Raw genomic sequence first — 72,089 nt, forward strand, 5'->3', positions numbered from 1 at the left:
TGATGAGTTAAGCCATTTTCTGCTGATTTTTATAGTTAGTTCTTATGTTGTATCATAACACCACGGTTCTAGTTTAGGGAAAGGGTTTGGCACCAGCAAACATGTTTAACACTGCCATATTCTGTATGTGTCTGTCCCAAGTCAGGACCCTGTATTTCACTGGTTGTCGTTTGTTACTGTATAACGTATTTGTTTTCGTTTATTGTTTTGTACATAAATCAGGCCAATAGTTTTCTCGTTTGAAGTTTAACTTTTGTGATTTTGGGGCCTTTTATAGCTTACTATGCAGGTGGGTTTTAACTCATTGTTGAAGGTCGTTCGGTGACCTATAGTTGTTAACATCTACCTCAGTTGGTCTCTGGTGGAAAGTTGTCTCATTGGCAATCATACCACATCTTCTTATTTTTATATTAACTATCAACTTAGGTTAACATTAATTCATCTTCAGTATCATACAATTCATATCAAAACCAATAAACAAATGGTATACTTATATTTGAACATCAAAATGATCCAAAGAACAACCATTTCCAGCTATTATTTTAAGAGACAAAGATCTTAGTTTCAATAGATATAGGAAGATGTGGTATGAGTGCCAATGAGGCAACACTCCATCCAAGTTGCAATTTAGAAAAGTAAACCATTATAGGTCAAGGTAAGGCCTTCAACACGGAGCTTTGGCTCACACCGAACAGCAATCTATAAAGGGCCCCAAAAAATGACTAGTGTAAAACCATTCAAACGGAAAAACCAACGTTCTAATCTATATAAAAACGAGAAACGAGAAACACGTATGAACTACATAAACAGACGACAACTACTGTAATCAGATTCCTGACTTAGGACAGGTGCAAACATTTCCAATGGGATTAAACGTTTTAATGGTACCAAACCTTCTCTCTTTTCTGAAACAATAGTATAACATCACAACATAGAAAAACACACAAAAAATGTAAATTAACACACAATGAACGAATAAATTTGACCTGTGACACCTGAATGCAAATACACAGTTAGTGTAAAATTACAAGGGATAAATAATTAAAGTCAAAAGTAAATAAACAGGTTTAAACAAAGTTAAAGTATGATATGACTGTGAAATGTCAAACAATTTTTAGAAAATCATCACTTTTGAAGAAACCTGCGTCATATTATACACAGGTAAATGAAAATAATTTTGTTGTTAAGTATACTTCTTCTTCTGTGTGTATAAAATCTTCCGTTTAGGAATACCAAGAATTTTCTTTAATATCAATAAAACTAACCCAACGTTTTATCTGGCGCCAACCTTCACCCTAATCTGAGACAGTGGTGTAACAATACGACATAAAAGGACACATTATAAAACATTAATTGAAAAAAGGCTCAACTCATCAAAGTATGAATACTAACAGATTTTAGACAAAAGATATACCACGAAAACCAAATTACCAAATAGTTAAATTATAAACCACAGAAAAAAAAACACTTCTCTACGAAATGTGCTGGCCAAATGACTAAAATACGATGAGCCTAAATACATAAATTGAAAGCACTTCAAAATTTCAATGGATTCAGTCGAAGATTTATTTGGATCAAGTGTTCCAAGTGGTAAGTGTTGAAGTCCTGCCTTGGAAAGTGTCACGGACGCCATCACGAGTCGGTTAACCGTTATGGAATATCTGTGCTACAGATGACCACGGATATGTTTCTATTGTCGTGACCACAATCCCGTCATCTTTTCTTCTATTATGAGATCAGAATTATCACCGAATTTGCACTTACTATGTCCACTTGGTGGTATTTTCCACCTATTTTTAAATTCTCGTGGAGAAATACACGTATACAAAAACTTCCAAGAATCCGGTTTATAGACTGTATTATATAAAATGATACAATCTACTTCATAAAATTAAGATTTTTTTTAGATTAAATCTTAGTTGTCCCTAACGCAAAACACAGTTCAACATTGAGTCCTTTTAAAAGTCTTTTCAATTAACATCGTGATAATTTTTTTATCCTCTTATGATACAAAAGAAAGTGTTTGGTGTATCCATTTGTAACGCGAAATCACTACACGCATGTGTAAAAAGCAAGGATTAGTGCTTTCATTACTATCCTTCATCTCAAAGTCACATTGATGCCATCACCATTGAGCAAAAACTGTTAGCTCCTTTTTATTATCTGTTATTCATTGTATATTTTCAATAAAATTGAGAATGCAAATGGGGAATGTGTCAAAGACACAACAACCCGACCAAAGAGCAGAAAACAGCCGTAGGCCACCAATGGGTCTTCAACACAGCGAGAAAATCCTTTAAATGTTCATTTGTGTTCCCAAATAAAAAAAAAAGTGTGACTTGTATAAGATTTCCTGGTGGTAATTGTTTTAATATTTTAATTTATACACACTCACATTTACCACACACTTTACGAAAATATGATTCATTTTGCATAATTAATATACAGTCGGGGAAAACAACCCATATCAACATATACTGGAGGAAAAATCTCTATTGAGGGCACCTCGTAATCCCTATTGAGTGCCATTTTCAGAAACTTTGACTGGAAAGGTCATCAAATGCGCAAAGGTCTATAATTGAAGCATCTCTATATAGGATTGGTTTTTTGTTTGCTTAACATCCAGTGAAAAATATATCGTCCATATTCAGGACGAGAAAACAAATTACGATATATCCAGTAGGCAAGTTTTGCAAAGTAGGTCGAACATGCCGAACGGGGGTTGAGGGGCGGGGGATGTGAATTTGACATCAACTGGATAATGAAAATGTCGGATAGTTGTTAAAATGTTTCCCAACAATCATGCCAGTCACTATCAAAACATCTACTCTTTGCCGAAAATCCCAAAATAAGAACATTTTTTTACATTGAATTTCGCTCTCCCAATTTTATAAGATACAAAAATATCAAGGGTAATTATCCTTTTTGAAAATCTTAATACCTGGACAAACAGATTATGTGGTTAAGAACGTGTTGATGCACACGGAACGTTATTACACACTTTATATGTTTTTTTTCTTTAAGCTGTGGTGTAAGCTTGGAGTTTAATACTGAAAAGTACGTAACCTGATAATATAGAAGTAATGCCTTTTTACATTATAATAGATGACGTTGATATTTTTTCTATGTTTAGTTGGCTCCTTAAAAACCAGTGTCCAACGAAATAATTGAAAAAGACCTAAGGACGATGTAAACAATTCGTCCAAAGTGAGTAAGACGCAAATAAATCATCAAACTTAACAGGAAAACATATTCTTTTCAGCTTTTTATTGAAAGGAATCATTACAATAATATTTCAATAACTATATTGTTTTTGTTTCCGTTCAGACAGACGACCAAATAATATGTTCTTGCAATTCATTGTTACCGATCCGTTCCTCATCTTTGAAAGTTTGGTTCCTCTAGGCAGAACTTAGGTTTATTAGCAAGTGAAAATCTTTTCTTTTTACGTACATGTTGTTTTCTTAACATTTGATGTCTGCTATGATAGCTTGGAGTTTAGCACTCACAATAGGTTTTCTCTTTCAAAAATTATTTACGGGTTTCATTAAGTCCTGAAAGCCAGTAGACTGTCTGTCTTTAAGCTCACAGTTATATCTAAATAGAAGTAAGCAAACAAACAAGACAGTATGAAACCGACATTTTGTTATAATCATATAGTTCGATATAAATTATAATTTCAAAAATTTTGTTGACGTGTTTTTTCATCTGAAATGCCTCATGTTCGGATTTCATTACTCGATGAAGAGACAAGAAGACATAGCTGTATGAAGACATGACAATTTCTTTTATCAAAAGGTCGAATAATATAATATTGTGTAGTTTTAGATTGTCTGTAGATTGTTTTTCTTAAAGGGATGCAGGTCAAGAGGTCATTAGAAGGAGTAAAGTTTAGATTTGAAGTCGCGGTTTATTATTATTCAACAGATGCTTTATGAAGCAGTCCTAGTATTAGTTCGAAGAACATTTCCGAGAGTGTAAACAGTTATTTTGCAAAAGCTTTCGGATTTTTTTGGATCCTCAATGCTCTACAACTTTGTACTCTATTTGGCCTTTTAACTTTTTTTATTCGAGCGTCACTGATGAGTGTTTTGTAGTTGTAGACGAAACGCGCTTCTGTCGTTCAAAATTTCAAGCCTGGTATCTATGAAGAGTTTCTGAAATATTTTTCGACGATTTTTACTGGCGTTTCCTCCAACTGGTCAGCTTAAGATCAAGTCGAAGAATCGAATTATCCCACACATTTTACTCGTTTCCTGCTGATACAACTTACAAGGATGCACCAAATAACTATAAATAATTGGCGTTATCTATGCTGAAAATCAGTACTAGAAATGTAGGTTTTAATCCGGTAATTAGTAAGAATTTCCTAAAGGGGATCCACCTAAGAATTTATGATTTTTATTCTGATTTCAAACCACGACAATGATGGGTTTTGATTAAGATCTTCTTGGTGAATACACTGAACTAATTGTGTTTATATGTTGTATGAATGTACACCATGGTCTACACTCATTTGTTATTTTGTTGCCCATCTTATTTCCAAGGTAGCATCCACAGTTAAACTGAATTTAGCATGGTCTCCACGGGACAATTTAAACAGATATTTCCTGGAAATAATATGTAACGACTTTATGCGTGATTGTTATATGATGGTCTTCATCTATGAAAGCTAGGTTCCTTCGTGCAGAAGTTTTAAAAGTTTGTAAGCAAACCAAAATTAAAAAGAGGTAGGGCCAACTCCTCCTGTATTTGTTTCACTCACAGGGTCAAAATCTAAAAGTTTTCAACCCCCTTGAAAGATATAGAAAAGTATATATTACATACTTTAAATCTATTGCATAAAATCGTAGTCTGAATTACATGTTGCTGTTTAAAGCATTTTGATACAAAATAGCAAATTGTACAGTTTTCGTCAAATGCTTCGAAGGAAAAAGCTAACTAAAATGAACTATTTTGTATCCTAAAGACAATTCATACCTTCAATTCCAACAGTAATTTGAATTTGTTTAAATATGCTATTCTTTTTCAAATTCACACGAACCTCGCCAAAAAAATGGGATGACCTAAGTTGCTCCGAAAAGGTAATCAGATCCCTGCATATCCCGTTGTATATATCTTTACATGTGAAAAAAATAAAATAATTACGATTTTGCAGCTGAAGATGCGGTCACAGTATTATGCTTATTTTGTCGTTTTGGTGCGATTTTTACTTTACATATCGAGACAAATTGATCTTTACTGAAAATTAAATCCGAATAACTATTATGTCATTAAAACGAAATGTTCAAAGAAATACCATATGATTTTGAAACAAAATTCTTAGGGGAGTTTTTCGAGAACTTGCAACTTAAAGCATAAAAAATGCAATTTTTGGTTCAATTAACGTACATTAAGTACAATTATAAATCTATTGGATAATGTTTCAATTGTTTGTATCACTTGAAGTATGAAGGCTACATGATTCATTTCAATTACAAATTGAAAACAACACTTTATAAGTTTCATGCGTCCGAAGCGCTTTTCTGGATTTACCTTCATCAGGAACCATGCAAGGATGTATAAGAACCGAAACAGTTGAAGACCTATATAAATAAAGTGGACATAAAGATAATAGCCAAATATATCTAAGATCAACTTTGCCTGAGTTGAAACATTAGCAGTTCAATTACGTATACTTCGACATAACAAGGATACACCAAATACGATGACATATTTTGGGTTTCCATGCTCGTAATTACTTAAAAGAAGGTTTCAATCTACCGAATCATAAATCTCATATAATGAATCTATCTTTTTACAGCTCCAGTTTCCGACAGATTTCAAAATGCCTTGGGTTTTCTGTAAACCAAACAAAGTTATATTGGTTCGTAACTCTACAGGTCTTTATGCAATCATTTCTATCAGTTTTCGCCATTTTTTTAAATGATAAATTTAGATGATTGAAACTTGTTTAATTGATTTTAATGACTGAACCCTTAATCAATTATCATATAATCCAAATAAGTAATATTTTCAAAAATTCACTACCAGCAGTAAAATGGGGCAGTAGAATCAAAATTTTAAAGTTAATGACCGAATCAACTAGGGCAGTTTTATGTATGTTCTATTTTCTTGTTGATATGTGTTTTTTTTAGAATGATTGAGTAATTCTATTATCACAATTAAGTGATAGTTTTCATGATTTTGTACAAGTTTATTGTTAAGGAAATCTTGTCAGTTGTAACTTGAAATTCCCATAAATGATTGTAGGCCATGAATATTTTTTTCAATCGCCGCCCATTACGTGGACAACTAATGAATGTCGAAAACAAGTGACCGAACAACACATAGATTCAAGAATGCGCATAAGTTGATTATCAATGCTGTTTGGTCACAACTTTATTGAATATTTGAGTTTTTAGATTAGATATTCTCTCTGTTACATTGGCTTGTAAAAAAAGTAGAAAATGCAAGAAACTATATCTTTTTTTACTAGCTCATACTTCATTTTGATGCTTTACTGTATTATCTGACACACTAACGATTTAGTTTCAAACGTTGCATTATGTGTTTGAATGTGACCGAAAACGTTGTTTTTCACTTAGTAAATCGCAAACGGTTGTGTAACATTTTGCTTTCTCCTTAAAACATACAGCACTTTTTCACTATTTAAGTGAGCAGTATTACTAAGTAGTTGTAAACATCTGACATACACATTTTTTCTTATTTGTTCCGCCTTTTTATAAAATAACGTTTTCAGATATTTTGAAGTTGAATTGAATTTACTTGCCTTCATGATCCGAAACCAGATCCCTTACGAGCCGATTGCAATAATTGACCGCCGTAGCATATTTATTCACGATCATTTGTCTGGAGTGACGGTCGTGATTTAGAGATTCCCGCGTTTGATTGTGCATGCATGGTACACAAATTTAACAATTTATTTGAAAAAACGGATAATCTTTTCATTAAAATCATACGCTTTATGATTTTTTTCATGACAATATTATTTTCCGACGTTGAAAAGGGAGGTGAAATATAGGCTTTCAGGAGACTTGTCAGTGATAGCCTTTTTTCATATTTTAACGTTTTTTTATTTGGAAAATTTTGATTGTGTCTGTTAAGTTAATTGACAACCTCTATGCCTTAGTAAGCTATCCACATATTATATACCTGTCTATCGTTGAAGCCTTTTAATCTCTAAATGCATTTTGGTATTTTGTCGTCGCGTTACTGTCATATACACCTTATCGCTATTTGTCCGCCATTACTGCACATCACACAAGTTCCCGTAAAATTTTGACGTCATAATAGAAAATATCTGACGCCACAATGGAAAAGTGATTGTTGTCTGACGTCAAAAGTTCGAGCGGGACTGATTCTCGGGTCAAGCGGGATTAGCGATAAGGTGTATTGACATATACCCCCCCCCCTTTTTTTACATTACTGTAGATAGTTGCTTCTACTTGACCTTTACAACACTATTTCCGTCTGTATTTTTAATATGCATTAATGTCGACGAAATTTAGTAATCCTTCAAACGCCAGTGTCACTGACAGAGTTAGCTATCCATGTTAGTCCCCTTTTTGCTTCAGTATTCCGTATGTTTCATGTAATTTTGGGGCCTACACTTGGCTTCGAACATTCTTCTTAATGCCAATTGTTTAAGGAACAATAATGTATTATCTGCCCATTGATTTGGAATTAAGATATGTCAGAAACATTTCTATTGGATAAAATAATGGAACTATACCTATGTAATGATGGACATCGGATTAAACCCACCTTACCATTTGTACGTCATCAAATCAAGCGATTATATAGTCTGCATTATAAAGTCAATAAATCATCTTCTTATTATATTATTCACAGGGAGCATATCAGAAACGCGAGTGCACCTTGTCAGAAATTGTCTTTTATCCATACCATTTCGTTTGGATAGGCTAATTTGTTTATATGGTTTGTATGAACGATTTTTCATTTAGACTATAATACTTGAAAAAGCTTGTCTTACTTAAAAAGATATAGCTTGTCAAATCTTAATTGAAAAGTGTAAATGTACAAAAACGAATATGTTAGAAATAGAGGATTCCTTTACAATCACAGGTAAGTAGTTATTCTAATACTTTCAATCAATTATTTTATGTTCTATTCAATACTTCATTGCCATTAGACACTATAATAAAGTTTATGACAAACAATCAAATAAAAAATAATACAGTTGACTTAATTGTTTCTTCTTTTTGATTAATTATTAATTATTTGGCAAAACCTTTCGGAATTTAGGGTCCTCAATGCTCTTCAACTTCTTACTTGAGTTTGGCCTTTAGAACTTGTTTTATTCGAGCGTCACTGATGAGTCTTTTGTATCTATGATGAGTTTATTTACAACTACCATGTCGAGGCCATTGCTGGTGGAGGTTTCCTCCCCGCGGGTATCACCAGCCCAGTAGTCTGCACCTCTGTGTTGACATGACATATTATTGATATGGTCATTTTTATAAATTAACTGTTTACAAAACTTTAAATTTTTCGAAATAATAAAGATTTTCTACCCCCAGGAAGAGATTACCTTAGCTGTATTTGGCAAAACCTTTGGAAATTTTGAACCTCAGTTTTCTTCAAATTGTACTTAATTTGACTTTTGATTTTTTTTTATTTGTTCGTCACTGATGAGAAGTTGGTAGACGAAACGCGCGTCTGACAAAATTCGAATCCTGGTATCTGTCATGATTTTATTACCAACTTTACGTTAATATACATACGTGTTTTCTAAAATAAATGAAGAACCAACCTAGAGTCAAGAACCTTACAATTCGTGTTGTTTTCATTTCTTACAGCACTTGGTCGACACCTCTCCATGTGGAATATCAGTCCCCGAGGTTATCATCAGCTCAGAAGTTAGTACTTCGGTACTGACATGATTTATAACAAACCTTTCTAAAATTGTCCGTTTATGAATTTTGAAATTATAAAGAAAGTAAGGTTTCAACTCCTACAGGCAAAGTTGACCTTAGATGGATTTGGCTATTTTTTTAAGTATTTGTTGGTCATATAGCTCTTCAACTGTTTCGGTTTTTCATACATCCTCGGCTTTCAAATATTCGGCTTTGAGCGTTCCTGATAAAGGTAAATCCAGAAAAGCGCTTCGGACGCATAACATTATTTAACGTGTGGTTTTCATTTTTTCACGTCTATTTCATTCTTGGGAGAAGGCGTTTTAATACTTGTATGCTTAACTGAAGTATTTCGTTGTTTATGGTTTTTTTTTTATATATTTATCGAGAAGCATATTCTTGATGATTTTTTTAACAACCATTTTGTCGATGCCACTGCTGGTTGAGGTTTCCTACACGAGGTTATCACCAGCCCAGTAGTCAGCAATTCTGTGTTGACATAATATCATTGATATGGTCATATTTATAAATTAACTGTTAACAAAACTTTGCATTTTTCGAAATATTAAGGATTTTCTACACCAGGAATAGATTACCTTAGCTGTATTTGGCAAAACCTTTCGGAATTTTGATTCCGCAATGCTCTTCAACTTCGATATCTTTGAGGAGTTTTGTTTTACAACCACTTTGTCGATGCCACTGCTGGTGGTTACTCCCCGAGAATATCTGTTTGATATGATCATTGATATGGTCGTATGCATAAATTAACAGTTTATAAAACTTTGAATTCTTCGAAAAACTAAGGATTTTCTACCATTGGTATTTAGCAAAACCTTTCGGAATGTTCGGGTCCTCCCAGTACAAATGCAGAATTCCTATTTTGATGATGATGGGTGTGTTTAACGACATTGGCTCTATACTGCTCTCGCACGTTCGGTTTTTATCAGTATGTTTAATAAGTCCAATATTTAAGCAAAACATAAAATGTGCCACCTCCTCGGAAACATGTACTATGAAATTGAGTACTCATCCATGTATAGATGATTCAAATCTGTCAAATGGTTTTACGTGTCTTAAGAATGAGCCATTATTAGTTATTATTGGTATTTCGGTGTTTTCTACTAAATAGGTCGACTGGACAAAAAGGAATGCTGGGTAGAGGCAGCAATTTTGGATTGGCATAGGTCATCTAGTGTTACGTAGTCGCTGTAATTTGCTAATCAAACACGGGGATATATTATGGCAACGTCTTGATATTTCTATATAGATGCCTTCCATGAAATGTTACTTATACGGCTGACAAGTGTTATATAATTCGCTATAAAGTTTGTATTCCAACTTTTTTTAATATGGAGAATAAAATATTTACATAACCCAGGTCACGTCGGACTCAAAATTACCGATAGAAACTTCCAAATGAGATATAAAACTCGTTAACTTAGCTTCATGTTATGTAATGTCCAATTTTGAAAATGAGTAAAGTCAATTAATAAGTGAAGGATACACGATTTCTATTGAATAAAAACTCATCAAAGTTACCAGGTTTATTGTTCAGTACGCCAGACGTATGTTACGTCTACACAAGGTCCAAAAGCGGCTCTCGAATCAAAAGAGCTGGAAGGCCAAATCAATAACTATGATGTCTTGATGAGCATTCGAAACAAATACCATAGGTCAATAATACCCTTTTCATGTATATAATATAATCGTAAGCTTATAAGATTCTAAATCAATTAACTAACACCGATATTTCGAGGAATAAGTAGATATGAATAAAATGATGAAACAAAGTAAAAGGAATAATGTATCTGCAAATATAATGATCAAATGACCACTGTTTCAGAAATTTCAATGATATTTCAGATTTAGATTAAACATTTCATGAAATTTTATTTGACTTAAAAGTACTTAATTCTTATTGTTGATTGCTTAATAACTAGTGTTAAATATTTTATGTATATTCAAGAGAACAAATGAATCAATTTGGTATTTTCTACCAAGCAGGTCGACTGTAAAAAAGGAATGGGAAGGGCAGAAATTTTGGATTGCAATAGGTCATCTATGGATCCTCTGAGGGTTATTGCAAGGGTTTCTCCTCCGTAGCATGGTAATCGGATATGACATCCCATTCCGACCAGACATGACATCACATTTTTACATCCCGCACAGTAAAACGCACGTCCCTTTTAGCACAGGTTTTTCAACAGGACAGCAGAGGACAAATCAAGACGACCATATTTCTATGCCGATAAAGTCATCAAAGATACCAGTGACGCTTGAATCCAAACAGGCCAAATCGATATCAAAGTTGAAGGGCATTGAAAACAGAAAAAAAGCTTTTCATTGCTACTCGCAGCTGACATTTTACAATATCAATTTGTAGAAAACCTGATAACCAGTACCTATATCAATGTCTTATAAGTCTTAAATTAATATTTACATATTTTTAATACGCAGATAAAAATGTGGACTAAGCAAACCTTCTCATTCACCTGAAATATTCTAGAACTTTTTGCTCTTCTTTCAGATATGTCACCAATAAGAACACTGCTTCATATAATTTGTGTTATACAAAGTCTACATGTAGTATTCTCTGAAAATGAAAATATATGTGCGCATAAGGAAACGGAAATGACCATAACACGAAGTATTGAAGTTTCTCTGGGAGGTAATATCGGAAGTGTAGACTGCACAGGCAGGGTTACGGTTAAGCAATGTGAAGGCACATGTCTGTCCAAAGCAAAACCAAGTGGGAACAGCGAAACGGGAATGGAACGGGTAAATATATATCAAATTATGACTTTCGAAATTTATACAAATACCGCTTACAGTCCCTAATCCTAACCTTGCATTTGTTTCGCCCACAGGTTCAAATCTACTAGGATTTACTTAAATATTAATTGTTGTTCTATTAGTAAAGAAATTATCTGTATGAATTAAAGGAGACGTTGGATAGACGTCAATGAGACAGAAACTCAACGACAAAATAAAATAAAAGAAGGGTAATTTAATAACGTAATTTTGACAAAGGTCTCCTCTACATTACTTCAGTTAAATGTTTGTCATAAGGGTATCAGTTACACTTCAGTCTCACTAGTTACAAACTGGCTTAACTATTAATGACACCAGATATCCTTATCCGAAACCGCAGAGGGATCCGAACCCCGAGGAGCAATTAATGAAAAGTTTGTAACGGTGGGTGAGTAAAATCTGGATCCGATTCTCACGGAGGAACATTAAATCGGATCCAGATTTTACTTCCCCACCGTTACAAACTTTTCATTAATTGCTCCTCAGGATTCGGATCTCCCTCCTCGTTTCGGATCGGGATACCTGGTGTGATAATGCTTGATTTTTATTGTTTAGATTCGACTTGTTCTTTAGATTTTAGCGTGATCAATATCAATCATTTGTACTGTATCATTTTATTTATCTATATATTAAAAAACAACTCTATTTTGAAATCAAAGCATATTTAATACTTTCCCGTTAAAGTATGAGATTTTTTTCTTATTTTACAGACATGTCAGTGTTGCAGGGAAACAGGACTTACGAGTAAAACTGTTATTTTAGACGAATGTTATGATGGCACAGAATTAATTGCAGACTTTAAACCAACGACTTCAGTAACAGAACCTTCTGGTTGTTCCTGTTTACAATGTAGAAACTAATGTAAAATTATCCCCTTTAAATAAAATGTCACTGGATATTTGTTTGTATTTGTCCGTCTAGATAAAATGAGTTTCAGTGTCATAGTATCAGCGAAGTTACAATATCATGTATATGATATTTTATCCTCGGGATCTTTTTTAGTACAAATTTTAATCCGTTTTTATTTTTTTTTGAGACGTCAAAAATTGTCATACCCGTCCGGCGTTAAAACATTGCATGATAAGTGAGACATTTGATAAACTTTCGGACGTACTTCTTTTACCGCCGAAAACCAAGTTCAATTTATGTCAGCATCCTTCGTTAAATACTACCCCTCCCTTTTTTTAGTTCAGAATATCATAATATGATAGGGTATAGAGTTATGGCAAGCTCAGTTCTAATAAATACTGAACTATGAATAAAGGAAATATTTGGTATACTTCAATAAGACACCAACCCAACAATACAGTAAAATGAAAGTCTTTTAGAGGTAAACATGCGATCTATGACAATAGAAAAGTGTAAACTACACATGGAAACAAAAATACGATAAAAGTGGCCAAAGGAACAATACCCTACAAAACAGGAAAATGAACAATTATTATAGGGAAAGAAAAATCGTCGTTTTAGTCTTAAACTTTGTATGGAGTTTCCCGTGTGAAACTGATATATCTAAATCTAGAAAAAAGAAAATTATTGCTGTTTATTTTAGATTTGTTTACAGGCAGTTAGTTTCCTTGGGTAAAATTCTGCAGTATAATTAGATAACTCTAGATAATTCATGGTAAACATACCATAACGGTTAGTGTTACTACTTTTTTTCTTCTTTTTAATGTGGTTAAGATTAATCTGCATATTGAGTTTGTCTGTGATACATTACAATACAGGAACAAGTCTGTTGTAAAATGGGCGCAATCATTACACATAGGAATACCTGCAATATTTCGATTAACTTTATTGCCAAAACGTTCATAGAATGTGTGAAGGAGAAAAATAATTACTATAATCATTTCATTACAGTTCCAGCAAGTGAATCTTGCATATCTACCTTTTTCTTTACAGAAGAAGGCATAAGTCTAGGTAAACATGATTTATCTATTAGTTGTTATTGGCTTTGGACTATCTGTCAGTAACTGCAAGTACTCTTAGATCGGTACTTTGAGGCGTTTGTCTTTATGTCAGTGTGTTTTGTGCTTCGTGTCAATTAAATGAGCCAAGAAATTTCAACTGATTTTTACAGTTTGTGTTCTTAAGTTGGGCTTTACACATTTGTCCCAAGTAAGGAAAGGACTGAGCGCTCACAAACATGTTTAACACCGCCTCTTTCTATATGTGTCTGTCCCAATTACGGAGTTTGTAATTTAGTGGTTGTCATTAGTTGCTGTCTGTCATATATGTTTTTCGTTTATTGTTTTGTCATAAATCGGGCCGTTTGGTTGGGATCTTTTATAGCTGACTATACTGTATGATGTTTGCTCATTGTTGAAGGCCGTGTGGTGATTTTTAGTTGCTAAAATTGATTAAATATAATAGTACTGAAATATAACTGTCATCTGAATTGAAAAGATCATCTCAAAAGTATGTAATTTATCTTAGCCATCCAAAGAGGGTTTTACATTTGTATCCCTTGGTTCGATAGCTTCCTTGTTAACAGAGACCCTCTATTAAGGAAATCATGGTAGGAGACACAAGCACTGACATAAACTGTATCAACTAGGAGATATATACTTCATTTGTAGACGCTGCTGTAATGTTTCTACACAGAATTGGAAAGGTACCAAAAGGAAATTTAATGTTTTTCGTAAAGTTAAATTCAGATCAACCCTCGATAGATTTCAATTTTGGGATTTCAATCTAAAATGGCTTTTCTGGTTATTCGCATGTCTCAAAAGCCTAGCATTCGCAGCCAAGTGCTACAATGTATGATAACAACTAGAAATTAACATGATATAATCAACTGAACAAAAAATTAATTCCACAGACCGTTATTTTAAAAGAAAATCGGTCAATGATAACACGAACACAATATAGAACTAAGAGTACTCACAGATATTGATAGCGCCCTCAAGGATCAATAATACATAAAAGGATAACAAAAATTACAGAAATATATGACAGTACAGCAGTCCACACCAGTCTACAACAACCGACTTCCCCGAGAAAAGGACTAACTAATAAAGACAGACATAAACGAGCAAGAAATGATATGGTTTGCCGGACTAGGTACAATTACAAAATGTAGTGGGGTTAACCAGTTAAACCTATACGCGTTAATGTTCTCTCTCGAGACAGTAAAACACACAATAAAAATAGCTGCACAGCTCAGCTACCAACACACCTTATATAACAGAAAAAAAAAGATGGAACATAGTTTGGAAAGGATAAAAAAGTAAAATTATTAGAATACTGCAATACGTCCCCTGAATGTGTTTCACTCGCGGGTCACAAACAACAAGTTCATAAAAATTAGTGTTAATATTGAAGTCTAAATAATACGACAAATTTTAAAAGATTTTTTATTGTGTAAACGATTGAATTAAGTACACACAGAAGCAAACATCAATCAATTTGAACCTTACAAAGTTTATATTTGAACCTTACAAAGTTTATATTTTCGACAAACTTTTGGTTTAAAATATCATTCTCATTCAATTTTTAGACACTACTCATAATTTGCTGAAATAAAAAATAATGTATTTTTTAAGCATTCTTTAAGAAATTATAAATCAAGATGTAACAGTTTCAAAGTACATTCACGAAGCGTTGATACTGCAAATACAAGATGAAAAGACTTTTGATGGCACTAGTAATGAATTAAGGAGAAATTGGCACTTCCACTTTATAAAAAAATTCGAATACCACTGAAACTATGTCCAAACTTTAAGCGATTGCTACTTGTACAATAAAGAATTGTTCAATATCATTGTGGATATCTTTAAATAATCCGGCAATGAGGAAATTTCACAAAGTCATTTTAACATGTCAGTTATATATAATTTCAGTTTATAACTGTATAGTATTTTAAAATTGTCAACAAATATTCGGTGTGATGAGAAAAGGAAACCAGTTTAAAGTTAAGCCAGAGTACAGTGATAATTACGGTCGTGTTGTGAACTTATTGATAAGCCCAGAGAATTGACCGAAATACAGTCCTAAATTGAAATTTCCTTGAACTTGGACATATTTTTATCCCAAGTAAATGTCACGATTTTGATAAGTCAGTTTCAACCTCAGTTCTCAGTTTTCCGTCGACATAATGGGTCGGTTTGTTGGTTTAATTTTCCTAGCGTGTATGGCTAGCTGTTACGGTATGTGAACTTTTGTTATTTACCCCTACATGTCTGAAATTAATCAAACAAACAGAACACTTATTATTTGATACCCCAAAATTTAGAATTAGCTTCTACTATTTCTTGTATACCGTTACTATTGGAAAAAAAGTTTCATTATATAAATGTTCAGTAGACAGACCAAATCTACGTTGAAGTACATTTGGTTTTTTTTTGCTTTCAACACATTTGTTAATTTATACAAAAAATAGCAGATCAATTTGAAATGGTGAATTTTCTGCAATTATTCTATTGAGCTATGCACAGACAAAAAAGAACATGATTGGAAATATGTATATATATTTATCTATTGTATAAGTCTTTATTGAACATGAACTTTGTTACCAATTTTTTTGTAAACGAAAAATGACATGTACTCTTAAAACGTTCAACACAAAATGAATTCTCATCCATGAAAAAAATCCTTAGACGGATACTAAAACTTTTATTGGTGAAACATGAAGAGAATTAACCTTTTTTAACAAAACATCTGGAACAAGCACAATCTTTTCGTCTATTCGTCTATCTGATGTTAAATTTTAAGATATTGATTTAGTTATGCTAGACTGGCCATCTTTTTATCAACTTCTTTATGAAAAAGGTTGTTTTATATAAACAGAAATTTTATATGTAGCGACAACAATTGCTCCTGTAATAAATTTAAATAGTATCGAACTGAGATAAGGAAGTACATAAATGTATCAATAAAAATGAAAATCGTTTCAATAAAAATGAATTGCATATTAATGAAAGTGCAATTACTATTAACAAAAATGCAGTGCATATCAATGAAAATTAATGAATTTCAGAAAGCATAATCCTTTTACTTTACGTTCCGCTATATAGATGATGTTTTCTCACTGAATACGTCAAAGTTCGATGACTATGTTGAACGCATCTATACCATAGAACTTGAACTAAAGAATACCACAGACACAGTTAAGGCTACCTCATATCTTGACTTACATCTTAATAGATAAAACATAGTACATGTAAAAATAACCGCAGTGCATAAGAAAAAGAATGCAGTGCATATCAATAAAAACGCAGTGCATATCAATAAAAACGCAGTGCATATCAATAATGATGAAGTTCATATCGATAAAATGAAACGAATGCCAATAAAATTGTATGCATGTAAACAAAAAGGATGTGCATTATGATAAATAATAATCAAAGTACTGAAGTACTGAACATCGGATTGGTCACAAGCACTTGTCTCAGAAAAAAAATCACATCTCTATACCTTAAAGTGAGGTTAAGGTACATAGATATTTTTTTTCAGAGACAAGTTAGTGCGTGGATGATGAATAAATGACAGGGAATTCAACCTCACCGTAATAACTATTATATTGTAGTGATACAAATCAGTATACTCTGGTTTGTTGTTATATATATATATTAATATTTATATATAACAGTTACATGTATATATAATTTTCATCCATTTGTATATCATTCTATTCTTCTATTCTAATAATAGCGCAGTACAAGTGCATGGTGGACACTCTTCTGTAATAATTCGATTTTTCTAATAGATTGGATTTGAGTAGGCATTCATATTTTCCCGCAAAACGTTCTTGAGATATTCTTCCGCATGCGTTAACTCAAATTTTCGGTATTCTTGATTTGTTATTGACATATATATATTTCTCACGACAAAACATTTTCATATCGTTAATCTATGTTCTTAAAAATTATTTTCATGAATATTTATTGATGAAATTGATATATAACAAGCGATAAGGAATGTTATTTTGCGTTCGGTTATCAGTCAAAAACGAAAGTCACGTGGGTAGAAATGTCTGTGGCAACAATACACCGGAATGCCCCCACGGTCATCCGATGTAAAAATGAAGTGCATACTCATTAAACAGTGAATAACAATGAAAATACAGTACATATCATTGAAAATAAGGTGTATGCTAATACAATGAAATGCCTATCATTAAAAGTATAGTGCATAACAATTAAAAAGGCAGTGCATATCAATCAAAAAATTAAGTGCATATGAATAAAAGTGTTGTGCATATCAATACAAATGCAGTGCATATCAATAAAAGAAGGCAGTGCAAATCAGTAAAAATTGCAGTGCATTTCAATAAAAAAAAATGCAGTGCATATCAATGAAAATGAATGAATATCAGAAAGCATTTTCATTTTAATTTGACGCTCCGCTATATAGATGATGTTTTCTCACACTGAATACGTCAAAGTTCGATGACTATGTTGAACGCATCTATACCATAGAACTTGAACTAAAGAATACCACAGACACAGTTAAGGCTGCCTCATATCTTGACTTACATCTAAAAATTGTCAAAAAGGATGAAATCAGCTTTCCAATTGCGAAATTTCCATTTCTATGTAGTAGCATTCCAGCGGCGACTTCATATGAAATATACATCTTTACGATGATAGATTATTCAAAAGCTTGCGTTTGCTATCATGATTTTCTTGATTGGGTGTTGCTTTTTACAAGGAAGCTATTAAAGGGTTCCAAGTGGAAAAGTTGAAGTCATTCCTTCGAAAATTTTACGGAAGCCATCAAGAGTTACCTGGTTGACCGTTATTGGATATCTGTGTCACATTTGACCACGGATATTTTCCAATTGCCGTAACCACAATCAATAAACAATATAATACATTTTATAGCTACAATCCCGTCCTCTGTTTGGGACATCACCGAATGAGACTCGTAACGTTACTTACCATGAGCAACACGGCGGATGCTACTGGTGGAGCCTGGTTTGCTTACTCTTCCATAAAACATGAGCTCACCCCAGTTTGCAGTGGGGTTCGTGTTGTCCAGTCTTTAGTAGTGTGTTGTGGACTTATTTGTCTTTTCGTTCTTATTTCGGTTTTTCCCATCGCGTTTTCAGTTGTTTTGCGACTGATGAATTTTGAATGTCCTCTTAGAATCTTCCGACTCTTTTTTCCATAAAATGCAGTGTATGTCAATAGAAATAAAATTATTATGGAACTTAAAAACTGAATGATTTTTTGCAGGCGATAATACATTTTGGAAAAGATATGTTAAGTTTTTCAATGAAACACTGCCAAACAACAGTACCCTTATGGAGATGTGGAGAGAACATTTAAAAACATGGCCAGGAGTGGTAGGCTTTCCAAAATAATTATTAATATGATTGTTGTTGGACATGCGGACATGCATAAGTGAAAAGTAGAAATTCTAAATCCTCGTGTATTTTAGAAACATTTTGTAAAAATAAACATGATCCGTGAGAATTTGTTTTTCGATGAAAGTAACGGAATTAAGAAAAAAGAAATAAATACACAAATGTTTAGAAGCAACAGAAATAAATACAGAAATGTTTGAAAGCAACGGGAAAAATACTTACAACGTATAGAAACGATCATTTAGGTAATTTTTGAACTTCTGTGCAAAAGTGTTCAATCGAAAAACATTTGTTTGAAATCATAAAACTTCTTAAGACATTATAGGCTAGTTAAATGTGCAATAACTTGGATAATTGGACAATGTTCAGGGTTTTGGTAACCATTTATTAACTGAGTTTTCCTAAGGCTACCAAGAGTTTTCGTGCAATAACTTATGAAGTATTCTACCAATGTCTTTCACATTTTAATATGCTGTTACAGATGTATAAATGGAGGTCAAGTTCAATATTGATGATTTTCACTTTTTGCTGTTCAGGAGTTATGGTTCTTGAAATTTGGCACTTAATGTGGTTTCTGTGCAATTACTTATGAACCGTTCAACCAATGCTTTTACAATTTTAATTTGCTGTTACTGATGACAAAATGGTGGTCAAATTTGATATTGAAGAATTTCTTTTTAGCCGTTCAGGAGTTATAGTCCTTGATATATTTGAAATTTGCACTTTATATCGTTTCAGTGCAATTACTGATGAACCGTTTAACCAATGTTTTTATAACTTTAATAATGCTGTTACTGATGATAAAATGGTGGTCTAGTTTGATATTGATGATTTTCATTTTTGCTGTTCAGAAGTTATGGTCATTGATAGATTGGAAAATAGGCATAGAATGTGGCAGGTCAAAAAAGCCTAAAAACACCTTTTGAAATACAGAAAACCCAGTTTGCAGTCAATTTGACAGCTCATTCCTTGCTTATAATTATTGTCGAAACGCTGATGTTTACAGTGCTATGTCAGTAAATTCAGTGTACATAATGAGTTATAACTCATCACAATAAACCTATTTTACTAGTTACATTGTACATGTATTGTCTATTATATATTTTTAGCAATGTATTTTAAAAACTTTGACCAATGCTTTTGACATTGTAGAGTAAAACCCGAGCCAAATACCCTATGCCACCTTTCAACTGTCATGTAACTAACGCACACAATGGACATCATGCAACGAACGGTAAGTATCACAATCAACCTTGTGAATAAAATTCAAAGCAGCTAGTAATAATTTAAACAATATGGTATAAACAATGTCAAATATTATGACACAATTATAAAAATAAGAGGATGTGGTATGATTGCCAATGAGACAACTCTCCACAAGAAACCAAATGACACAGAAATTAACAACTATAGGTCACCATACGGCCTTCAACAATGAGTAAAACCCATACCGCATAGTCAGCTATAAAAGGCCCCGAAATTACAAATGTAAAATAATTAAAACGAGAAAGCTAACAGATATTGTTCACTATGCCGAAAAGAGTATACACTGTCAGACTACGGTATAGTAAAAAAACTTGCGTGAACCTCGCATATATATTAATCGATGCTGTAGTCTTTCGGAATACCGGAAATACCTACTGGCTTTACGGAATACATCTGTTCTTTTCTATGGCCACCTGCGTAATAGGTAATGAATTGATCTAATGAATACGTATTAGCGTCCAACAGTTGCTATAGAGGTAAGTGTTCATCGAGACTGGTTGATATCGTACATCAATAGCTAATTAAATTAGAGTCGCATATGTTAAGGTTTCTGAAATACAAGCTGTGTTCACTTTGGAGATCAAGTAGATTTTAAGCGAAAAAGTGACGGTCAATGGATAGGGCGTTCTTACGATTTTCAAACTGAGCCATTTTAGCGAAATTAAATAAAGAGTAAGTCCATTTAAGCAGCAATTAAAATTCTACGTCCAGGAAGGATTAGAACAATCAAGGTGTTTCTAAAATTGTCCCTTTTTTTATTAAAATAACAAAAACGGAATTATTATAGTCACATATTATTTAACTGGTAAAATATTGGAAAAAATACAAATTAAAACAAAAAGAAATTAAAGAAAAGAAAAACAAACTGAACCTTAAAGAATCGTTGAGTTGTGTAAAATGCAGATATAAGATGCTACAACAAAATTTTTATTTTTAAATATATTTTAGCGGTATGTTGAATGACAATTCTGAAAGAATAATTAAATGTTCGGGCTTGATGTTTGTGATGTCGTATAACAGAAAAAAAGTAAATGCATATGCAATAGCAGTGGTGAAATACTAATACAGAATCAGAAATAGAATAACGAATGTCCTTTATAGAGTTTGAGTGATGATAGATACAGTCAGAGATAAGATAATGAATTTGTATTTATAGTAATTAAGACTCTACAGTTACATCAAACTTAAATATTAATAAGGAAACAAAAGCAATAATTATAATAAATGACAACGCTATGGAATCAGATAGTTAGTTTTCTCGTATGAGTTGTTTAACGTTGTCAGTTCGGGGCCTTTTATAAATTACTATGCGGTATGGGTTTTGCTAATTGTTGAAGGCCGTACGGTGACATATAGCTGTTAACTTCTACGTCACTTGGTCTCTAGTGGAGAGTTGTCTCATTGGAAAATATACTTCATCTTCTTTTTTTTAACTTAAAGAAACCATACTTAATCTTATTTAAAAATACAGGTTAACTGTGGAAATTACGACGAAATTTAAAGGCGCCTTTTATGTGTGTTAAGGGCATACGATACAGTAGAGATCCCTCGTTGATTTTTTCTTGAAATTTTGGTAGAAGGTCAATTTCGATGTGTACTTTTGAAATATGCAAAGAAAAATATACCTTCATGACTTACTTTTTGAGATAATTTGGTTTGAAATTTGCATATTTGAAGGGAAAACCCTGAAATTTCATAAAAAAGGACTTTTAAAGAAAGTTACAATACTTTTGAACGAACAGTCATAACTTAACCGGGTTTTTTGTAAAATGTTCCCTTGATCCTTGGCATGACCATGCTGTAACAAGTTTAAGGTTAAACAAAATTGTTGTTTTCTGAATTTACTTTACTCTAAGTGAAATAAAGAAATTGACAATATTTTTGCGTCTATTCAGAAGTGCAGAAAAAAATCGATCGTTGATTTTTTCTTAAAATTTTGGCGGAGTGTTCTTTAAATATTACTTGATTGATTGCAAAAGAAAAAACTGGGGGTCCATGTGCTTGTTTTTTCAATAAAAGCAATAAACTTTGATTTTTAATTGCAAACGGGACGTTTGCCAATAGGGCGCTAAACTACGTTGAAATAAGTTTTAATCGCAATAACGTCGTAAAATCATTCCCGCCGTTCATGATTACGCTGTCAAGTTCAGTGGTATAGCCAAGTTTTTTTTTTCGAAAGCAATGATATTATTCATTAAAATTTTTAAAGCTGGTTACTCGTAAAATAGCATAAAATATTTGCCAAACCTTTATGAATTGTTACGAATCTTGGACATGCTGGATACAAAAAGTATTCTAGTAAATTACTTTTAGAAAAGAAATGTTCGGAAACATAAAAAGATAAATTTGATAAAAATAAATATTTCATAATCAAAATATAATAATAACAATAAAAATAAATGGGGAATGTGTCCATGGGACACAGATGATGCCCCCGCTTGCATATAACGTTATAAAGGGATATAACTCAAGAACTGTAAAAGTGACGCTACCCAAATTTGTACTTGATCTGAGTTTTGCGGTAATAAGCATTGTGCATAAGTTTCATAACATTTGGTTGAGGCAAACTAAAATTAGAGAACAGAAACAAATATTTCAGAATTTTTTCCATTTGTTAAGGGGCATAACTCTAGAACGGTAAAAGTGACCCCACCAAAATTCAAACTTCTCATGTCTTCTTTGACTGTCCATGACGTTAAAATACTAAATCCCTGGGATGTGTTTTAGTTGATTTTAGTCTCTGATGCATGATTTTTTATTATTAATTGTTTTGGCTTTTAACTAGCTGTCAGTAACTGCGAGTACTCTCAAATCGTACTTTCTTGTTTATTTGACCTGTTGATACTAATTGTATTGCTTTTTTGTTATTTAATGTTATTCAGGGTTATATCTGGTCTATATACCAGCTTTGATAAGTGTTTGGTATAACTATAAATTTTCACTTCGTACTATGAACATCAAAATTATTCATTTTGTAAAAATATTTCCTTTCTCCATTGGTACTATATACACGTATACCTAACAACAAAATTATTTTCATTTACCTGTGTTTAAAGTTAGTGCAAATAGCTGATATTTTTGTTCGAGCATATTGTTTTTCTTTAATTGTTTAACATTTCTTACCGATATAACATGTTACTTTTATTATTCTTCCCTTAGTTTATTTATTTTGTATTTACATTGTGTCATAGGTCAAATTTATTTGTTCAGTGTATGTTCAATGGTGTTAATATGTCCTTTGATTGAGTTAAGCTATTTCAGTTGATATTTTATAGTGTGTCTTTCTATGTTGTGATGTTACACTATTGTTTCGGAAAAAGGGTGAAGGTTTGGTACCATTAAAACGTTTAAACCCGCTGCATTTGTTTGCACCTGTCCTAAGTCAGGAATCTGATGTTCAGTAGTTGTCGTTTGTTGATGTGGTTCATAAGTTTTTCTCGTTTCTCGTTTTTTATATAGATTAGACCGTTGGTTTTCCCGTTTGAATGGTTTTACACTAGTAATTTTTGGGGCCCTTTATAGCTTACTGTTCGGTGTGAGCCAAGGCTCCGTGTTGAAGACCGTACTGTGACCTATAATGGTTTACTTTTATAAATTTTGACTTGGATGGAGAGTTGTCTCAATGGCACTCATACCACATCTTCTTATAGCTATTGATCTGTGTTTTGTGGTAATAAGCATTGTGTATAAGTTTCATAACATTTGGTTGAGGCAAACTAAAGTTAGAGAACGGAAACGAAAAATTCAGCAATTTTTCCATTTGTAAAGGGGCATAACTCTAGAATGGTAAAAGTGACGCCACCAAAATTCAAACTTGATCTGTGTTTTGTGGTAATAAGCGTTGTGTATAAGTTTCATAACATTTGGTTGAGGCAAACTAAAGTTAGAGAACGGAAACCAATTTTGGGACGTACGTACGTACGTACAGACGGACAAGGGTAAAACTTAATGCCCCCTCCGCTACGGCGTTGGCATAAAAAATAATTTGCATCTCAGTCCGACATTAGTCCTTCAACTCATGCAGACAACACAGCTTGGGCATATTTTTAATTATTCAAAAGGTCCCAACAAGACAAAATATGAAACAATTATCAAGTAAGTGGGATAATATAAAAATAAGGACAGTTGGTATGATTGCCAATAAGACAACTATCAACCATATTTCAAATTACGAAGATAAACGCAATTAAGGGTCACCGCACGGCCTTCACCAAAAAAAAAGCCTCACTGTTTAGTCAGTTTTAAAAAGCCCCGACATGAAAATGTGAACAATTCAATCAAGAAAACTATCGGCCTACTATATAGGCATTATATGAACACAAAACCATACCCAAATTAACTCGGGTCAGCTTAGAACTACTCTGAACATGTTCAAAAAGGTGTATATTTAGAGCTGTTTCGAGCAAATTCATGTCGTAATTGTCTCAATAAAGTCCATTACGGTGTAGTTTAACATTTCATAGGAAGTACAGCAGTCGGTATTAGATCATGAAATTGCATGATTTTGTATCAATAGATAAGTTGCCTAAGTTTATTTGTCTTCAGGGTATTTTTAAACCCCCGCAAATGAAAGTTGGGTGGCGTATTGTTTTACACCTGTCCGTCTGTCCGTCCGTCATTCCGTCTATAATACGGGGCTTATAACTGTGTCTTTTAAACTGACAGTTCTTTTTCATACACATATGTATTCCACTGGGTTAAATTCTAAAAATGCCGTTAAACTTTTTAATGTACTTATTCAAAGTCAGGTGCAGTATGAGGCGTTGTCTTTATTAATCATGTTATTTTGTCATTTTGTTGATAGTCTCTATTAAATTTATTTGCACAATTCTCCATACAGTTTTCCAAATGGTGTAGATATTATATATAGATCAAGACAGTACGTTGATATCTAAATTACATTTAATTACTTATTGGTCTTTTTGTTTAGTTGGGTTTCTGTCTCATCGACGTATCATTATTTGCATATCTGTTATTCATTTCCTATATGAAATAAAACATATACAAGAGTATGAATGTGGATTTAATTTTTTTTCTTCACATTTCAAGTTAATACTATTGACCTCAATATCAATGAATGAATATAACAATTTTCATGATATGGCCGATTTTCTTGGCAGGTACTTTTTTTTCAAATTCGCGCAACCGGATTTGTGACGTCACTGGATTTTCCGCAAATGTGACTACATTTAAAACGACGTCGCGAAATTTAATCGTTCTTATTAGAAACTTCGCGAAATTACAACGTTCTGATTAACAACGTCGCGAAAACAACACGAACAGTTTTGAAAACGTTATTATCTGCCCCTGCTACTGTATCGTATTCCCTTAAATGCAGAAATTACACGTCACATCGAAACAGTAATTTGTTCATAAATGAATATATGTTTGAGTCCTTAAAATAATTCTAAAGATATGAAAAGATTTACAGACACTGAGTTATTTTCTTTGGAGTTGAGGCGATAACTCACTATTTATTTAAAACTTATGGTGAATGAAATAAAACAAATTGAGGTTTGATATATTCCTCGATGTTTGGCATTGAAAACTATCACAAATTACTACCGGTATGTGGTTTGCGAGGATGGATTAGCAATTGTCCAAAGACTTAAAATAACAGGAAGATGAGTATTATCTATTCATGATTTTTTTATGAAATTAGAGATGATTATGGTAATTTTCTTTAGAAAAATGTGTGAGTTTTCCAAAGGGCACGTGTGTCGACTTCCCTCTTCAAAACATATAGTTATAAATGGCAAAGTTAATTCTTTTGTTTTCGGTATGTAAAACAACCCACCCCTTCAAAATAAAATCAGATTAAAAGTTGAAGCAGCTAGTGCACAACTTCATGTCCCACCTAAAGAAGAATCAGTGCAAGTTTTTGGGAATTCCGTCACTTTGTTTTCAAGGAGTCGAGCCAATATGTAGTCATAAGCGAATTTAGAGGGTCTAGTTGACAGAGGTCTAGAGCGTGTTTGGCGACAATTTAGTAAAAAAATATTTTTCTTAAAATCAATATCCGTATGAAACGAAATGTTTGAGCAAATTGATTCAAGTATAAAGTTGAGGTTTCAAGTTGTTTCTACTCTAAAAGTCTGTTTTGAGTTTTTTGCCTGTGGTATAAATAAATTGAGATCAAGCATATCTCGAATATGATTAGCCAATGACCAAACCATATAAACCAGTGTAATTGATTTTCCAAAACGGTCTTAGTTCGGAATAATCAATTAACAAATACGAATATAGCTTAGGGTTTTGAACTATTTTCAAACTGGCTACAAACAAATAATCATGATTCATTGCATACACTTCTTCAAAACAAAGACTGTTTTCACATTTACATTTCGACTTTAGCCAGGAAGCTACCTCTTATTTTCACCTAGCACCTCAGAATGGAACAAACAGTGGTTGACTCTTATTTAGCATGTTGTACAATCTAATCTAAGTATAGAAGAGATGTGTTTTCGTTATCCTCGTATGCTTATATGTACGAGCACGCGAGTTAAGATAGATCTGAATTTTAATCAGATTGCATGTTGTAACGTTATCTATCGGAAGAGAGAGAGAAATTATTTCTTTAACAAGAAAATTATACCCCACATAGAAAAGCAGCTTCATTAAGAACCCATATCAGTTTTTCTACATTTTATATTAAAAAAGGTAAAATTATGCTTCTTTATGTACCAATTATCTGATCGTTCATGCCAAACAGGCATTTAGGTTCACGATTGCATTTCTTTTTTTTAAAGAGAGCAACTTGTTGTGTATATCTTATTGTATAAAAAAGGAAGGTTTTTATTCACCAATGTTTGGGGCATATTTCACGTGTATACCATAGGTATTCTAATTTCCAGTACATGAACTCCATCCTGGTGATATTAGAGTTGTTGCAGCCTTGGGAGATTCTTTAACGGTAAGATTTTCATTTCTGTCCGTGAATTAACAAGATAAGAAATTACATGACTAGACATGCACACCTGTATTGTATCAAACATTTTTAAAACTGGGGATTAAGCCTAGTCCAAAGACGAGTCACTTTACCAATTGATTAAATCCAGTCTCTAATCAAGTTGTTTAACACCATTGTTATCTTAATCTTCACAACAAAGAATAATGCTTCATAAATGTTGAAATTGCGATAAAATTTCAAACATAAATGTAAATATAAAATATTTTGTTTTTGTCCCCAATAATTGATAGCATGATCATCATTGCTTCCTTTCATCAACACAGATAGATGAAGCATACTTTTTTTTCGGAACTCCAGAAATACTTGAGGGAAACATACTAGTATGACTCTATCAAGAAACAATTATAAGAAATAGATACTTTCTCTCAGAAAACTTCAATTTTATATTATTAGAACCTAAATTTGTACTTAGTTATTCTTTGAAACATAATTGCTGTTATGTATTATTTCTGTAGGCCGGAAATGGTATTCTAGCAACCAACATTCTTGGAGATTTGGTAGAATATAGAGGACATTCTTGGTGGTAAGGCTAGTATTTTAACATTTCTGGGGCTCTTTTCACAAAAAATCTTGTACATTTCAGTATACCTTACGATCAATTTTAATCGTAAGATTTTTTGTGAAAAGATTCGCTGTACCTCAAAATTTGGAATCAACAACATACCCGCATTTTCCAGTGGCAGTCAAAATTTACCACTAGTCATCCTGGTTGACCCACTTTGAAAAACCTACCTATTTTATTGTTCAATTGTTCCTGAATATTCATGAACTATTTGTCACTGGACCAAAAATCAATCACAAACAGTTCTGATAGAATATATGTTTTAGTTACACAAATAATTACTTTATATACATGCATGCAGTTTCTTTAATTGTGACAATAAGGAATCAAAAAAAATATGATATTGAGATGTTATATCCATTATTTATAATTTTTTTTTCTTTCAATAGAATTAAAGCCAGTCAAACAACAGTGTGTTCAACTCGTGAATATTTCCGAAGATGGTTATGGATATTCTTGTTTGTTCATTTATAGTAGCCTTTAAGTTACAATGTATATAATATCTCCAGTATTTGCCCCCCCCCCTTTTCCCCTCAATTTTAGCCGATCAGTCTTCGCCTGTGAGTATTTCTATGAAGGTTAATTCAGAAATTGGCATCGACCGCAGCAAAAACTAAGTTTTCACTTGATTTATAGCAAACGAAGCAAAGAGACATAACTCTATTCGACCAATTTATCATAGCTACGAATATCTGCGTTACATACTGAGTTACATGGTGTTTGAAACATACTATTTCTTGTTTTAAAATCAGAAGATCTTGCATAAAATTTAAATAATTCTTGATTTTCATTTCTTCTCAAGCATTGGAGGGGATGGATCATTAGATAGTCCTGTTTTAACGATGCCAAGTAAGTACATAGCGAGCGAGATAAATTTGAGGTTAAAAACCATATAAGTATAGGGCAGATGTATGGTATATCAGCAGTATTATCTATATCTGGAATTTATATATGTATTCAATGGAAATCTTAGATGTAGGGTGAGTTTGTCTTCGTTATTAGTTGTGATTTATTTACCTTGTACACTTTGTTATACCCTATTCACCTTGTACACTTTGTTATACCCTATTCACCTTGTACACTGTGTTATACCCTATTCACCTTGTACACTTTGTTATACCCTATTCACCTTGTACACTGTGTTATACCCTATTCACCTTGTACTCTGTGTTATACCCTATTCACCTTGTACACTTTGTTATACCCTATTCACTTGTACACTTTGTTATACCCTATTCACCTTGTACACTGTGTTATACCCTATTCACCTTGTACACTGTATTATACCCTATTCACCTTTGTACACTTTGTTATACCCTATTCACCTTGTACACTTTGTTATACCCTATTCACCTTGTACACTTTGTTATACCCTATTCACCTTGTACACTGTGTTATACCCTATTCACCTTGTACACTGTGTTATACCCTATTCACCTTGTACACTTTGTTATACCCTATTCACCTTGTACACTTTGTTATACCCTATTCACCTTTGTACACTTTGTTATACCCTATTCACCTTGTACACTTTGTTATACCCTATTCACCTTGTACACTTTGTTATACCCTATTCACCTTGTACACTTTGTTATACCCTATTCACCTTGTACACTTTGTTATACCCTATTCACCTTTGTACACTTTGTTATACCCTATTCACCTTGTACACTTTGTTATACCCTATTCACCTTGTACACTTTGTTATACCCTATTATCTAACCGAACAAAACATTTTCAATAAAATGATTTTTCTTTAAATCATAACTTTATTTGTTGTAGTCTATAAATTATATTCCAAGGAATCACAACTCCTGTAAAAATCATAGATCAGTGCTGATTTTCGAACTCGCCAAAGACATTGCGGGAAAAACCTATGATTGAAATTTCTCAACTGTAGGTGGTTTGAGTGCCTACAATGCAATTTTCTACATACATAATATTTCCAAGGGCATAACTCTGTTAAAAAAGTTGATAGGCACCGATTTTCGAACTCATTCGATATCATTACTGATATAAACCTTTGATATAAATTTCATAACATCTGTCAAGAAGTGTACACTTAAGAGCGCTTACAATGCAATTATCTATAGAATTTACATTTCTAAAAGACATAATTCGTGTAAAAATAATTGATCAGGGATGATATTCAAACTCGTCCCAGACATTGCTGATATAAACCTTTGATTCAAATTTCATAAAAATCTGGCAAGTTTAGATTTGACAGAGACTATCAAGATCGCAAAACTTTATAAAGGATAAAATATTAGTATATAATTAAAGACAACGACACTCTGAAGAGGATCTAGAGTTCAAGGCACAAGGACATGCTGAGTTGAAACACTAGTCCAGAACAAGTAATAAATAAGACGATCATTTATCATAACTGTAGAATTGTTCTGAGTTAACATTCTATATAGTGGGAAAAATATAAAGGCAATAAATACTTCGACCAATTTTCTATTTCAAATCAATCAAATATTCAATTTAACAAAAACCATAATTTATTTACAGATATATTAAAGAAATTTGGTCAATTTTTATATGGATATTCCACCGGAACAGGAGGCCGTGGGAGCGCTGGCTCTAGACTTAATAAAGCCGATCCTGGAGATACATCTTAGTAAGTTTGTGAGGATATACATATACGTCTGAATTTTCAACAATAGAAGCAAAAGAAGTGAAATTTTCAGATTCCAACTCAGTGATAAGTAGTGTTTTTGTCCTGCACAATACTATAACGAATGCAAGTAGATATATAAGAAGATGTGGTATGAATGCCAATGAGCCAACTATCCACCAGAGGAAAAATAACGTAGAAATCAACATTTATAGGTCACCGTACGGCCTTCAACAATGAGCAAAACTCATACCGCATAGTAAGCCATAAAATGTTTCTCTGTAACTAATGCATGTCCACAATGTGTTTTTGGATATGACGAAAAAAGACTTTTAACAAAAATAAAATATGTACAATTAAAATAATAATACTGTATCAAAGAATACTCACAGTTACAAAATGTACTTAAAAAAAGTAAAAAGTACTTAACCTTAAATAATAACTTGACTGTCATACATTATAAATATCGATCGGTGAACATCCGGGTAGTCTAAACATCATAAACAAGACAAACACTTTTGCAATGTGAATAATAAGTTTGTGTCCAGAATTTTAATACAGAAAGGAAAATAAAGGAAGTTATAAATAAGCAAGTTAATATTAATCTGCAGCAAATACAAGACGCAATCATTAACAAATAACAGCATATTTATAATATATGTTTTAAGCAACAAAAAAAAATATATTTGATGAGAAATTCTTCCACTGATTTTTGAAATAAAAAGTAAAAATTTTGGTTTTTAACTAATTAAACAATTTTTATTCGTTAGATCTCTATGTTCATTCTGTATTATACACGTATTACATTTTGCCCGACGATGGCAGACATGTTAACATTATATATGTTACCGTGACTTAAATAATGATACATATATTTGATAAGATAAAAAAAAAGCTATATAAGCACACGTATAAATGTTATGTCTTTGCGTTTCAGCAATATGCCTGAACAAGCTGCTATGTTGGTAAACAGTCTAAAGTCTGACGCAAATGTGCGATTTTATGATGATTGGAAGCTAGTGACGCTGTTTGTTGGTGGAAATGACCTGTGTGATGCTTGTAACGATCGTGTAAGACCGCCAATCTGATTAACGATCGTGTAAGACCGCCAATCTGATTAACGATCGTGTAAGACCGCCACTCTGATTAACGATCGTGTAAGACCGCCAATCTGATTAACGATCGTGTAAGACGGCCAATCTGATTAACGATCGTGTAAGACCACCAATCTGATTAACGATCGTGTAAGACCGCCAATCTGATTAACGATCGTGTAAGACCGCCAATCTGATTAACGATCGTGTAAGACCGCCAATCTGATTAACGATCGTGTAAGACCGCCACTCTGATTAACGATCGTGTAAGACCGCCAATCTGATTAACGATCGTGTAAGACCACTAATCTGATTAACGATCGTGTAAGACCGCCACTCTGATTAACGATCGTGTAAGACCGCCACTCTGATTAACGATCGTGTAAGACCACCAATCTGACGTGTAAGACCACCAATCTGATTAACGATCGTGTAAGACCACCAATCTGATTAACGATCGTGTAAGACCGCCAATCTGATTAACGATCGTGTAAGACCACCAATCTGATTAACGATCGTGTAAGACCGCCAATCTGATTAACGATCGTGTAAGACCGCCACTCTGATTAACGATCGTGTAAGACCGCCAATCTGATTAACGATCGTGTAAGACCGCCAATCTGATTAACGATCGTGTAAGACCACCAATCTGATTAACGATCGTGTAAGACCGCCAATCTGATTAACGATCGTGTAAGACCGCCAATCTGATTAACGATCGTGTAAGACCACCAATCTGATTAACGATCGTGTAAGACCACCACTCTGATTAAAATACAGATCATGTGTTCAAGCTTTGCTCGTAAAAAACACAGAATCTATATTATAATCAGATTGGTAAGACCGCACGAAACTAATATATTCCCGAGTAGAGGTCACAAACACACTCTAACCCATACCATTTTATCCAAGTAAAATAAAGGAACAAACAAACATTCAACGTATATTGTTAATTTTGCAAGGGAAGTAGACGAATATGAATATTTAACCTGAAATTATAACCATTTTCTTAATAACTCATAAATTCTGATATTTGAAAGCATAATGCAATACGTGAACTATATATCAAGCACAAACTGTGTTTAAATTGATAAATCAAGAAAATAAATCAATTTTTAATTGTAGTCGATCCAATTTATCCATAACAGCTCTCTACTAACACCATTTATGTTATAAAGAAGGGTGACAATGTGTTTGTACATAATTTAGATTTCTGTGTCATTGAGTTGTTCTATAACATGCTTTTTTATACACGAACAGAACAAGTACAGCGGTGCCAATTATGCCAATAATATCAAACAAGCTCTGGATATACTGCATGCCCAAGTCCCAAAAGTGCTTGTCAATGTAGTGCAGATATTTGATATTGCTCCTATTGCCTCAATGAATGGAGGATTTCTGTGTAATTTAGTACATAGGTAATAAACTGATTTTTTTCTAACAAATGTCACACAGATTAAAAGATAAACTCACTGAACTGTGTGAACAAAACTACAATAACCAGCAATATTAGAGAAGGCATTACCTTTTTGTATCCTCTGAAAAAAAGCTGTATTTAATCATTGTGACAGAATATACGAAAGTCAATTTTGGTTGGGGAAAAAATCTCACGTTGCAGGTTTTCGAAAATTCGTTCATCTTGAATTTGTTAATCGCCATTTATATTAAACGCATTTATTTCTAGCAGTATGTTATAAATAAAGGCAACAGTAGTATGCCGCTGTTCAAAAGTCATAAATCGATTGAGAGAAAACAAATCCGGGTTACAAACTAAAACCGAGGGAAACACATCAACTATAAGAGGAAAACAAAGGAGAACAGAAACACTGAAGTGCAACAAAAACAAACGCCAACATACATAGAAAATATTTCATTTATCAAGAGAAAGACATGTATACAAGTGCCATTCCAATAGGATCCCATGTACAGCTGTTTGTAGGTGGTTCAAACTTAGCTCAATGAAACATGAGCAATATCCGCATGCCAACTTCATTTGCATTATATAAACTTATTAGGCTAAGATACAACCTCCCAAAGAAAACAAAATGCACAAATATATATTTTAAGGCGCAAAAATAACGTCCATTACGAAGAAACTGAGAATAAATGTTGACTGGACTGTTACACTTGTACCGTCAAATTAAACTTCAACCGTTTGTTAGCCCCGAGGGTAGGCCGGAATATACAAATTAGTCTGATGCAGGATAATGTATATATAACAGCCACGTCTGGTGAAATATTTGCCACTGGCCTTAACCACTAATCATCGTTTTCTATAGAATCCATTACCTAACTAAATTCCAACACTAAGTCATACATAAAGTCATACATAAATAAATACATGTAATAACTCATATAATTTTATTGGGAACTAACACATAAGAGTATTGGTCGGTCATCTTTTTCCGCAATTTAGATATATAATTGTATTCCAGTTTTGTATGTCCATGTGGAAAGGAAAAAAACAATACTGCTTTATTAGATGGCTTCACTCGTTCTTATCAGGATCAGACAAAGGCGCTGATCGACAGTGGTAGATACGACACACGATCTGATTTTACAGCTGTCCTTCAACCATTCTTTACAAATACTAGACCACCCACTCACGTAAGTACATTGATTAGTTATTGATGTTGCTAAAAGGTTTTGTACTTGTAAATCAGTGCTATCAACTTATGAAATCCGTTTGAAAAGGGTACTCACAATATATCTAAAAGACAAATATATATTAACCAACCGCAAAAATCCAGTAGTTTTTTATCTTGTTATTTTTTGTGGTATCTGTAATCAAATAATCCTATTATTCAACTTTTAGTCCGGTACAAATATGGTAGATCTGAGTTATTTCTCACCTGACTGTTTCCATTTTAACGAGAAAGGTCATGGAGCTGCTGCTTTGTCTTTATGGAATAACATGGTAAGTATATAGTAAATTAACAATAATTGTAATTATTTCAAACTCGGCTTGTGACAACTTTTCATACACTATAAAATTGTCCTCATTCTTTTAGTCCGGATAATAACCTTAAGATTTTCAATTTTGTCATGTGGTTTTGTGTGTTGTTTTTTTTCATTTAAAATTACAATTACTATATTTCATATATGTCTTTGCTTGCACGCAATGATAATCTCACGTGGATAGACTTATCGTAATGATAATCTCCCGTGGATGGACTTATCATTTCTTAAACCTAGTGGAGTAATTATAAACGATTCCATTTTGTACATCAATATGGAGAAAAATATTGAGTGTTGAAATCTACTTTCCCCCTCATTCAAGACAAGATTTACAAATAAGTGTGTATTGTTGAAATCATCTGCCTACCCCTTATTGGAATTATTGCCCTTTAATGATTACGTTTACCATTTTTTTTTTTTGCCTAATATCTAAAAAAACTATTATAGATAGATAGAAGCTAAAATAAGCAAAAATGAACAGCGACAAGATCTTCAAGTAAGTCTATTGGCCGAAATCGTCAGTTCACTCCTTATTGGAGTTATTTATTGCTCTTAATGACGATTTTGACCATTTTTAGTGTTAAGTCTCTTGTCTGGAAAACTACTATATATATAGACAAACACTTTAAATAGCAAAAATGATCAGCAAAACAATTTTTTTTCGTTTTTGCCTGTTATCTTGAAAACTATAAAAGAAAGAATGACACGTTAAATAGCAAAAACTATCAGCAAGACAAGACCTACAAATAAGTCAAATTTTGCCACAATCGTTAGTAGACTCTTTATAGGAGTGATTGCCCTTGAATGACAATTTTTATTACCCTTTTTTTGTGTTTTGGGCAAAGACTAAAGAAGATAGAGAGAAACTGTAAAGAGAAAATTATCAACAATACAAGATCAACAAAAAAGAGATTTTTGACATTTTGTTCTAGTCCATAATGTTGGAGCGTGTCCAATGTTGAAGATGCACATAGATCTAGGTGAGCGACACAGGCTCTTTGGGGCGTTTAGTTTTAATTTCGATCAGATTGAAAAGATTCACCAAAGAACAGTTAAGAAAAAGCTCTTGTGCGTGGTAACTCTTGCTTAATCAGATTCACTAGTATTACAGATTACAAAAAAAAACCCACAAGAACACGTAAAACAATTCTACACTTGTCAATTGTAAAACAATACTAACAAATAATATATCAAGGAGTAATTGGAGGTACTCAAAGCAAGCTCAAAATCCTTGAATTTTACACTCTATACCTAGTGTGAGTGGTATACCTATCTACTGTACGTCACATGCTTCCAACACTTACAGTATTTCTTTATATGTTTTGTTGAAGGCCGTAAATGCATTGTACATATTTATGAATTGAATGCTTCTTTTTTTAATTATATTGGGGTCTGAAAGCGTTGACCGAGCTCATTTTGTGGAAGCGTTTATACTAAACAAGGATTTTAAAAACCTATAGAATTACAAAAGGAAGCATTTAACTCTTATAATTTCATTTTTAACCTACAACAATGAAATCACCAGTTATATCAATTTTCTCGTTTGTTTTCCTATGCATTGTTTTGAAACATACATCTTATGTTATTATAAATTATTAAATAAACTTTTTTAGTTTGAGGCTCCAGGGACTAAACAACTTTCTTGGCATTTAGATCAAGATTTCCACTGCCCTGGAACACACGTAAGTTTTGTATTTGTTCATATTCAACTACTACAGTAAGTACACACCGTTTATTTTGCATGTTTTATGGTACAATGTATATCTAAAGGATGACATATGTCTTTGGATACATTAACAACGTATCTATTTTAGTTCGGTTTTGGCATGTATGACAGAAGAACACACAATAAATTTCTGTAAATAATTTGCGTTAGCCTTCAATATATCATTTAGTTCAAAAATTGTTACGGGCTACTTAAGTCGAATAAGCACTGAAGACTATCGTATTAGTCATTCCTACTTCCCTGACGATCCAAAAAAATCCCAGATTTTAGATTTTCCTTCAAATACCTGAGCATATTTATGAAATTTAGATATAATGTTAAGAACTATAAATTAGTCTGAACCCTTGATTTATAAGTTTTGTAATTAGTTTATTAATATTAAAAGGAGTAGTGTGGTATTCGTTATTGAGACAGAAACCAAACGATACTTTAAAAAAACAAAAGGCATCTAGAGATCAACAGTCTTCAACAATGAACAGACCGGTGTCTATACAATACTAGTTTTGAAAACCCGTGCTTCCCGTAAACCGATTTGACCCCATGTGTAGACTGGGTTTAGAAATGTTTTACCTTGAACTATTCAACACCAAGCAATAACCCTATACTAAAGTAATATTTAAAAGGAGGATGGATTTCCGTATCAGAAGAAGAAAAAGTGCGGCGGTTTGGCTGTGCGGGGTGTAAATATACGCAGCCGCGGCCTGTTGGAATGGGGACGTTAAATCCGATGCATCATGTGGAGGGAATGCCATGCTTTTGGTAATTCAATGAACAATTTCAACAACTCTTTAGAGGGTACTTAACTGGTCTATTGTTTGGAATTTTTTTTTGTTGCCTCTGTCCAAAATACCGGGCCTCCTTTTCAAGTGGCAGTCTGAATATCCTATCACATGTCATCCATAAATGACAAATGTTTGGACTATGACCTCGACGATTGACGTCTAAAGATGTTCACTTCATACATTAACACATTTATACATATAAGAGGAACATTGTTGTATTTAATTTTCTAATGCACTTTTTCCTTTCTACATATATACTTTCATATGTTTTAGGGTGACCATGGCCATGATTTCATCACCACAAAAATGAATGCTAATGGACAATTCGTTTTAGGAAAGAAATAAATCATACAATAAATACTCGATAAAAGGTCTTAACTTTCTATATATATTTATTAATTTTACAGTCATTTTTGACACAAGGCTCTAAGACATCAAAGGAACTTCATCTTTCAATTTACTTCAAATACCAGCAAAGGGTCATTTAATTAGACTAAATAAACATTCTTGCATTCATTTGAATATCCCTGATGTTTTCTATGAAATACGAGAACATAATGTTTCTCTGAATAGAAGGATAAACTTTAATGAGTTAGCAACCCAACGCGACTAAAACAACGAAAAAATATGTAGCGGCCAACATGCAGTCTTCAACAGGTGTCAAGCTCCAAATCGTCTCAAGTCTATATCACTTATGAACAAAAACAGAAACAATCAAATCTGGAATTCACACATATTTTTAGATATTCAATAACAGTTACAAACATCATTTGAATTAACAAATGTAAAACGACAGGATTCATTAGTGGAGTAATTGAGTTAACCCCCGGTTTTTTGGCTGAATTTGTTTTGCTTTTTCATTTTATATTGTATCTCTGATCCATGACAGATGTATTGTATGCGTGTTCTATTTCATTATTCATTTTATATCTACTGAACTCGACGAAGGATGAATCTTTTATTGCAAAAGCATAAACATGCTATGGCAAAATTAACAACATATATTACATAATATAAAACATGGATAGACAGCAGAGAACAATAGTAAAGCACTTATGATAAATGTAAGGTTATGAAACTATATTAGATCTAATATTACATGCAGTTTGTATGTAATTACATGATTAAGATGATAGTAAGAGACTTACTAGACGCTTGAAGTAAATATAATGTACAAAAGTTTATGATTATTAGACCAAGAACAATAATACTTTGGTAAAAATTGTGTTCGCACAGATCTGTAAGCTGGACACACAAGAACAAAATGGTATTCATCTTCATTAACACACATTTTACAGCATATACATAAACGATTTTCTCTCGGAATATTATTGTAACGACCAACTTTAATATTTAACTTTAATGTTCACTAAGTAACTTTGTTAACTAACAAACATTATTGTTATAAGAAAGATATTTTTCAATACAAAAGGTTTATTTCAATCTATTAAAAAAAACAAAGTTTAATCATATAAGATATCACGTATATTTGAAGCCCAGTTAACATCATACAAGAGTTTATAAACATGATATACAACTTTTGGTTTATTTGTAATAACATGTAACCAATATTTCAATATTTTATGCATTCTAACAATAAAAATAGGTAAATGGCCAAGTTCGCCATATATAACACATGTAGGTACATTTTTAACACAAATCTACAAAAAAGGTTATGAAAAGTCCGATATCTCCAACACGTTGGAAACCCCATATTTCTTCATCTTCGCTAGCAAAGGGCTACGATCTAGTCCCCTTCTCTCCACCCTTGGTGGGTTAAGATAGAATTTCGGATACACGAGGTAATGATTTTCATTGGTCGCAGTTGTATCTTGCTGCATTCAATCAATGATCACGTGTAAATGTAGAAAATGTTTAATTAAACAATTGCCACGTGCTGATTGTGCGACAAGTCTTTAACCCCAAACATACGACGATATGTAATGACAATTTTAAAGTTCTTAATCAACTAATTATAGTTCCTGGTTTTTTTCTTGTGCAAATGTTGGAATTTCAACGTATATTTTCGGTTCCGGCTTCACGATATTTGTAAACACTAGACACATCCATTTTTACGCCTCTAAACTGAATAGAGTTCAAGTGCTGCCATTAGTCAAGAATGATGTAGTCGGAATGGGCGTGACTTTTGTCTACCGTTAGATGGCGCAGCATTGTAATCACAAATGTTACCCTTGACTAGCGAAGATGTAATTCTTATGCATAGCCCAAGACGGATCCAACCATACTGTCGAAAAGAAACAACTGTTCTTCTGGAGTAACATAGAATTGTTTAAGAGAGTTCATAAAAGATGACATGGCTCTAGATCCTTAATTGTTGTGCTAAACGTTTTTGAGTATGCAAGTAATAATATACCAAGGTACAAATATGAATTAATAACTTGCAGTTCATATAGTTATTATAGAATAAAACGATTGTCTTCTGATCGACATCCATTTCTAAATACCACTACTTTGGTTTTATCAATATATTCCATTTATTGCAGTAACGTAAACGTTTATCAAATAAATGTTGCAGAACAGTCGGTGTTTTTCCAAATAAAACGGTATCGCCAGCAAAAAGAATTAGATAAATAAGAGTTCCATTAAAAGATATGACATCTTCGTCTACATCAGTGGAGATATCTTGAATAATGTCATTTATAAAAAAAAAAATAAGGGAGATAAGGGTTCGCCTTGTTTCACACCAAGATGGTTATCAGGCATATGATAGTACTCCACTAGACCGCACACGTAAACACACAGATGAATAAATAGAATTGACCATTGATACGAATTTACTGCTAAGTCCAGATTTGAGAAGTTTATATTATATCACAATTCTTCTGTCAACCTTATCAAGCGCCCTTCGGAAGTCTACAAAACCACAATTTTGATTTATGCTGAAGAGTATGCGAAATAATTCCATGCAGAGTAAATATTGCGTCAATAGTCGAACGTCCTGGCTGGAATCAAAATTGATTGTCTATTATATGATTTTCGTCCTGAGACCACTAAAACACACGGTCAGTTAGAATACAAGTGACCAACTTAAAAAGGATGCTAACTAGTATTATAGGTCTATGATTGATCGGATCCATAAGATCGCCACTTTGAGGAACAGAAATAACTAGGATTCAGTCCAATATTTTGGATATATTCCGATAGCAAATATCGAGTTGAACAATGTTTTTAAAATTGGTGCGAAAAATACAGGACATGACGAAAACATCTCACCTACAATTTCATCGTTACCTGCTCTATTACGGATTTTAGTCTATTTAGCGGAGCGATTCACTCGAAACAAAAAACACAATCCCAACCGGACACTATACCTACTGTGATTTACACAAACTTAAGTTGTATTAATCACTGCATTTGATTTCCATATGGAACAGGACCCAATTATTCCCTCCATTACTTCAATGCAATTTTATCATAATTGAAGGGCAGATTTTTTTATTCCCTATATTTGGCTGCCAAATTTCTTTCTCATACTAGTAGCCCCTTCATGGGTTCATATTGAATTCTCAATGGGTCATGACGGGCATTTAAGAGAACAATACTGTAATGAGTATTAAAAGGATCATTTTATTGATCTTGTGAATATACTACAAATTTAAACATTTCTACATAATTTTCATCTTCATTCATTTACAAGATTGTGGATTAAGTAACTTTATAACTGGGACCCTACTCCAGATGTTTATTGTCAAGCCTTACCAAGTACAACGAGACATTATTAATTATGTTCCATGCTATTTTCTCAATTCAACAAAAAAAATTATAATGATCTATGTAAATCAATTTTTCGACTTGCGATAAATTTTTTTCATATTGCATTGAACATGAATCATTTTATTCCGATTCGCACTTGGTAAGGGCTAGTCATGATTATGTGGATGAGTATGTTTAGTTTGTTACTCGTCTCACTGTCTTACATACCATTTCTCCTCTCCTTGGCAACCATCAATCAATCGATCGTCCCCGCGTGGAAATTTAATTTGAGGAACTTGTCGAAAGATCGACACAGGTTTAGTATTGTTACAGGCGGGCGAGTAGGGGTCGTGTGTACTTTTATTTAAGTGTTTGATTGTCGATAGTGTTCCTCTAGATAGTATTGTTTTAAGTGTAGTTGGTTGACCCCAGCATAGTCATATATAAATTAATCCAGCGTAAAAGAATGACTTTTATTCTTGTCCAGTATGTGTTTATCTCAATAACTCATATAACAGCAATAACATAGTTAGTACAATTAAAAGAGTAAGATGCTGGCCTTCCGAACCCCATATGTCACTTAATATATATATTTGAAAGACTTTATCATATCAATCGATTCATATTAATTCAATAATGAGAAAATGAAATATACTTATTTCATGAAATTACGAATATATAAGTTTGTCAGTCAACGTGGTGGGATATCGTATCTACACATCTTTAATAATTGTCATATTTGCCGAAAGCTACTATAATAATTAGAAATTGTATACATATAACTGGTTCCGCATTTTGTCTAATATGAAGCAACTTCCTGTCGAAGACCTGCGTAAGCGGGAATATTTGTAAAATGGTATTTGGTTCCTGAAAGTCTATGAGTAAGGCTTTGGTTCAATATTCCGAAAGATTAATTTTAGCTTAAAATATAAGAACTTAAATTGCTATCATATAGCTTACGGTAAAAATGGCTTTGAATCGAAATGCATCCTGTACCTAGATAGATTTGTTGACTCGAAGGTTTGTTTATTTAGACGTTCTGTTTAGCTTGACAGCCAGATACGATATGCCGAAGTACAAATGGAAGTTTTTAACGACCTTGACTGGCTATACAGCCCTTGCACGCGGTCGGTTAATAATGCCGAAGTGCTAGTGCGACGCTGTATTCATACTTGACGGTGAGATACATGCGCGGCTCACAGAACTGAAAATCTACTATAACTTAGAAATGCCAACGAAAACTCTGGCTCATGGCACACAATGCCGTTATAAATCCATAAAACTGCCAAAGTTTGCCCTTATTTCCAAAAGACAAGCGACATATTAAATATAATCATTAAAATTGGCGTAATTAAAAGTTTATGTCTCAGCTGACCCTCATTGTCAATGTCTAGATGTTAGTCAAGATATAATGCAGACTTGACTGTGTCTATGGTATTTTCTATTTCAAGCTCGATGGGATAGTCACAACTTTAAATTATTTCGTGAGAGGATATCAACTTTATAGCAGAACATGAAGTAAAAGGATAACGCTAGATTTTTTTCATTATTTCTGGTATAGCTAACATTAACGGTGATTGTCGAAATGTGCAGCTGATGCAGTAAAATTGTTACCGTTGAATCTGACTATAACATCTAAATTTTTAATAAAATAAGATAAAAACTGTTTATCGAAGTTCTTGTTCCAAAAATTTCTTTAAATGTTTAGAACCGTATCGTGATATATTGATATCGCCAAGTCAAACACATTATGAAGTTGTATTTTTGGTTCTGGTTTAAAATTTATAAGTCGTCGCAATTCCTTTGACATCACAAATCGTTGCTACAGAACTTTGTGAAGAGTCTATCAGAATGATAAAGCCTTGGGGGAAAGGCGATGATCAAGGATTGTATTTAAACATGTAAATTTTATTTGAAAAAAATCTCAACAAAGATACCAGGCTTATCATTTTGTACGCCAGACATTCGTTCCGTCTACAAAAGACTCATCAAAAGTTAAAACGCCAAATACAGTACGAAGTTGAACTGCATGGAATACATAAAGCTAGTTTATCAGAAATCATGAGAGAAATAACACTCTGTATAAGGATAGGAAACGCTGTGTTATTGCCAATGAGACAACCATCGTACAGAGACCAAATGATGTGGATTTGAGCGACTATAAGTAACAATACAGCCTTCAACAATGAGCAAAACCAATACCGTATAGTCAGCTATAAAAGACCCCGACAAGTAAAATGTGAAACAATTCAAACGATAAAACCAACGGACTGATTTAAGAAATAAACAAATAAACAAATATAAAAGACAACCAACGACAAAAACTCAATCAAAGGCTCTTGACTTTGGACACGGCCCCCGGGACATATAGAATGAGTCGGGGATAGTGATGTAATATCACAACATATGAAAAAACTGTAAAATTTGTTGGAAATGGCTTGACTCATCGGATTGGCACGAATGAGAAACAATGTGCATGAACTGGTAAAAAATTTATACTTCTATCATCGGTATTGATTTATGTCGACTAAGTAATAACATATTTGATTTTTTATTGATTGAGTTCCAATGTAAATTATGACAACATCGTTTCCCTTGGTGCACAATCCAACTCTCCTGTAATAATACGACGTTCCACATTCGTTATGCTTTGCACACTTTTTGAATAATGGCATCCATTGAAGTTAAAGCTTTTGGAATCCTTAGTTGCATGGTTAACTGAAAATAAATGGATTACTATATTATATATTAGCCAGTGAAAGATGCTAAATTTCTTTGCTTTAATCTTTATACCTTCATATTTTGGAAATCAATGGATGGAAGTAAGATTCATTTTTTTTTAATTATCCCAATTTGCTGAATAAATGTAATACATAAAATTATGCTATCCTTTAAATTTGTGAAGTTTGTAAAGTTTTTAATTTGAGATCATTCTTCTCAGTCCGTTTACATGGAAATATCATCAATTTTACTTTAACAATTAACAATAATTTAAACGTAATTTATATCATTTTAGGCCAAATGGCGGTTTAAAGACCGGTTGGTCATTTCCCGTATACTAACTGAGCTTCGGTTTCACGTCGGTCCTTAACTTGCCACTGATTATCTGTTCAATATGAGTGTTTTCATTACGACACATGTAGTGTTTCTTCAACTTAATTAAAAGAAATATCTTTATTGGCTGGTTTACCACCAACATTTTAATCTCAGAATCAAAGCTGGAATCAAGGAATACCGACAATTTAACTATTACTTTTGTTTTTGATGCAATTAAAAAGGCTTGTTAAGAGTATATGATCGATATTACGTTAATTTTACTTATAATGCAGTAGAAAATCAAACCAGATGTAAAACATTGCAAGTTCTTCTTAACAAATCAACTATACAGTATACACTATACATTTCAGAAATAGAAGTGTAAACTTACCATTTAAATAGTATTTCTTTCCAAGTTGAAAATCAATGTATGAGCATAATGATCCAGGCAAAGGAGCATTCAAAAAAGCAGTTCTTCCACCGGCAAAATTGTCTACACGACCATCCTACGGAAAACAAAATCATTTTAGTTTGGTGTAAATCACAATTTACATGTAAAGGCGACATAATTTAGTCGATATACACATCATTTATGATATACACAACTTTTAACGGCACCAAAAAATGTACTGGTTATAAAAATGTGGTAACTTTGTCTTCTGCCATACGGCATCAAAACTCACAATAAATAGCGCCGGTGGTTGTCTAAGTGGGATGTATAAATACGCAGCCACGTCCCTTCGGAATTAGGACGTAAATCCGATGTCTTTTATATGAATATTTCCATGCTCTATGCATGTTAAATAACTTCGCTATAACTCTTTGACGGGTCCGTAGGTAGCCTGATTCAAAATTTCTTCCCCCATCAACCATATATTATTTCTCCAGTGGCTGTACAAATTTACCGGCTTCATTTCGGTCAACCCACTTTGCAGAGCGTACCTTTTCGATTTATTGTTTATTTGTTCGAGTCCTGAATATGCATTGTATATTTGATACTTAACGTAAAGCAAGGACAATCGATAAATCAATCAATCAAACAATCTATGACAAATCTTAATGTGACTTTAAGATACATGTACATGTATTTCTTTTTCAATGTAACTGTTCATACACGTTAATTTAATTTTCTCATGTGCTCATTACTGTATTGGAACAGAACTGTAAAAGAGGCTTTACATCTTGTTAATGGATTTTTTTCATGAAATATTCTAACACATTGTTTTAAAGATCTGGTTTGTACTTAATTGGCAAAATATACTACTCTCACTTTAATATCTATTTGTAGTCAACAGTTACCATCAATACAAAAGTATATTTTTGTTTACATGTTTAACATATTTAACCCCGCCACATTCTGTATGTGCCTGTCCCATGTCAGGAGCCTGTAATTCAGTGGTTGTCGTTGGTTGCTGTCTGTATGTGCCTGTCCCATGTCAGGAGCCTGTAATTCAGTGGTTGTCGTTGGTTGCTGTCTGTATGTGCCTGTCCCATGTCAGGAGCCTGTAATTCAGTGGTTGTCGTTGGTTGCTGTCTGTATGTGCCTGTCCCATGTCAGGAGCCTGTAATTCAGTGGTTGTCGTTGGTTGCTGTCTGTATGTGCCTGTCCCATGTCAGGAGCCTGTAATTCAGTGGTTGCCGTTGGTTGCTGTCTGTATGTGCCTGTCCCATGTCAGGAGCCTGTAATTCAGTGGTTGTCGTTGGTTCCTATTTATCCTATTTATTTTTCATTTATTGAGTTTTACATAATTCAAGCCGTTCATAATTATTCTTGTTTGAATTGTTTTACATTTGTCATTTTTGGGCATTTTACAGCTTGCTATTGCACATTGTTGATGACCATACGGTGACCTATTACAGCCGATAACCGTCTACGTCATTGGTCTCTGATGGAGAATCATACCACATCTTCTTATTCTTATATTTTTCAACTAATATAACTTATCCTTTTACTGGTTAAAAACAATAATTTTTCACCCTGACAAATGGTTATGATTCTTTAAGCTCTAAACACAGATATTATGCATGTATATGTTGAAGAATATGACATTCATGAAAAAACTAGATCAAATAATAATATTTATCACCCAATGTCCAATAAGCACGCAATTACGAATGTTTGCTATTACAAAACTGTATTTCTGATATAGCAAAAAAGAAGAAACGTCTAATTTAATTAATGTCGTAGACTTTTTAAATTAAAAATTCCTAAATATCCCAAAATTAAATGACATTATTATTTGCGAACAGAAATCCAAGTAGATAAATGAAATCAGAATAAAATAAAAAGGTTAACACTACGCATTATGTAACAAAATTTTACAGTTGTATTTTAAAATTACCTTTTATTCAGAAAAGAAGATGAGTAAATTAGAACTTAAATTAAAAACGATGTTAATTTCTTTCAATAATGATTTACAAGCTTTTATAAAAAAAAATTTTAATCAGCATTTTTTAGATATGATTTACGCCTTATGGGAACAAATATATCAAAAAAAGACTCTCTCTGCGGCCGGGACCAAGACTTTCCTTTATTGAACATTTTGGATAAAATTTGGCTATTATACATGAGTAACATGACTTAGTATAGAAGAGCCTGCTTACGGAGCACACGAGATCACCACCAGTTTTTGACGGGGCTCGTAATGCTCAGATGTTAGTTTTCTATGCAGTGTTTTGTGGTCTTGTCTGTCTTCTCGTCATCTTTCTTTGTTTTTGCTATGGCGTTGTCAGTGCATCTTTGACTTATGAGTTTTGAATGTTCTATTGGTATCTTCCGTCTCTTTTTTTATATAAGATTTCCAATTATTATTTCAGTATTAAAATTATAATAAAATTGTACATACCGTATACATTTTCAGTAAAGTAACAGTAAACCGAACATTTCCATCAATCTCGTTATGACCACTAGGTCCTGGTATTACTGTTTTTTTATTTGCCTTAAACAATATATCTGAAATAACAATATAGTTTAATTCTATATACTAAATCTATTTCCCTAAATAACATTAATATTATTTCAGTTCGTTTTGAAGGATGCATGGCTGTTTAACGTCCGGTGGCAAATTAAGTGCATATTCATGTCTAGAATATGATAATGTATGAAAATAAATCCAGCTTTGCACTTATCCAACACGCTGAACCATAATTTTTACCTGCTAGTTCACAAGGTAACATTCCGCAGGAAGACATGTCACCCTACCCGGACACATTATTCGACTCCGAGACGACCAGTCTTTGCTCTTACTCCTAAATGCTGTGTGCTTACCGGAGAAGCAGCAAATACCAATTTTTAAATCTTTGGGTTGACCCGGCCGGGGTTCAAACCCACGACTTCCCGCACCCGAGGCGGTCAGTTCATTTTGATACTTCCTTTCTAAACGCCGGAGATGAATCTATTTTAGGGCAATTGATAGGCTTTTGTGCATATCACAAAAAACACATTTCCCGTCGAAAAATGTTTATGATGACGAAAGCACACTTGTGTCGATCGTGCAAATAACTCTTTTCCAGAAAAAAAAATGTATTCGTGATTTAAAAAAAAGTAAATATAATTCAAACACAAAATAACAAAGTCGATTAAATATAATAATGTGAGAACATTTTTCTTTACAATACAAGAGTTGATTTTGAAAATAGAAACCAAGCTTAATGATTAAGTTGATGCCACAGTCATGCTTTAATAAATAAGTAACCATAATTGAATAAAATAAGGTATACATACATTGTCTGTTATGACAGATGGAGTTATGGATGCTTTCACCTTCGAGTTCGAAGAATCCCCAATCACATGAGCATTGTAAAGACTCGTGAAAACCTATTACTATTATAAAAATACAGAAAATTACAGAAAATTTCATCATGATGTCTGATAATGTAGAATGCCGGTTTGGCTAAGTAGAAAATTTGAATTTTATTTATACTGCTTTAGAAACTTGCTGAAAGGCAACAGTAATAATTAATTGCTTTATGTACAAAGCAGGCATTAGGTATCGGGGAAATATAATATTTTTAATATATTGATCATATGTTGCATTGCCTACAGATATGGCAGATGTTATATAGCCAAAGACAAATGTCATTCGATTATATGAGAGACAATGTTGTTGAAAACGTGTTACCTTTGACAAAAATGTTACAAATTTTTCATTTATTTGTTTTTTGAATATAGATTAAAAAAAATATTCCCAATTTTGTACAAATCCATAATAGTATCAATGTTTGGAGTTCGTGAAATAAACTGAATTAGAAATAAGACGATGTGGTATGAGTGCCAATGAGACAACTCTCAATCCAAGTCACAATGTGTAAAAAGTAAACAATTATAGGTCAAAGTACGGCCTTCAACACGGAGCCTTGACTCACACCGAACAGCAAGCTATAAAGGGCCCCAAAATGACTAGTGTAAAACAATTCAAACAGGCAAACCAATTAGTCTGGGTAATTCCGTTTAAATAGAAAGGACATATTAAAGGATCTGTCAGGGATATTGTAGACCTGTCAGAAACTCGCCGTCACTTCGTGAGACCACACGTTTACAACAGTCAAATTGACAGTTTTATATATTAATTGAAAGTATAACTATGCCCAACTTTTGCGACTTAATAGTTTTCTTTATCATTTTAACTTTTTTCGCTTTTTTTGTTTCCCAAATCACAAAGAAGTTCAATCGATGCATGTCTCACCCGAATTAATCTCGCATGTTCGTGATCTAATACTAAATTTAATAATTATGTAATATAAAAACACCAATCTTTACTTTCATGTCCAATGTTCATCACTTAAACTATCATTATTTGAAATTCATTTAAGTATTTACCGTTATATATTTAGACACATGTATATGATAGGCGTTGTCAAAGTATAAAGACACAGTCAAGTTTTTGAACATAAGAAATATGCAATCATTCAATGTACGAAAATATCACTTTTTTTGTTTATATTTTGTGCGTCCGAAGCACTTTTCGGGATAAACATTCACCAGGAAAGCTCAAAGCCTGGAATGTATAAAAACTAGAAAAGTTGACAAAAAGGGATATAAAAGAAAGGCCAAATCTATTTTAGGTCGGCTTTGCCTAAGGGAGTTAGATTCTTAGGTTTTTAATAATTTCGTCATTCGTTTACGTGGAATTTTAGAAACACTAGCTATAAATCATGTTAGTCCCGAAGCACTTTGGTCAATTGAATAGTCAAAAAATATTATTTCTATTATGTTTTTTTTTGTAGTTGTAGGATAGGATAGGAAAGGTAAATTATTGTTATAAAGTGTCGAGTTCGAGTTACAGTTTTAATCAAAGTACTGAAGTACTGAACATCGGATGACCGCAAGTTCAAGCACTTGTCTCAGAAAAAAAAATCACATCTCTGTACCTGAAAGTGAGGTTAAGGTACATATATATATTTTTTTCTGAGACAAGTTCGTGTGTGGATGATGAATAAATGACAGGGAATTCAACCTCACCGTTATAACTATTATATTGTAGTAATACAAATCAGTATACTGTGGTTTGTTGTTATATATTATATTTATATTTGTATATAACAGTTACATGTATATCATGTATATAATGGTTTACCTTTATAAATTGTAACTTGGATGGAGAGTTGTCTCATTGGCACTCATACCACATCTTCCTATATCTATATATAGTTTTCATCCATTTGTATATCATTCTATTCTACTATTCTAATAATAATGCAGCTCAAGTGCATGGTGGACACTCTTCTGTAATAATTCGATTTTTCTAATAGATTGGATTTGAGTAGGCATTCATATTTTCCCGCAAAACGTTCTTGAGATATTCTTCCCCATGCGTTAACACAAATTTTCGGTATTCTTGATTTGTTATTGATATATATATTTCTCACGACAAAACATTTTCATATCATTTATCTATGTTCTTAAAAATTATTTTCATGAATATTTATTGATTAAATTGATATATAACAAGCGATAAGGAATGTTATTTTGCGTTCGGTTATCAGTCAAAAAGGAAAGTCACGTGGGTAGAAATGATAGTGGCAACAATACACCGGAATGCCCTCACGGTCATCCGATGTAAAAATGACGTCTGTTACTGTCAGGTTGTTTTTATTTAGAAAGCTTAATATGGTAACAAAAAGCTCAGATAACTTGAGTTCCTACTAAAAGTGACTGGAAAAGTGTAAAATGTTTACAATATTTCCCTTTTGTTTTTATTTTGTTTATACTATGTTGTTTGTTTTTAGTCGTCCTACGATTTTTAATTGCAACCTGTTTTAATATCTTATTATTTTTCATTTAAGTCATTACATGACGTGTGTATTTCTATTTTCTTTTCGATACATGTATATAACCTATTTTTAAGTACATAATATAATAATCAGGGAAAATAAAAAAGCAAATTTCCAATGTTTTTCGTTGTCATTGACACAGAAATTGTTATATCAAAATAAAGTTTATTTTTTCGTGAATTAACTTAAGAGTTTGAAAAGGGCTTGAAAACTGCTTCCAAGAAGACGACCATTCTTTTATCGGTTATAAAAAAATGTCGCTATGCTTGCTATGTTCGCGGTTGGCGTTTCACAGCAAAATGCAGTGCCTACGCAAACATTTCACTGTCTGTTTGAATTCAAGGTAATTTGTTCAAGGCCGCAAACACTAACAATAAAACACTGGCAGCGAACAAAACCCATTGAAAAAATAATCCGATATACGGTATAAATATAAATAAGGTGAATCTGCTGAAAAAAAATTATTATATTATACATTTTCCCATGTTAGGATATTATAGCTAATATTCAATATGTCACTAGTACACATCCGCGACATCGCCTCCAGGACTGAATTAAATTACCTATGCCTTATATTTAGCCTGGATATTTAGTATCCGTATTATTATCTGATAGTCATGCTGATTGTAAAGTGCAGTTCAGTGGCGGATCCAGAAATTGTAATAAGTGTGGCCCACTGACTGCCTAAGAGGGGGCCCGCTCCAGTGATTCCCTATATTGTCAACCAAATTTTTCCCACAAAAGGGGGGGGGGACAGGCCCTGCCCCCCCCCCCCCCCTTAATCCGCCTCTGCAGTTTTCTCTGCTTTCAAAATCTTTCTGTTTGAACCCGTCCTGTTTTTCTTACTACAATAAACTTACTATAAACTAATTCATTTTTTTACTTTTTAACCAAAATTGATAGCGGTATTGAGGTGGAAGAAAACAGACTTGTTAGATAGTGTACTATAGTGTAACATAGTTATAAAACAACTATTGGAAGAATTCCAGGTTCTCATGGTAGAGGTGGGATTTACAGAAGGTAGCAGGTAACTACAACCGGAAACTACATGTGACATATATTATGGGTATCGGTGTCGGATTCAACCCGGAATTAGTTAATTATTGGTAATATTAATTATTTGTAAAAAAACAAAAGGCCTGGAATGATTAAATTTTAAACAACACCATTGTCCTATATTAGTTTTATATAAAGTTGAATTCTTCGATTCGTCGTTTTTACGTCATGCTGGCTAAGAAACTGAACCTCGTTATTTTAGTAGTATAGATACTTCAAGTGTGCACAAGATGCACAAAACTCTGTTAAATCACACATTCACTTGAATCCTTGGAAGATTGCGCACTATATTAGAAACAGCTGTCGATTAAACAAGACTTGTTAGCAGCATATTGTTACAATGGAGCAATACCAAGGTGATTGTGAATAGAACCTCATTACTTGAAAACATGTTTATCACTAACACAGTTATATAATATAGATTTTTATGTGTTCCCCAAAAGCCAGATTACAAGTTTAAAACATAATGAATCTAATAAGTGGTTGACCTTGTATGTGTTTTCTCGATAATATTTCCTTCACGATCCTATACCAGATCTTTTACGATCCCATCGCAATACTTGACCATCGTTACTTATTTTTTCATGATCATTTTGCAATCGCAAGGTATACACTGTGGTTGAATTTCATTTTTTAAAAGAAACTCGTGTGTTATTCTCGTTTGACCGATATGGCATCGAAAAATAACACACTGACCTTTCCTGCATATAAAATTGTTTAAAGGTTTGCATATATTTGGTTTTATTTCATTCATTTTTCCATAGATTAAAAACATATTCTCTAATAAAAGATTTAAAATCAGTATATCAAGAAAGATAACTCTATCGTTGTTCCCGTTATGAGGTATTCCATCTTCATGCCATAATACTCGATAAACTGTGTTACAACCCAAGATGAAGCCTAACGAGGAACGGTCTTATTTGACTAACGAAAGCTTTAAAAGTTTCAACTTTATGAAAGACTTTCTCCATCGGATAACCTATGTTTATGCGGGCCTTACGCCACAAATTACCTATACTTCGTCTGAAATTAAGACCAAACAATGTCAGATCTGCAAATTTGTTTTGGTAATTTTGTATCCTCCCTCAGTTGGATTTGAACTCATGTATCTTTGACATCGTGGGAATTACCGTCTACACTATGTCTAGAGCTGAGCATTACTCGGTTATATAGAGATATATCTTCTATTAGTTGAGTAATGCCCCCTCGTCGGCTTCATCTAGGCTTGTTATACAGAACATGATGGTTTATGCAATGCAGATTGAATACTTTGCAGATCGTCTTTTATTTCAAATTTTATCTGTCGCAAATCGTAAAGAAAGATAATGCATACCATAGTCATATTAATATCATTTTATTATATACATCTAAATATGTGACAGAAGTTATGGATAACATAGGGTATTACAAGGCTAATATCCACATCATAAGAATGACTAAATCACTATGATTCATTGAACAATGTCGTTCTATATTATGTAGCAAATGGCTCTTAAAATTATTTTGTAGTAGCTTAATCAGAAAAACGGGAAAAATTGGAATATTTATATAAATCTGATATTTATGATCGTGAAAGATCGGTACCACTTTTTTTGTGATCGTGAATTTTCATTTCAAAAATCATTGAAGCATTCAAATTGTTTGTAATGATAATAGAAAATTTATCACTGTAATTGGTACAGCAAAAGACTGGACTTCCATGACTTTTTCCGATTCACTTTTTGTTGGAGAATCAAATGATGGGCTATGATGGTTCAATGTCATTTGGCACACACAATTTTGTTTCAAATATATCATGATTTATTGGAATTAGCTTCAAAACGTGTTTTCTTTAATGATTTGCATAGGGTTATGTGTCACCTATTGTGGTTTTTTTCCAAGTTCTGCATTGTATGTTAACCTTAGTGCACCGTATTATTCAGGAAGTTGAACCATTTTGACATACTTTTTTCTTCTTTTCTGTTTTTTTTCGCGTTTTGATAATATGACGGGTAATTTCATTGATTTTGGAGTTGAATTGTATTTAATTACTTTCACGCCCTGATCTGGCGTTTTGCATTTGCGCCGATCTGCATTACCCTTGCGCCGTTTTTTTCTTTCACTTGCGCCTATTATTTCTTTCATTTGCGCCGATTGTTTTACAAGTAAATTACAGGTAAAAACTATTTTTATTTATCATTATAAACCTCTTCCGCTAGCCAGTTATACATATGTTATGAATTATCAATTAAAAAATGCATATAACTGTTGCCCCCTGCCCATAATGGGGAGGTGGAAGTAGGATTTAGAGCAAAACAAGTCAATTTTAAGGATAAAAGCACTCTGTTTACATCCACTAAAATAACCGAGTATAGCAATAAAATATCAAATGATATAAAAATCTATTTACAGCCTTTAAAAAATCAAAAGACAATAAAACCTCTTTACGCCATGAAAAAAGCACAGCACTAAAATGCAAAAAGGAGCAAATGGAACTTGAAATTATTGAATCGGCGAAAATGAAACAACCAAATCGGCGCAAATGAAAGATTGAAAATTTATAAAATCGGCGCAAATGTCATACGCCCTCACGATCCCAGATCTTTTCGTTATCCAATCGCAATGCTTGACCACCGTTACATATTCTTTCACGATCTCTCGATATACCGAAGGATAGCCGTGAAAATATTGATATGTTGTATTTTTGTAAAATTATTTTAAAAGTTTATCTCTTTATCTAATTATTGGTGAATTTAATTGGTAAATAAGTAATTTCGTTTTAAAGTAAAGTTTTAGTTAATTGAAAGTCCTTTTTGTCTGAATTTTAAAAAGGGTCTTTTGTTAAATTATTTCAAAAAGCTCTCGCCGCGATATAGCCTTTTTGTGCTGATGCGGCGTAAGGCAATCACCATTCAATCAATCAATCTTGATATGCAACATCGAAATGTTGACTTACGTTGACCTGTGTAAACACGTTAGTAATAATTGTTTAACTACTGTGCATATGATTGACCGTCAGAATGTATGTTGGATTTTTTGTAAGATGTTATACCCATATTGGGACCTGTACACTACCAAGAATTCACTCACACTGTTCTTGTACTTTTTGTCCCTCTTGTAAATCAGTACTGAACGGCTACATGATAAAATTGTAATGTTGTACTTTTGGTAAATTCAGTACTGCTGAATCTTATACCTATATCAGTTAGTACTGATTTTTTCAGCACTGTGACTGTCCTAATTTTTTTCAGTGCTGTAACAGTACGGATTTTTTTTTCAGTACTGTAACCGTACGGATTTTTTTAAGGATGTTAGTTCACATTCAATCACTGTTTCCATAATAGTGAAAATTTGTATTTAGTACGCTTTGTTTTTTTTAAACTATTTTAATAAATTGGATGTGGCTTGTATTTTAATTTGAATGCATTCATATATATATAATTCCGTAAAGGGAAAATTCGCAAATAATGACTTATCATCTTAAGATGTTCATTAAAACATAAAATGCATTTTTTCGCCAAGTTTTACCGATGTATAATGATGGTAAATTGAGGTAAAATATTTAAAGAAATAAATTTTGATATTTCACATAAAACTAAGTAAATGTAATTGTAGAAAATAACTAATTCTTGTATAAAAGTTTCTGTATAAAAAGATATAATAATTAGAGTGTCTATAATGTTATGTAACTTTTAATATATAAGTATTTGATGTGAAATTCTTCCTATTTGATTAAACTTGACACTTAGCACGGATAGTAACCTCGTCATATCGAGAAGCCTTTAGTACAGTGATTTTGTCATAGTTTGGTTAAGATGAACATGGTTGTGTTAAGTTACTTCCCCGAACGATTGCCTCAGTTCTATTCATACGAGCAAATAAAAAGCAAATAAGATGTTTTAATTTGCATTGTTAGTCAAACGATCTACATTGGAATTGTTGTTTTCAAGAAACTAACGCAGGATAAGCAAACTATCGAAATTGCTATGGTTTGGTTAAGTTATGACATGGTTCGGTTAAATGTCTAGAAATTCGTCATGGTTTTGATCAAGTTTGTCATGATTTAGATCCAAATTAATACGTTTGTGGTTCAGCTCAATATTGATAGTTTGTTTAAAAACGCTTGTAATTAAACGAAGTTACACATTTTACCAACTGACTAAGAAGAAAAAAAGCCTTTAAAACCAAAATTAGATGCTGTAATTGGCAAAGCGTACATTAAACAATTTAACTGTTCGTGACTTGTCTTTGTATGCAAATCGTACTACTACGAGTGTCTTGTAAAAGAATTAGGAATAAATGAGCACTCATGTACTCCCACATACAAAAACATCATTTGACAAGGTTGAGATTTTGGTGATTCATAAGTCCTTAATAGCTTCAATGAACATTACTTGGAGCAGCAAATCGGAGGAATTACCTTGTTTGTATTGGATACCTAAGCTTCACAAAATTCCATACAAACGACCGTACATTGCCAGCTCATTTGCATGTTTTACGAAAGAATTGTCCATTAGATTGACAAAGATTCTTTCCGCAATGAAAGAGGGTTTTCAGAAATACCGTGAAACTGTTAACTCGCCTAGTGGTATTAACCATATATGGATTAAAAAAACTCTTAAAGAACTTCTGAAATAATAAATGTAAATCTCGATATTTCTCTGAAATTAGTTCTATCAAAACGTTTAATTTTTCAACCCTGTGTACTACCATTCCATATGTGTAATTGAAAAATCGTCTAAAAGAAATAATTTAAATCTACAATGCTTTTCAACATAAAAATGGTAGCCTACGCTATACATTTATTACTTTTGGCATATTTTGTTAATAGTGAACAAAAAAATAAAACATGCTACACAGAGGAACAAGTGACCAGTATGCTGGAGTTTCTAATTGACAAAATATTTGTTGAATTTGGAGGTAGACTTTGTCACCGAATTGTAGGTATTTCTATGGAAGCGAACTGTGCGGCAGCGACCTCTTCTTACCTTCATATTAGTCGGAGTTCCTTCAGACATTTGTAAAAAACAAGAAGATCAAAGAAGCCAGATCATTTAATTTCACATTCATATATATTGTTCTTTCCATTAACAATCCAGACTTTTCTGATTGAATTCCATTAATATATCCCCAAGAACTAGAAATTAAAGGAACAACAGACACGGCTTCCTCTGCCTCATTTTTAGGCTTATACCATGAATTTGATATGAGCGGTCATCTTAGTACCAGAATCTATGACAAACGAGACGATTTTAATTTTAAAATTATCAGTTTCTCCAACCTTAGTAGCAATATACCATCTTCTCCTGCATATGGGATATACATTTCCCAACTCATTCGATATCCAAGAGCTTGCGGATGCTACTAAGACTTTGTAAACCGTCACCAGTGTCTGAGCAGAAAGTTAATGAACCAGTGGTATGTCAAAGAATTTTTGGCCCAATCCATTTGACGTGGCTCGGTACTTATACATCCCGTCATTGTGTTATTGTGCAATTGTAAATTTTTGTATTCTTGTCTTTCGTTTTTGCTTATGTGCTTTGTCTATATGCCTTTTTGTTTTACTTTGTTGAAATATTTGTTTTGTTTTTATAGTGACTAAGATTATAACACAATGTTGCCTGCTGTACCCTTACTTTTTGACATTTTTACCTATTATGTCTGTTTGTTTTGTTCACACATCGTCGTCAATATAATGGAATTTTATGCGACTGTCATACACGTTAGAGGTTAAGCTGGCTATAAAACAAGGTTTAATCCACCATTTTCTACAGAAAAAAATGTATGTACCAAGTCAGGAGTGTGGCAGTTGTTATCCATTCGTTTGATGTGTTTCAGTTTTTGGTTTTGCCATTTGATTAGGGACTTTCGTTTAGAATTTTCTTCAAAGTCCCGTATTTTTGTTATTTTGCTTTTATAATTTAAATAGTCACTGCTCTTTTAACTTACTTTTGAGATAATAATTACAAAAACAGAAAGCGCTGCTTCTGTTTCACATAGATTATTTTCTCCGTATGTCCATGATTGACTCTGTCGATGATATCGTAAGCGGCATCACTTGTAAAATTTGTAAAAACTATTAGTTAAATTAAAATAAAAAAAAAAAAATACACACAAGTTCAGAATTTGAATATATGAAAAATCACAATTCCGAATTAGAATGAAGCCGATTTAATGTCCACTTTTATCAATTATTATTACGAACGAATAAAAATGATTATGTTTTTGTAATATTGTATAATACATTGGTTTTCTCATTAAATTTTTTTTACATATAATTTTGTCGGAGTCTTTTATAGCTTGCTAAAAGGTATGGATTTTGTTCATTGTTGAAGGCCGTACGACGACATATAGTTGCTTACATCTACGTCATTTTGGTCTCGGGTGGATAGTTATCTCATTGGCAATCAGACCGCATGTACTTAATATCTATAATACTACATTGAATGTGCGTATATATGTCTTTTTGTATTCCAAATAAAACGATTTAAAAAAGAGTATTTCAATATATATAATGTCTGTTTATTTTTATCGTTACTCTTCCTTCATTCACGAATAGAATCACATAACTGAACCATGTTCAACATGAAATAAACCATGACACGAATGAACCAAACCATGACACCGAATATTCTGTAATCACAAATTGTGTGCAATAGGGGCTGTTTTTCGGGAAAATTGACGGGTTTTATATCATAACAAAATATGTGATGTAGCAGACAGTAAGCAAACCACTTTTCTTTATGAATTAGAAACGAATCACAACTTTTAAATTTTGACATACGCAAGCATTATTCTGTGTCAGATTAATAACTATATGATACAAATTTTGATGTACTAACACATTAGCTATAAACAAAGATACTGACCAGCTTGAATTTGTTGTCATTAGTTCCTTTAACAAACTATTAGAATGTTTATATTTTGAAACTGTTTGTCATCAAATACACTTAACACAACCACGTTCATCTTAACCAAACTATGACAAAATCACTGTACTAAACGCTTTTCGATATGACGAGGTTACTACCCGTGCTTAGGATATAAATAAGGTTTGACAGCTTAAACTCTTAGAAGTATTTCCTTTAGCAAATATATCTAATTCTTTTCTATTGTTCACCTAGAATTCTATCTAACCAATCGGATTTCCCCTAATGGTCGTAAAACAATGTATTGAGTAATTCAAAATAGTAACCCCAAATTATGTAAAAATATAAATTAGATAAGAGAGATCTAACAAATAGAAACTGTTCTCATAAAATTAATTATTCTAAAAGGCATTTTGATTGGTGAATAAAACGAGTCCAATCAGCACGTGTTCTTAGTGTTTAAAATAGGAAACCCTAAGGGACCAAACATTACTCATATGGTTGGACTCGAAATAAACATAGTATAGACATCTTTGTTTTATTCACCAGGTTCGTAAACTTATCATTTTTGTTTCATGAAAAATAAAACGTAACCTTATTAATCTTTTAATGTAACAATTTTATAACAGAAATAAAATTGAGAATGGAAATGGGGAATGTGTCAAAGAGACAACAACCCGACCATAGATCAGACAACAGCCGAAGGCCACCAATTGGTCTTCAATGCAGCGAGAAACTCCCGCACCCGTCGGCGTCCTTCAGCTGGCCCCTAAACCTTCTTAACTAAAGTTACCATAAATATCACGATAAACTATTTCAATTAATTAATAAAGTAATTTGATAATTGTTAATTTAAGTTCATTTTAAGAATCGAACTCTTTTATTTCATATTAATGTATTTTATAAGATTACTCTTATGGTTGGACTCGAAATAAACATATATTGACATCTTTGTTTTATTCACCAGGAGGCCTCGAAAGAACGTGAATGACAGCCCCCCAAATTGTCGTAGTTAAAAAGTTAACAGAGAAATGTAAACCGAAGATCGACAATAAAACTCCCAGCGGGAGAGGGGTGGCAACTGCCTTAGTCTGCCCTTCCCCTCTATCCAGCATAACAGACCACTTATACATGACCAATAATAAAGACAAAATTACAAATTATTGCGTGAACCCCCTGAGGGGTTCATGCCTATATATTGTCGAGTTTTGGTAGCTTCTATGGGCCATTCGGATAATTCCGGAAACAAAATTCTCGGAACTTCTCGAAAATGTTCGATCATTTATACAGGTAGTTATCTATGTCTTTGATACCTGGGAATAGTTTATTAATATATAATGTCCCAGAATAAACTGATTATTTCTGAACGTTTATCACGTGATATTTTGTTTTTAACTCATAGCCTGGGAAAATGTCGAAAAGCATGAAGAAAATTAACAAAACGATATTTTTGTTATAAATATTTATCTTAGGTCGAAAACACAGTGGTCGGAAAACAGAAAGATAATTAATCAAATGGATTTTTGTGTCAAAAATATTTAATTTCATTAATAGATACCATCAGACCAAGACAATATTTATTAAAATTATTAAGTTCAAACTGAGACTAAAAATTAAAACAACAAAAATACCGAACTCCGAGGAAAATTCCAAACGGAAAGTCCCTAAGCAAATGTCAAAATCAAAAGCTCAAACACATCCAACGAATAGATAACAACTGCCACACTCCTGACTTGGTACAGGCATTTTCTTATGTAGAAAATGGTGGATTAAACCTGGTTTTATAGCTAGCTAAACCTCTCACTTGTATGACAGTCGCATAAAATTCCATTATATTGACAACGATGTTTGAACAAAACAAACAGACATAATAGGTAAAAATGTCATAAATAAGGGTACAGAAGTCAACATTGTGTTATAATCTTAATCACTACAAAAACAAGCAAATATGTCAACAAAGACAAACAAAAAGGCATATAGACAAAGCACATTAGCAAAAACGAAAGATAAGAATACAAAAATTTACCATAGCACAACAACACAATGGCGGGATGTACAAGTACCGAGCCATGTCAAATGGATTGTGACAAAATAGGCTTAACAGTAAAAGTAATAAATTACAAAGACAAATAAAAGAATACTATAACACGTTATTAAGATGATAAACAACGTCAGCACCTAGAATCTATACTTCAAGACCATCGTGTATTATTTGTGAAGTTGAAACGGTATATTTATCAACAAGGTCTTAGTATCTTCCGATGAACTTTTTTATCCTTAAGAGAATACAATTTTATATATACGTGTATTATGCCCAAAGGTTTGAACAGTGAATACATTTATGAAAAGTATATACATACAAAGAGCCGGGATGCGTATACATAAGTTAGTATCTAAATTTGAACGGTAGTGAATGAAAACATACTTGCATGGTTTCAATTCACAAGGATTTTAAATCCTTGCATCTCACAAAAAACGTAATTAATATTTTACAATAATCTTAAAAATATTTAATTATTACGTTAATTATTTTATACTGTTTTAGTATGGAATTATAAGTCTCTGCTTATATTTTGTATAGCAATATATTCACATAGTGGAAAGTTAAAGTTTAAGAAGAGATTGATTTGATAATTAAATGTCCATCAGTAAAATACTTGACGTTTGTCTTTATTGATATCATATTCTAAATTTTCGGAAAAGATTCATTAACAGGAATGTATATTAACAATTAAATTTCAATTCTTTTTTTAACCTTATAGCATATAAATCTTTGCAATATGGTACGATTTTGAAAATTGTATTCATTGTGTTGACCAGCTATCCTACACGTCTTGATTCATTTACATTATATATCACCCTGTTCATACGACACACTATCGGTTTAAATTCCGGATTAAATGGCAATGAATCCCGAGTCAAAACACTTGAGGTAGGTAATTTGACATCCAAATTCAACTATTAAAATAAAACATTAGATTTGAGCCAAGATTAATATATCTGATGATGCAAATGCGTATTCTTGTCAAGAGTATCAGTGCGTATGCTTTCTATTTACTATTTACTGCGCCAAAAAACAAAACAAAAAAATGCACATGCATGCATAAATATTAATTTCACTCTCGAATGTGAATTATCGCTTTTCTTATCTAAATTCAGGACACGGCAGTAAGAACTTGACATGTGACTTTTAAGCATGGTCATCATTACTTAAGGTATACTGACCTCTAGCTGTTTCTCTTTTTCTTTTTTTCTGAGTGACTGTCCTATTATAAACTTTAGCATTTTCGAAATGCTAAGGATTTCCGACCCCAGGAATATATTAACTTAGATGTATTCGGCAATACCTTTGTTTCGAAATTTTGGGTCCTCAATTCCTTTCAACTTCGTACTTTATTTGGCCTTTTTAGCTTTTTTCATTCGAGCGTCACTGATGAGTCTTTTGTAGACTGAACTCGCTTCTGGCGTACAACATTGCCAAGACAAAAAATGTACACATGATGTATATTACACCTGATAGTTTTTAAATGGAAAGTTAAGTTACATGTACCGGTCGTGTACACTGATACGCTCAGCAGTGAAGCGATGCATGGACCTGCATTATGTAATTATGTAATAAAAGTTTTTAAGCTTGACAGGAAATCACTTTAATACCTGGATGTGTCACCTCACAATACCTCTGGAAATAATTCCTTTACCCATGCTGTAGAACAAACCAGGGAAAGACCGAATCAAATAAATGTATTACATAAAAGAGTTATGAACAAATCAGATTTTTGCAAACAAATTTACACGGAATACCGTTAGTTAATTATGACTAAAACCTTAAGAGAATCCATAAAAGTAATCGTTTTAAACTAATTCCCCTATATATTTACTTGTTTCATAAACTTAGTGAAAAAAAAACAGTTTAAAAACGACAGACCATAGTTATAAAAACATAAATGGAGAATGTGTCCATGGGACACAGATGATGCCCCCTGCTTGCATATAACGTTATAAAGGGACATAACTCAAGAACAGTAAAAGTGACGCCACCCAAATTCCAACTTGATCTGAGTTTTGTGGTAATAAGCATTGTGTATACGTTTCCTATCATTTGGTTGACGCAAACTTAAGTTAGAGAACGAAAATGAAAAATTCAGCAATTTTTCCATTTGTAAAGGGGCGTAACTCTAGAACGGTAAAAGTGACGCCACTTTAAATTTAAACTTGATTTGTGTTTTGTAGTAATACGCATTGTGTAAAAGTTTCGTAACATTTGGTTGAGCCAAACTAAAGGTAGAGAACGGAAACTAATTTTGATACGTACCGGGACGGACGGACGTACAAACGGAAAAGGGTAACACTTAATGCGCCTCCGCTGCGGCGGGGGCATACACATTAAGATATCTGATCGTCCGACTTTTTTTACTCTTTTTTTAAATATTGTTCCGTATCAAGTTGGTTTAAAAAGTTTGCCGATAAGAAGCACAACCATGTCTGGTATAATTCTTTTTTTAGGATCCGGGAAACTGTGTATGCTTTTGTCATTACTTTGTCGGATAAAACAACCGTACGCTTGACAAGTGATTTTGACACTGTATTACAACTACGTTAGTCCCTACTTGTGTTGGTACATTGTGGTTTATAGACATCACTTGGTTTTTTTTTAAACGGGAAGCCGTCAAGATGGCTGCATGTAGAGAATTGATATTCTCAATTTGAAATCGATGATGATCTCTCATCTAGGAGAATAAAATGTTAATATTTATTTACTTGTACTTTTTTTTTATACAAAATGAACATAATGTCTATTTTTCATTTTTTTGAGAAGTTTCACTTTAATACCACAAGATAAGCGTGACCGTCGTGGAATGCCTATACTTGTAAGCGGGATTCTGGATCTGGTACAATACAAGATGTACATCGATGCAAAATATATTTATTTATATTTATTTTGTGCTTTTACATGTACCATAATATTACGAGCTATCTTACTGGTGCATTAACATTCTGAAATTATATAAATGAATCTGTCACTTCAATGTTAAGAAGTGATAGTACAATGTAGTTATTTTGTTAGGTGGGAATTAAGCAAGCCTTTTTACTATTACCAAAGACATATACATATATGTCTCTGCTATTACTGCATAATCTGAAATTATATTTTAGATAAATTTCGTGTCATTCCGAAAATGCTAGAAACAAACGTTCATCTGGATCAAATACCTACACCTTACAGGGTATTTCATTAATTGTCCCTTTTTTATATCCAATAAGATTTTGTGTGAATGGGTGTGAAAATGACTATTGCAGAGATTTCAATTGTATTGTCAGTTCAGATGAATGATTATATAATACTTATTATACTTTTAAAACATGATAACTATATAATCAACTTGTATCGTTAAAAAAAATAGAAGTCAACTGTATTTTACCATGACTGCTGCGTGGCCATTTACGATTATTAAATCTAAATTTTATTTTCATTTAGATATTCTTTTAACATATGCACAGGAACCACATTGTATTAATCCCGCACAATTCAGTCTTTACATTTTTAGTTCACAGTTTATATTTATTGCTAGATTTGTAATTCCAGATGACGCTTTAGTTCTAATATGAGCTCATTAAAAGCATCCATCTTTTATGTTTTGCTACTTCTACGAAACTCTGGATTGCTGGGTTCATGATGTTATCTTCTCTGATGAGTGTCATATTAAGACATCTTTCTGTACATGTCCTTGACTTTTACACTGAAGGTTCCTTTTCCAACTTCAGTCTTAATTATTCTGTGGAAGAAAATGAAATGACTTTATGAAGGCTATTAAACTTTTTTGGGTCTCCTTATTTATGTGTTGTTTTAATAGAAAAGAATGCACAACTAAGGGAATACAAAATTTACTCATTACTTTATATACATGACATTTGTATAATCGATCAAAATTGAAATTCTATATTAATTAAGAATTGAAAATATAATAATTATATCCATCATCGCGGAAGTATTGGTGTTTGCCTGTTGCAAATATTTCATGCACATGTAGCTTTTTAAATCAGTCCATCTCTGAGATCTTTATGGTCAAACTATATATACTAACGTATAATCGATCGAAGTGGAAATTCAATATACAATCATCTCGGAAAGATTTGTGTTTGGTGTCAGTCCATCTATGTGATCTTTATTCATGCCCCCCCCCCCCCCACCCATTGAAAATAAAATTAGATGATTGCTCCGTGAAGACCAAACGTAAAGGTTATATTTTTAGGTCGACTATTTCCCAAATTCCTATGAATAAAGTATTAATATTTGATCAATCATTAGCTGATATATATATACTGTTACATTTAACCGCCCACTTGTATGACAATTGTTAATTGTTCCCTTAATAGTATATTGAGAACATTGTTATACAATATTCAGTCAATCATTTTACCAGCAATGGAGATAAATTATTTACTTTTTATCCAAGCTGAAGACACGGAACAAAATATGCTAACTATATATATATATATATATATATAAGTACGTCTAAACAAGTGACAAGTCTACGACATGTCCATCGATAGGATCACCAGTAAAGGTGATACACGGCTGAAAACACATATTATATTCATAATTACTCTAAATATCAGCACAACAATGTTAAATCTGCAAAGGATCCTTTACTTTATCATGTACTGTTAGGCCACCGAAAGCTGAATATTTTAGTTTAGTCTAGGTGGCCGAGTGGTCTAGAGCGCTGGACACAGTGCAGGCGGTGTTGTCACGATATCCCAATAGCATGAGTTCGAATCTCTGCGAGGGAAAAACAAAAATTTGCTTCCGCAAATTTGCAGATTTAACATTGTTGTGCTGATATTTAGAGTAATTATGTATATGTTGTTTGTGCTGTATTTAGACCCCTCTACCAAGAAATTTGTTTTGCATGCACACGTATAAAAATTGCGGTTTTAATCCAACGCAATCACAGGTTTGAACTTTGTTTTCAATTTAGACTTGTTTATATTTTTTCGTTTGGGCTTGTATTATATTTGCCTTCGGGTTTAATATATGATCCGTTCATCCTATTTTGACTCTTTCAAAATTCAAGAGTCTATCCTAAATTGAGGTAAATTATATGGCCTTCCAAATACCGTTTCGATTCCTAACATCACTGAAGAGACATTAATTGTCGAAATCCGGATATGGTGTACACATTTTTGCACCTCATGTTTGCGGTATACCATCTTTTCCGCAAGTTTATTGTTTTCTGTTTGGTTATAAATTATTAATAAGATATATTTTGTTACATCTTGTGATCCGTTTATTTGGCAATCGCCAATGGCAGTCAGCAGGGTTAAAGAACATCAGTTGTTCGACCTGCTAGTCAAATGCGTTTTGTTGAAATATTCTTTTTCACTCATTTTGGTCTTTTGGAAAATGTTGTTTGTGCTGTATTTAGACCCTTCTTCCAAGAAATTTGTTTTGCATGCACACGTATAAAAATTGCGGTTTTTATCCATTGCAATCATAGGTTTGAACGTTGTTTTCAATTTAGACTTGTATATATTTTTTCGTTTGGGCTTGTATTATATTTGCCATCGGGTTTATATGATCCGTTCATCATATTTCGACTCTTTCAAAATTCAAGAGTCTATCCTAAATTGAGGTAAATTATATGGCCTTCGAAATACCGTTTCGATTCCTAACATCACTGAAGAGACATTAATTGTCGAAATCCGGATATGGTGTACAAATATTTGCACCTCATGTTTGCGGTATACCATCTTTTCCGCAAGTTTATTGTTTTCTGTTTAGTAATAAATTAATTATAAGATCCATTCTGTTACATTTTGTGATCCGTTTATTTGGCAATCGCCAATGGCAGTCAGCAGGGTTTAAGAACATCAGTTAAGAAAGTCTAAATTGAAAACAACGTTCAAACCTATGATTGAGTTGGATAAAGACCGCAATTTTTATACGTGTGCATGTAAAACAAATTTCTTGGTAGAGTGGTCTAAATACAGCACAAACAACATTTTCCAAAAGACCAAAACGTGAAAAATTATATTTTAACAAAACGCATTTGACTGACTGGTCGAACAACTGATGTTTTTAAACCCTGCTGACTGCCATTGGCGATTGCCAAATAATTTGATCACCAGATGTAAAAAAAATGGATCTTACATATTTATTTAATACCAAACAGAAAACAACAAACTTGCGGAAAAGATGGTATACCGCAACCATGAGGTGGAAAAATTTGTACACCATATCCGGATTTATATATACGTCTAAATATGTGACCATTTTATGACAGTCATTCCCCATCGGATAACACGTGATTATACAGGGCTAACATCATAATATATATATAACTCGTCTCAATTTTAGCCCAACAATGTTAGATCTTCAAATTTGCGTTAGCAAATTTTTGTTTTCCCCTCAGCGGATTCGAACCCTTGCTTCTGTGACATCGTGGCAACACCGCCTGCACCGTGTCCAGCGCCCTATAGTTAGAATAAGACACGGAACATGCTAACTCTATATATATATATATATATAATATATATATAAGAAGATGTGGTATGAGTGTCAATGAGACAACTCTCCATCCAAGTCAAAATTTATAAAAGTAAGCCATTATAGGTCACAGTACGGTCTTCAACACGGAGCCTTGGCTCACACCGAACAGTAAGCTATAAAGGGTCCCAAAAATTACTAGTGTAAAACCATTCAAACGGGAAAACCAACGGTCTAATCTATATGAAAAACGAGAAACGAGAAACACTTATGAACCACATCAACAAACGAGAACTACTGAACATCAGATTTCTGAATTAGGACAGGTGCAAACAAATGCAGCGGATTTAAACGTTTTAATGGTACCAAACCGTCACCCTTTTTTCTGAAACAATAGTGTAACATCACAACATAGAAAGACACACTATAAAATATCAACTGAAATAGCTTAACCCAATCAAAGGACATATTAACACCATTGAACATACACTGAACAAATAATAGACCTATGATACAATGTAAATACAAAATAAATAAACTAAGGGAAGAATAATAAAAGTAACATGTTATATCGGTATGAAATGTTAAACAATTAAAGAAAAACAATATGTTCGAACAAAAATATCAGACATTTGCAATAACTTTAAACACAGGTAAATGAAAATAATTTATATATATTTATCTTACCTCCAATACATTTCTAAGAATATGATTGGTTAAAAGCAACCGCGTGGAGACCGTGTATATTTCATATGGGGTTAGGAGGCGGGGCTTATTTCAATACACGGTTAGTAGTAGTGTTACGTCCCTTTATAAAAACAACACGGTGTCGAGGAAAAATCTGAAAGGTTTCAACAGACGAATAAATTGATGATGAACAATTGAAATAAATTCATAAAACACACTTAAAGCTAACAAGTTGTTAATGTTGGCATTTGTTTTTGTATAGACCAATGGAAGTAGGTTCTTAATACTAACGGTATTGAAGACTTGATCACTTTGATAGGCCACTAGTCTAAATACCACATGTTAAGATAGTCGGTAAGATTCTAGCTTCGCTCTCACCCATATGAAATTTACTGACCCCATATATATCGTATTAGGTCACTAGCACGCTATGTAACTAATAATATATAGTTAGCATATGTTGTTCCATGTCTTCACCTTGGATAAAAAGTAAATAATTTATCTCCATTGCTTGTAAAATGATTGACTGAATATTGTATAACAATGTTCTCAATATACTATTAAGGGAACAATCAACAATTGTCATACAAGTGGGTGGTTAAATGTAACAGTACTCTATTTGCACCCATTTATTTTTTACACAAAAAGCGACGGATATCTTATAGATTTTCTTTTATAGACTAAACAATTCGTATTTTTATCATTTTTTATGATGCACGTCTTTCAACATAGCTAAATGGTCTTTAAGATACACAAAACGGTCACACAATATATCAACAGAGTGAAGTCTCCAGTGAAAAAGTAAATACACAGAAACGTCTACAAAAAGTCGACTTTTAAAAATGTGAAATTTAGATATGTTACAAACATCGATCTTCTTACAAAATGCATATTATCACAATAAAAAAGATGTGGTATGATAACCAATGAGAAAATTATCCACAAAAGACCAAGTGACAGAAGATAACAATTATAGGTCACCTGACCGTACAGCCTTCAACAATGCGCAAAACCCAAATAAACGAAGGTGAAAAAAACGGTCAAAATAAGTGCAATTTAGGTACCCGAACGCTATGTATATAAGGATACAACTACAAAATAAGCACTGAATGGAGGCTTTTGTCTGTTTCATAAATAAATGACAATGGAAAAACTGTTCACCCCACATCTTTTTCTCGAAAAACGCCTGTACAAAGTCGGGAATATGACAGTTGTTTTCTCGTCGTTCTATTGGTTAATATCTGACTATATACATAGCCAAGCACGTGTTTTTGTCAGGTTTTAGGACCACCCCCTTTTAGATTTATCTTTGAGTTTGGCATTTTTGTCAATACACTTTGAGGGAGATGTCATGCTTTTGGGATGTGGGTTATAGGAGGCAAAAGAGGGGGTTGTGGGATATTAAAGGGGGTAAAAAAAGTTGGGATATGGGATGTAGGGGATAAAAAAAGTGGCATCGGGGAAGAAGAAAGAAAAAAGTGGAAAGTGGTAAAAAGTTACTATATGACAAGAAAAAAGGGATTTGGAAAATGAGCACCCCGTGTATCCCCTATTTTTGCGACCACAATCATAAGCATACATATTCAGGATGATCATTCCCCAAAAGTATTAAATTTTTCAAAAAGTTTAACTAAGTAGTAATTTATAAATATTCGAAACAACCCACATTTAGCCTCGCCGTTATTTGATCAATCATTTGCCGATATAGCTGAACTCAAGCTGATATCCAGTTGAAATTAAACAAAATAAATGGAACTCTTTGTTAAAGAAGGTAGAAAATGCCAAGTTGGTATATTTAAATTGTTTACATCTGTTTCTATGGGCTTTAAAAGTTTAATGTAGGTGCATAGTAAAGGATTTTTTTGCATCTCATACTAGTATACGTGTTTTTACTTAAATTATAGTATGGTACTTCGAGATATTTGCAAACTTTTAAATTAAAGACAAATTTTCACAAAATAGTCGATTGTGGTAGGTACAAATACATGTTGATCTTTTGTATGCATAAGCATATTAAATTCCGCCGACAAAAATTCCACAGAAAGATAAAAGAATGATCTTTTCAAAGCATTAATTTGCATCGCTGCCCCCGGCGACAGTTTTTTGTGAAAAATCATAAAAATGGGCAATAATCTCATTAAAGTCGAGTACACCTTTTTATGTTCAGGCGTGTTTGAGTTGAGTTTTCTGTCTTGAAAACGTATAAAGCAAACATATTTGATACATTATCTCGCTTCAGATTCTATTATTTTTATATATTTAGGCTACAGGTTGATATAATAACATTAAAAATTCACAGTACTAAAAAATGAAATATATGGGTCAATAATAACAGAGTAGATGTGTTTGAATAACAATTTGTTTTACTAAAAGTACTTGACGACAGACTTTACAAGTGGATCTTAAAAATGCATAACGTCAAAAATGATTTTATTTTTGTGTGTGGTATCTAGGGTAATAAGTCTTCAACCGCTGCCCTTCCACGAAATATTTAATTATAATTTTATTAGTATTTTTTAACTTTCGAAAATCCCCCCTGACAACCGATCAGAAAATTGTTTTAAATTGACAAAAGGCATAAAAGTACATTAAATGATGTTTAATAGCTAGTGGATACATTTGTCTTTTAAAATACAACTGTCATGTGAGAATCGTAATGAAGCTATGTGGATAAATTTATCGGTTTTCAAGAGCTGAATTGACAGCGCGTCATCCCTTAAATGGCTTCCATTTTCACGATTAAAAAAATAGGTGCCGTAATAGGGAGACAAGTTGCTTTTAAAAAAAAAAAAGACAATACGTGAACCTTAGAACTTTTTTATTCTAATTATTAATTCAGCTGAATAAGAAATTATATATTAGTGTTATCTTAGCCATGTGTGTGGAGGATAATATTTTCTTTTTATTGTAAATCATTACAATTTTGGCATGTTGAGAGAATTGTTAAATATAAAGCAAGGAGAGAGAAAAAAAAAGATTCCCAGACGTATGATTTCTTAAAGAATAATAATAATTCAAAACATGGAGGACACATGTACCTTCTTCCAAAAATTCATAAAATTAATCTAGAAATAAGTAATGAGGCATTGCGAACTGGTCAGCTAGCAGGACACATTCATGTTCGTTATCGACTAATCATCAATAAGTGTATCTCTCCCGCGAGAGTTACTTACTTGATCTAATTATAAATATAAAAAAGAAGATGTGGTATGATTGCCTATGAGACAACTCTCCACAAGAGACCAAATGACACAGAAATTAACAACTATAGGTCACCGTACGGCCTCCAACAATGAGCAAAGCCCATACCGCATAGTCAGCTATAAAAAGCCCCGAAATGACAAATATAAAACAATTCAAACGAGAAAACTAACGGCCTAATTTATGTACAAAAAATGAACGAAAAATAAATATGTAACACATCAACAAACGACAATCACTGAATTACAGGCTCCTGACTTGGGACAGGCACATACATACAGAATATGGCGGGGTTAAACATAATAGAGGGATCCCAACCCTCCCCTAACCTGGGACAGTGGTGTAACAGTACAACATAAGAACGAACTATAAAAATCAGTTGAAAAAGGCTTAACTCATCAGATGGATACAAAGAGAAATACTACACAGAGTGGACGTGGCCGGGTACTTGTATATCCCAACAACAAATAGACACTAAGTACAGATCTGAGAGTACTCGCAGTTACTGACAGCTAGTTCAAAGCCACTAACAACTAATTACAAAAATCATGCATCTAAGACTAAATTATCAATTAATACACATCCAACATCCAATTATTGAAGAGGCATAACTTTTACATTCAAGATACAAAATATGTCATTAATAAAATAGTCAAACGAGGTAAAAAAGTATGCATTCTTATTGCCTATGAAGAGGGGCCTGATGGGTTATTTTCGTTCTTCGTGATCGGCGCATTTTCGCTATCGTGATCCGTTTTTCTACAAATTTTTTTTTTTTATATTTTCGTGATCCGTGATCATGGAAATTTATTTTCTGTGAATCGTGATTGACAAAAAAATCAACTCGTGAATCGTGATGAGACCCCCCCCCCCCCCCCCCCCCCCCCCCCCCCCCCCCCCCCAATCAGGCCCCTCTATGAAGTACGTCAATGTACACAAATATGATCATTGATAATTTAGAAGAAACTGTTATCAATGCATTAGAATTTATTGACACACAGGAGAATATACTTTAAAGATTCTCAACAAAATAGATTTAACTGCATTTGTTAAATTAATTCTTAGAAACAATGAATTTGAGTTTAATGGACTGTTATACAAACACATTATAGGAGCGCCCATTGTCACCAACATGCACAGAGCTGCATCTGTCTACCCTATTCATTAAAATATTAGATAAGTTCCAATGGAGAGAAAACATCAAATTACACTGTCAATAGGGATGACGGTTTTATGGTCTTCACAGGCAAATAAGAGCAAGTTGAAGATTTCTTTAACCTTGCAAACGAAATTGACCATCTACTTAAGTTCTAATATGAGGTGTCGACATCTAGTATGGCTTATTTAGAGGGTGGTAAACGGTTATTTTCGTGCAACGTTTTCGGCCTTTTTATTTCACGTGTTTCCGTGTTTCGACGTTTTATTTCTCGTTTTCTCGTGTTTGGTTCGATGTACGTGCTTCGTCTTTTCCCTTAATTATTTTCCGTGTTTCGTGTCGGTACTCTTAATTGCTCGTGCTTGTCCCGCATTTGATTAAAAAGTAAACCGGGACTAATTCAAAGTCAGCCAAAATATTGTTTTAAATTATAAATTAGACAACTTTCGAGTTCGATGCATTTCCGTCAAAAACTTTGGTTTTAGTGAACATCATTCGTGCGTTTAGGGGCATCGTCACTTCCGTTCGCATGTTGAGCGAGTGGTTGGAAAACTATGATGCTATATTGCACGAATTATTCGGCAAATTGAATTCTCATAATTGACAATCAGCAAATCTGTCATTAGGGAATTGTGATTAAGTACCTACAGAAC

The 72,089-nt window shown here is 32.9% G+C and overlaps 2 protein-coding genes and 1 long non-coding RNA gene across 3 annotated transcripts; 2 read left to right on the top strand and 1 right to left on the bottom strand.

Moving 5' to 3' along the window:
* The first annotated feature begins 1,547 nt into the window (after positions 1-1,547).
* LOC127727712 (partner of bursicon-like) lies at positions 1,548-12,575 on the top strand. Its single transcript, XM_052234827.1, has 3 exons — positions 1,548-1,590; positions 11,407-11,657; positions 12,401-12,575. Exons 1-3 carry the CDS (start codon positions 1,548-1,550, stop codon positions 12,548-12,550), a joined length of 444 nt encoding a protein of 147 aa, XP_052090787.1. The 3' UTR covers positions 12,551-12,575.
* Positions 12,576-15,781: 3,206 nt separating this feature from the next.
* LOC127730367 (phospholipase B1, membrane-associated-like) lies at positions 15,782-37,348 on the top strand. The gene is made up of 13 exons (XM_052238745.1): positions 15,782-15,838; positions 18,869-18,978; positions 20,152-20,233; positions 27,120-27,178; positions 27,691-27,758; positions 28,600-28,646; positions 30,312-30,420; positions 31,355-31,487; positions 32,772-32,929; positions 33,947-34,118; positions 34,327-34,428; positions 36,083-36,151; positions 37,251-37,348. The coding sequence occupies exons 1-13, from the start codon at positions 15,787-15,789 to the stop codon at positions 37,320-37,322; spliced, it is 1,233 nt and encodes a 410-aa protein (XP_052094705.1). The 5' UTR covers positions 15,782-15,786; the 3' UTR covers positions 37,323-37,348.
* Positions 37,349-43,168: 5,820 nt separating this feature from the next.
* On the bottom strand, positions 43,169-47,608 carry LOC127730374 (uncharacterized). Its single transcript, XR_007995060.1, has 4 exons — positions 47,452-47,608; positions 46,574-46,680; positions 44,119-44,233; positions 43,169-43,409 (listed from the first exon to the last, which is right to left on the bottom strand). It is a non-coding gene; the product is annotated as an uncharacterized LOC127730374 (long non-coding RNA).
* Positions 47,609-72,089: the final 24,481 nt, after the last annotated feature.

Source organism: Mytilus californianus, unplaced genomic scaffold (assembly GCF_021869535.1).
Source record: "Mytilus californianus isolate M0D057914Y unplaced genomic scaffold, xbMytCali1.0.p SCAF_2, whole genome shotgun sequence".
In the NCBI taxonomy this organism is placed as follows: Eukaryota; Metazoa; Mollusca; class Bivalvia; order Mytilida; family Mytilidae; genus Mytilus; species Mytilus californianus.

Bases quoted from the DNA above. Each gene is read 5' to 3' on its own strand.
- LOC127727712 (XM_052234827.1), top strand. From the start codon at position 1,548: ATGGATTCAGTCGAAGATTTATTTGGATCAAGTGTTCCAAGTG. The intron at 1,591-11,406 runs GTAAGTGTTGAA...CTCTTCTTTCAG, and splicing joins TGGATCAAGTGTTCCAAGTG to ATATGTCACCAATAAGAACA. The intron at 11,658-12,400 runs GTAAATATATAT...CTTATTTTACAG, and splicing joins GCGAAACGGGAATGGAACGG to ACATGTCAGTGTTGCAGGGA.
- LOC127730367 (XM_052238745.1), top strand. From the start codon at position 15,787: ATGGGTCGGTTTGTTGGTTTAATTTTCCTAGCGTGTATGGCTAGCTGT. The intron at 15,839-18,868 runs GTATGTGAACTT...GATTTTTTGCAG, and splicing joins GTGTATGGCTAGCTGTTACG to GCGATAATACATTTTGGAAA. The intron at 34,429-36,082 runs GTAAGTATATAG...AAACTTTTTTAG, and splicing joins TGTCTTTATGGAATAACATG to TTTGAGGCTCCAGGGACTAA.